The 53,418-nt window shown below is 44.1% G+C and overlaps 1 protein-coding gene across 2 annotated transcripts; it reads right to left on the bottom strand.

Moving 5' to 3' along the window:
• Positions 1–15,490: 15,490 nt before the first annotated feature.
• On the bottom strand, positions 15,491–30,682 carry LOC143769722 (glutathione S-transferase omega-1-like). Of its 2 annotated transcripts, XM_077258529.1 has the most exons (7): positions 30,590–30,682; positions 30,443–30,502; positions 27,943–28,051; positions 27,174–27,396; positions 26,238–26,339; positions 25,190–25,293; positions 15,491–17,407 (listed from the first exon to the last, which is right to left on the bottom strand). In XM_077258529.1, exons 2-7 carry the CDS (start codon positions 30,471–30,473, stop codon positions 17,257–17,259), a joined length of 720 nt encoding a protein of 239 aa, XP_077114644.1. In that variant the 5' UTR covers positions 30,474–30,502; positions 30,590–30,682; the 3' UTR covers positions 15,491–17,256. The 2 variants fall into 2 exon arrangements, with proteins under 2 accessions (XP_077114644.1, XP_077114643.1); XM_077258528.1 differs by having other exon boundaries at positions 30,443–30,606.
• Between the last annotated feature and the right edge of the window lie 22,736 nt (positions 30,683–53,418).

Raw genomic sequence — 53,418 nt, 5'->3', positions numbered from 1 at the left:
TTTTCAGGGATCTGTAGCCTTGTATTGGCCCTTGTATCCGTGCTGCCAAAAAAAACCGGACTGTTTTGCACAGACACCTGATCCATGAAAAACATGGACACGTGAAAGGCACCATAAATTATAATGGATACGTGTTTATCTGTAAAAAAGAGATGGAAACAACATGTACGATCAACACGTACATGTAAATAAGGCCTAAGTGTGCAGTTAGGCCGTGGGAAGCCGGCTGTCAATCAGCATGACGTCGGCGGTCACGCTCCGTCAACAGAGCAGAAGGGAAGACGCTGCTCTGTCGACGTGACGTCAGCGGAAGCCACTGAATTGCCGACAGGAGCTGTAAATAAAAAAATATAGTCCTGGATAACCCCTTTAAGTTTTGCACACAGCCTCCAATATTCACCATCAGTCTTTTCCTATTAATTAGGAACTACAGTGTTCCAGATAAACAGGACCTCATATATAAAAACTGTCTCTACTGCCCCTAGCAACCAATCACAGTGCAGCTTTCATTTTACTACAACAGTTTAAGAAATAACAGCCCTGTTGTGATTGGTTGCTAGGGGCAACTTAGACAGTTTTGGTAAATGAGGCCTACTGTTTCACGTGACTGTATGTTATCCTTATAGAGTGGAAGCTTACAAGCAGGACCCTCACTCCTCTGTACATGCCCCCCTCAATTGTAAAGTGCTGCAGAATATGTTGGCGCTATATAAATAAAATTATTATCATTACCTAGTTATTTTATTTAGATAGTTATTATTTTCTATCCATTAATCTTTACATGTTGTCAGTTCCAGATGAAATCAACATTGTAAAGTGAAATATATGTTGTTTTGCACTTGATGAACTTGCTGGAGCCATATGTCAGTTTATGCCTACTGTACAGTGACTCAGCACATTCACTGTACATACATAATACACAATGGTTTCCTGTCTCCACCTGCACACACAGAGCAGGCAGTCACCGTGACTGATGACAGGAGCAGATTTCAGAAACATCACACGCTGTGGATAAAATATAGTTAAGGCCTCTTTCACATGTCATGTCTCCACTACGTGTGGTGACAGTTTTTACACATACTGCAGACACTGACACACATAGACCCATTCAAATGAATGGGTCTGTGCACATATCTGTGTTTTTTCCCTGACCGTGTGTCCGACTGACCCACACGTAGATGTGGCGCCCCAGGGTCCTGGTCGTTGCAGTAGTGTCACTTTCCTCCCAGGGAGAGTGATGCTACATTTGGAGGCAAGGAAGGATAACTGCATCCAGGTATCACAAACATGCAACACATTTCATACTCCAGGCCGCCAGGGGGAGCTTTTGATCCTATTTACTAGGTGACTCCCCATATATATATAACTGGTAGTTTGTGGGGAAAGTTAGTTAGTTCCAGACATCAGTCTGAGGAGGACAGAGGGTCCACGGAGCTGTGCATGCCCTCAGAGCTGCAGCTCCCAGAAAGAGACGTTTTGAAAGCAGAATTGTATTGCAGCGAGCATAAAGGAAGGCAAAGCCAAGGAGAGGATACCAGAAGGAGACCAGCCCCGAACAGGCTGCCTCCTGAGGCGCAGAACACCGGTAGCCGGAACACCGACGTAGTAAGGACCTCTACGCCTTACTTCAGAGACCGGCAGGACAGCTAATTGCATGTTACCTGTCCGCACCTACACCCAGGAGGCACGGTGACACCCCACAGATCCGGGTTATCTAAGAGACCCTATAAACAGGCTCAAGTCACCAGTCATATGGGTTTTGTCCTATCCTATACGGGGGACAGAGAGAGAGACACTACATCTGTGAGGACCTTATTTGAAGCTTATGCAGTAAGGGACTACACCACTACAGTGCAAGGGAAGGCTATTGATTTCCACCTGGACAAAGGGGACTCTGGACTTGCCTCTGAACTGGCCGGACTCTACCTGCCCTGTGATCTGGTGCCCTGGACTGTGGCTGCTGAAACCAACAGTAAACAAGGTAAAGAGACTGCAATCTTGTGTCCTCGTTCTTCACTGCACCTCTCACCTTTCTACCATCTACACACTGGGAAGCCCTGGGGACATACTTCACCTGTGAGAAGGTATACCATCTAGCTGCCATAACATCACCCCAGCGGACCCCTTAAAGCAGCATCGGGCACCCTGACCGAATACCACAGGTGGCGTCACGAACATAAACTTTATCCCTTTAAAGACCTTTCCCTTTTATACGGACGTCCCAGGGCCACGGACCGGGTCAGTCACCATGACATCCAGTAACCCCTTGCCCTGACAGGGTGCTCCATAGACATGTCCGTTTTTGTGCATCTGAATGGATCACACATACCTATTCAAGTCAATGGCTCCATGTAAACACGTACTGCACATGGATGCCGTCCATGTGATGTATCAGTATCACATGGACGGCCGCTGGGGAAGAAGCTCTACAGTACGCGCTATTCCCTGGTGGCTGGTGCTGAAGCCGGCTCTCATCATTCTCCCCTGCTCTGCTGGTGATCAGCGCAAGCAGAGGAGAATGATGAGAGTTATCTTAAAGTCGAAACGGTAGTGGCTTTTGGGACTCTTACACCCATCATCCAACACCTGATGCCGCTAATAAGTGACAATAGGAGCAGATGATCGGGGTATTCCACAGCCGCCGCCTGCGATCTAACTAAATAAATGAATGAAAAACCCGACGTGGGTTCCCCCTATTTTCTTGAACCAACCAGACAAAACTCACAGCTGGGGGCTGCAATCGTCAGCTGTCAGCTTCTGAAAGGTAGGTTATCAAGAATAGAGGTGTCCCCATGCTGTTTTTAAATTATTTAAATAAATAATTTAAAAAAACAGCGTGGGGTCCCCCCATTTTTGACAACCAGCCTCGCTAAAGCTCACAGCTGGTAAGGGGCCATTGATATAGCCCCCCAGCCTAAAAACAGCAGCCCGCAGCTGCCCAGAAAAGGCACATCAATTAGATCTGGCTCTTCCCACTTACCATGTAGCAGTGGCAAGTGAGGTTCATATTTGTGGGGTTGATGTCACCTCTGTAATGTCAGGTGAAATCAAGCCCACAGCTTAGTAATGGAGAGGTGTCTATAACTATATGTTAAATAAAGACACGGCCAGAATAAAATCCTTTATTTGAAAAAATTACACAGACTCTTTTAATATTCTAAATTAAACCATACTTACTGTAGCACCTAATTCCCAGACGCCCTTGATCTCCTGTAATAAAAGTAAAATAATAAACCAACACTATACCATACCTGTCCGTCATTGTGTCCCACGCTGTAATCCATGTCTGGAGGCTAGTTTTCAACCTGGACGGTGCCAAGTTGCGACAGTCCCGGCTGAAAACCACTGGTGAATGAGCTACTGAGAGCGCAGCATCATTCACCAGTGGTGACATTGTGACACCCTTGCTAGAGTGGCATTGCTTTCCTCACGGGGAGAGTGATGTCACGCTTGGAAGCGATGAAAGATCTCTTTTATCAGGTAATCACAAACATGCAACATGTTCATACTCCAGGCCAGAAGGGGGAGCTCTGATCCAGCTTTTGGGTGGCTCTGCTATATATATTCTGGCTGGAGGGAAAGCAGTCAGTCAGTGAGTGCCAGACAGCAGACTGGAGCAGTCTGAGGCAGAGAGGAAAGTGAGGGGCCGTGCAGCCACGAGGGTGCTGCAGCTCCTGGAAAGAGAGAGAAATGAAAGCAGAACAGATTGTAGATAGCGTGAAGGGGAAGTGAAGCACAGGAGAGTGAAGAGCTGGGGATTAGCTGCGACTGAGCTACCTCCTTACTGAGCACAGATACCGATAGCCGGAAGATGGGGTTGTGAAGTACTCTACGTCTCACAGCAAAAACCGGCGGACAGCTGGATTGCAAGTCACCTGTCCACCATTGAAACCTGAGGACACAGAAGCACATAGAACCCGGGTCGTGATAGAGATCCTGTAAAAAGGCTCGAGCTACCTGTCGTACGGGTAGTGTCCTACCAACAAGGGGGACAGAGAAACGTGAGGACCTTGTGTGAGCCCTAAGGCAGCAAGGTACTACACCACAGTGCTAGAGGGAAGGCTTCCAACTCCACCTGGTAAGGGGGGATATCAGACTCGCTTCCAAGCTGGCCAAACCATCGACACCTGTGATCCGGTACCCTGGACTGTGGCTGCCTGAATTCATCAGTAAACCAGGTAAAGAGACTGCAAACCTGTGTCCTCCGTTTCTTTTTACACCGCCTTCCATCTGTCCCTACTACACTGGTAACCCTCGGGACCCAGCTTCACCTGTGGGAAGTTATACCATCTTAGCTGCCATAACATCACCAAAGCGGACCCCTTTAAGCAGTGTCGGTCACCTCTGACCGAATACCACAGGTGGCGTCACGTACACAAATTTTATTTCACAAACCCCTTTAAGACCATCCCTTTTACTTGGGCGCACAGGGCCATGGACCGGGTCGCCGCCGTGACACATCCCTTTAAGTACGGGACTCGGGACCGAGTACCCCAAGGCCCTGGCAGGCGTTCCAACATCATCACCGGCATTTTCCCACGGTCCTGAGGTCATCGCAGTTCAGCCCGGCCTCGATGATGTCATAGACTTGAATGGGTGAGTGGCATTCTATTTCAATGTGTCAGTGGTAAAAAATCAAGCATCAGCATTTCCTCATTGAATAACATTGGTCTGGGTGCCATCCGATAAAACATCGGATTACATTTGTCCGATGTTTGCGCTCGGGTGAGCGGGGCCTGTGAAGAACACGTTGTGACACTGTGATCACTTGCATAAGTATGGTTATGAGTTTGGTAGTAACTGTGCATCCTTTAAATTCATGACAAGGCAGCAGAATACGTTTCCTACAAACCTGAGGAAAGTACAATGTATTTATATGACACTAGAAAGCAAAAGCAAACCTGTCGCTGCTGGTGCTGCTTTGATGTCATCTCGTATTACCATACTCGCGCTGCTTACACTACAGACCGGTTTGACGTCCTCAGCTCTGTGCAACCTAATGAAGCTGAGCGCTATTCGAGAGGAATTTGTGGGCAGCCATTCAAGCACATTTCATTACTTACCGTTTTATGGTGCTGGGTAAACGAAAAAAAAAATGTAAACCATGTAATTGCAGGTAAAATAAAGGTCTATGGGTCCAATAATAAATACAATACAGAGCCTCTCCCAACCATTATATGCTATAGTCTTAGGCTATGTTCACACGTGACTAAGCATTTCATTGCGAAACGCGCGTCGGGTGTGGTGGACTCCTGGACTCTCTCCATTATTTTTGGTAAATGTATGGTTTTTTTATGTACTGTATTAGACATGTGTTTAAGATGGTTGTACGTGGACATTGTGTATGCCGATATATATGGCACATCTAGCCTTATTTACTAATACCCGGCATATGCTTGTTTTTTCTGTATGTATCTATTTATATATTTATGCATTTATTGGTATAGAGGTTATAGCACTGGCAGTGGCTAGGAATAAATAAATAAGTGCCATCTTTTGTCTTTCTTCCCAAATTCTGCCACCCTTTGCCTAAATGAGAGAATATATCCATACACTGGTATTTATATTATTAGCTTCCAGGTCCGTCCATCTTTTTCCTGTGTTTGTTGTCTCTCACCTTTGCCTGTTATGGATTTTTGTGACCATGCTTGGTCTGGTTTTATCTTTTGTCATTAATAAACATTATTCTTATATTATCTGCGTGTGGTGCCTCTCTTTGTAGGTGTATTTATGTTCACACGTGGTTTTCTTTTTTTCTGCAGCAAAACCTGCTCTCTTGGCAGTAAAGAAGTTGCAGAAGAAAAGCAGGTTTGTTTGTTTGTTTGTTTTTATATTATTGTTTCAGTTTTTTTACTGTGTTTTTGTGCATTTTTTGCTGCGTTTTTGACGTACTACATATGTCTCTCGTGCATCCTGATAAAATTTAGTGGCCATAAAATATCCTAGAATGTTAGAGTTGAAAGGGACCTCCAGGGTCATCGTGTCCATACCCCTGCTGACATATGAGTGCAGTCCGATATTCTACTTCATAAGGTTTTGGCACAAGAAATGCAGCAAATCCCGATACCTGCATTTTTTCAGCGTTTTTCACCACCAATTACGAAGAAAAAACGCTGACAAAAGTAACATGCTGTATTCAGCAAAAAAACAAGCAAAACACAAAATACTGAGGACAAAAACAAAGCTGTGTATATGACATTTCTGAAATCTCATAGACTTTGCTGGTACTGTAAAACGAAGGTGAAAATTTGCATAAAAAGCAGCAAGAAAGCTACATGTGAATATAGCCTAACACTGTATTGATCTCAGGCCTTTGAGCTCAATCGAATACCATGGCTCAAGGTAAACTGCGACTTTTACACCCATATAGCGACACCACTGTTGGTCTCAAAGAATGATCTCTAATCAAGATTATCAATAAGGATTCCTAATTAACATTGCCCAAGATTTTCTTTGTGATTTACTTATCCTTCAGATAGGGAAGGATCAGACCTCAGTGGCTGCAGTTGAATTCAGAGCTTCCAGGACAAGAATTGTTAAATCTTTGAAATTCAGCCATTTTTTTTTTTTATAGAAACAGCAATAAATCAAATCAGTAAAAAAATGTTTTCGTGGTTTCAACTTTTTTTTTATATTAGTCTCCCTAGGTGACTTGATTGCAAGTACAATAAACAGCAATGTCCTTAGAGGGATTGTCCAGAAAAAACTAAACTTTGCCCAGGGATCTTGATATGTAAAAAACAATGAACTTACCGTAGTTATCCACACCTACTGGCACAGAACTGGCTCCAGGCTAGGCCGCTCCATATAATTCGCACAGACAGGAAGAACTATCTGTCATACTGCTGCAGACTGTGATTAGCTGCAGCGGTCAGGTGACTTTGAGCAGCGTGTTATCACAAGACATCTTATGAGGCACCACTAAAGTCACCTGACCGCTGCACCCAGTCATATTTTTGAATACTTACAACAGGACAAGTTGGCATATGAGATGCTTACCAAAAATCTGGTCTGCGACCAAGTTGGGGAGTATGAAGAAAAACAAAGCAGCAGATTTCTAGAAAAGGGGTCTCCAGGTAGCACAGGCTCCTCTTTCGCTGGCTAAACAATTTTTTACTTTTATCTTTTCACTTTTTTTTATATGGTCATATTACTGTTCTCAGGAGCCGTATATATAAATGGCTCCATAATGGCCATTTTCTTGAGACCACCATTTCTCTGGAAGACCACTTTCCTAAAAGATGACCAAAGCAATATAATTGTAGAGGAGCAAGAGAAGGCATAAATATTAAAAAACGGACTTTACATCGAAGCTCATCAAGCTCTGTAATTTATAGACCGTTATATCTCATCTTAGACTTTATTGTAACAGGGTCAGTGCTACCGGAATAGAGGAGGAATGAGGTGGTACCGATATTCAAGAAGGGTACGAAGGTGGAACTACCATCCATTAAGTTTACCATTAGTCGAACATGTAAGGTGCACAGGTTGTTAGTCATGGGGGAGGGGTTGCTGTGTTCCCACACTCTGGCACTCTACAGTGTCCCGATTATCCTGTGCTATGCGTGCGTTGTGTAACACTCATGTTTTGGTCACAGGCCTCTGCAGTCTCTGGTTCCGCAACTTCAGGAACTGCTGAACACACTTTAGGGGACATTAAATTTGTTTTATAATAAAGAAGTTTACTTAACTGTCTATTTTTATAATATTGAAACATGTATTGGGCACAAACTTTTCCATTTCCAAAGTCCATAACACAGCAAGTTCTGATGTCCGAGCTATCCCTTTCCTCACTGGCATCTTAAGCCCCTGGGATACTCCGTCCGGCTCTGCAGCTTCCTTGCGTCCCATTCCGGCTCCCTTATGCGAATCCCCAGCTGACTTTCTCTCCTAGGAAGTTGATGAGGCACGCTTCTCAGTGCCTCAGTTGGACCATAGGTTCGGACGTTCCAGGAATGTCCACTCCGAGTTTATGGCTGACTTTCTCTTGTTGCTGAACAGCCCATGCTTCCTGTGCCTTCAGACCTCCAACTACTGTTCTCTCTCCATCTAATCTTTTACTCTCACTGCACTTATCAGGAAGTGTTCCTCCTGTTCACTGGCCCTGCCCCTCCAACAGGAAGCTGTTACAGAACACATTAACTGTTTCTATCTTAAACCTGTCTACTTTGTGAACTTATTGTGCCCACCACAGCACTTTACCCAATCCTATCTTATAGCCAAATCTTAACCTATGTCCTATGTACTAATCTTATCCGTCCCCTATTAGTGATGAGCGAGAGTACTCGTTGCTCGGGTATTCCCGAGCATGCTCGGGTGACCTCCAAGTATTTATGACTGCTCGGAGATTTAGTTTTCATCGCAGCAGCTGAATAATTTACAGCTACTAGCCTGCTTGATTACATGTGGGGATTCCCTAGCAACCAGGCAACCCCTACATGTTCTCAGCCTGGCTAGTAGCTGTAAATCATTCAGCTGCCGCGATGAACACTAAATCTCCAAGCAGTTACAAATACTCGGAGACCACCCGAGCGTGCTCAGGAAAACCCGAGCAACGAGTATACTGGCTCATCACTATTCCCTATCTATAATACATTTATCAGAACAGAGTCATTCACATATTATAGCAATACATTAACCATGCACCTTGGTGCCTATAAGGTTCTATGCAATATAAAACACTTTTTCGTATGCAAAGGTTATAACCATTTTTCTAGTCAAGTGAGAAGTACATTACCGTCCCGGTCACCCTTTTGCAAACATAAGAAAGGCAACACCACACCTGTAATGGGTTCACCCAGGATGCTCAGCAGTTTGAGAGCTTGTCAATATAATCTAGTAAGAGAAATGCCAGTGTAGCGCCCCCACCCTGCCGCAGGGCCGAGGGGTACCCGGTACCGGGCCTCTAGAGTCTCTGCTCTGGGGTTGTCACGGTGGCTAGGCCCGGTCCGTGACCCTGCTGGTGGGGAGGCGACGTACAGTAGATGATAGAATAGTGAATGGTAGATGATGTAGATGGTTGTGGTGGTGAGGCTGTAGTGGTGCGGTGCAGTAAATAACGAGGACACCAGGTTGCAGTCTCTTTACCTCTTTACTGAAGATCTCTGGGTCCTCAGTCCGGAGTCCGGATAACCAGGCTGCGCAAGTCCGGCCGGTCCAATGGCACCTTCGGAGTTCTCTTAACAGGTGGAAATCTGTGCCTTCCTTCTAGCGCTATGTGTTGCGGTCCTTCCCTGCTGTGCTTACGGAAAGTCCCCACAACTGTTGTGTCTGTTTCTTAAGTTCCCTCACAACTCGATTAGATGATGTTCTGCTAATCCTCCGTCCCTCCCTGATGTTGCGGTTAGGACGGCACCCGTTTGACAGGTAGGCTCGGAGCTCTTCCGGGACCCTAGAGTCGCCCCTCTCCACAAGTTGCCCCCCAAGACTGCATAGGTGATTTAGGTGAGACAGCCCGCCTGAGACTGACTGTCCTGCCGTAGGTTCGAAGTATTGCCTGAAGCTGTATGTAGTAATACTTCCTTCGGCGTTCCGGCCACCGGTTGTTTGCGCCTCAGTAGGATGTTGCCTCGGTCTTACAGCACGACCCCTACTGGTATTCTCCTTCTTGCTTTGATCTCGTTTCTCACTCAGCACAATCTATCTCGCTTCCAGTCCCTTCTTGGGCACCGCCGCTATACTGTACAGGCACGATCCCGTTACGTTCGCTCAAGTTGCCAAGCCCCTGTCAGGATCCCACCCCTGACAGGGACCCTACTGAATCTTCTCCCGCAACACCCTCTGCCACAAGGTGTTGCCTGGTTCCCATCCAGTCAGCTTTCTCTCTCACTTCCTGCCTGACCCCCAGTTTTACCAGTGTGTGGAGAGTGGCCTAGTAAATAGAACCCTTAGCTCCCCCTGGAGGCCCGGCGGTGAAATGTATTGGTGTCTGTGATACCTGATCAGATGAACTCCTTCAGTGCCATCAGACGTACCATAGCTCCCCTTAGTGGCGGAGCCACAGTACTGCAACGACCAGGACTCTGGGGCGCTGCACTCCCCCCCCCGGTTAAATCCAGTACTCCGGGACTGGGAAGAAAACAACAATACAGGTTAGCAAAAAGACATACAATATTTGTGAGTGCAATAACAATAAGTATACTTGAACAGAGCTTCCCTTTATGGGAGGTGAGGACACTTGAACGTTACAAAACATGGTTAAATAACATAGCAACATGCTATAAATAACTTTTCTTACCCAACCGGGTATTCTACTTAATACAAATTCCTGAACAATAATTTAACTCTGCCTTTAAGGATGCACACTCTAAATCCACTAAAGACCTTCTTATACACATTATAAGGCTTAAGCAACTGTGCTACATTCTCCTTCTTTAAATCTGCAGGACCGCCTGTCCTAACGGCGCCAGACCTACTGCCTCTCCTTTCTTACAGGACCGCTCCTTTCAGCCCAAGCCTTCTGTCTTTTCAACTACTATACATAGTATAGAACATAACATACTTTCAGTTTAGGAACACTGAGCCATCTTAATATGGCTCCTAGGAGGACTCAGGGTTCACCTTCTATCCTCATTTTCTATCAACATTATCAAACATTTTCTTAAAGCATTAACTTCCATCATTACTTTCTTACTAGCAATCATGCAGGACACTATGTCTACCCCTACGGGCCTACTGCACCTTTCTTCTAGCTTTCACACTTTCTTCCAATGAACATTATCAGCATTTCTTCACAATTAACCAGTTTGGTACATATAACTTTTACATGTAAACGTTAGCATCTCTTTCTTCATCAAGACATTACTGTTATCTGTCAGTCTTAGAGCACACGGTTCATCAGCGTAATACGTGAACATCCCCTTTAAGAGGGGACCAAGTCTTTATGAGGTAGCATATCTTCTCAGGCTACCAGTCCGTACTCAACAAAGGCTCCGGTGCGGTATCTTCGCAAAGAGTCTCTCTTTAAGTAAAACCAGTAGGGAGCGCCTTTAAGAAGGTGCAACTATTTACAATAAGTTTGTATCATGCACTGTTCATGATTGCGGCAGTTCTGAAAACTTGTGTAAACTTGGAAAAACAAACAAAAACAATAGGGATCCCGGGTCAACAAAGGGATCCCTTTAAGAGTTAACCCTAAATGGGTTCAGCAGCAAATCAGGAAACGAACAGTTAACTATTTACAATAATGCAGTATTCTTTCTTACTCTTGTGGTGCAGAAGGTGGTTTCCTCCCGGGCCTCACCAGACCAACGGGTCGCGCTGCCGATCCAAGGAGCGGGTCCTGCCCCAGCAGCGACAGGATCCCTCGCCGTGATGTCCTTCTCACTGATGGACCAGCACGCCCCCAAGGTGCATGGTGGGTCCGGGTTCCCCGCTGCTCCGCAGGGACAGGTTCTCCTGCCTTTTCAGCAGGAGGTTCATCCTCTGATGTTCCGGCAGCGGCTTGGAGCGCGACGCACCGCTGGACGCCCCGAGCTATCCAGCCAGCCTCACCGGTTTCTCTCCTCCACCTGGTGTAGGTCACGGCGTCACCTGGCTCCAGGTCGCGGGCGAACCTTCCTCCGCAGGGCTCCACTTCCTCCCGGTCCACACGGACTTGCAATGGCTCCCCGATCTCCTGTATAACTCCCCTTCCACGTCGGGAGTTGAAGGAGACCACTACACCCCAGTGGGACGATGGGACCTCTGCGACGCTGGTCAGATCAACCTGGGTTGCTGGTTGCGGTCGGTCTCGCCATGCAGCCATCAAGCACCGCAGGTGTTCGGCCTCTGGCATGATCTTCAGGCCCTGCATCCGCAGCGCAGCTTCAGCCGCGGCCGGGTTGGGAGGAGCGGGGGACACTGCAGACAGGTGGACCTCCGTGGGTTGGCCCAGCCGCGCAAGCACACGGGCATCCACCTCCAGGCGGCGCGCTATCTGCCGGGCTTCGGCTGCGGCCACACACTCCTCGGACGGCGGCCAGTTGGGTCGACCCATCAGTGGTTCCGTGAGGGTCAGGCCCCACAACGATGGCGTCTCCGAGGCTGTGTCCGGTGATGCGGCTCCAAACTGAGGCAGGTCATCCCCACGCGGTGCTCCTGGCGTCGCCATCTTTTTCTCTTCTCCCGCGTCTTCTTCCCGCGGTCTCTTTCGTGGGCGGCCCCGTCTCCATGGTCTCCACCCTCCAAACAGGATCAGGAGGCGGACCTCGGCTGTTGACGGACACGTCCTCAGGACACAGAAATATTTAGACTGGGCGGCCATTGTCCTTCGCGCTCTCCAGCTTGTCTACGCCCACTCCACGCCCCTCTTCTTCTCCTGCGCTTCTCCTCAGCGCTGCAATGGCGGCGGTTTTGGCGGTAAATGGCACAGCACAGTTTTTGCAATAAAGTACAGTCCAAGCACAACAAATCACAGTTCCAAGGCACACATGACCCGATTCCTCAGGCCCAAGTAGATCCTGTTCGTGACGCCAAGTTGTAGCGCCCCCACCCTGCCGCAGGGCCGAGGGGTACCCGGTACCGGGCCTCTAGAGTCTCTGCTCTGGGGTTGTCACGGTGGCTAGGCCCGGTCCGTGACCCTGCTGGTGGGGAGGCGACGTACAGTAGATGATAGAATAGTGAATGGTAGATGATGTAGATGGTGGTGGTGGTGAGGCTGTAGTGGTGCGGTGCAGTAAATAACGAGGACACCAGGTTGCAGTCTCTTTACCTCTTTACTGAAGATCTCTGGGTCCTCAGTCCGGAGTCCGGATAACCAGGCTGCGCAAGTCCGGCCGGTCCAATGGCACCTTCGGAGTTCTCTTAACAGGTGGAAATCTGTGCCTTCCTTCTAGCGCTATGTGTTGCGGTCCTTCCCTGCTGTGCTTACGGAAAGTCCCCACAACTGTTGTGTCTGTTTCTTAAGTTCCCTCACAACTCGATTAGATGATGTTCTGCTAATCCTCCGTCCCTCCCTGATGTTGCGGTTAGGACGGCACCCGTTTGACAGGTAGGCTCGGAGCTCTTCCGGGACCCTAGAGTCGCCCCTCTCCACAAGTTGCCCCCCAAGACTGCATAGGTGATTTAGGTGAGACAGCCCGCCTGAGACTGACTGTCCTGCCGTAGGTTCGAAGTATTGCCTGAAGCTGTATGTAGTAATACTTCCTTCGGCGTTCCGGCCACCGGTTGTTTGCGCCTCAGTAGGATGTTGCCTCGGTCTTACAGCACGACCGCTACTGGTATTCTCCTTCTTGCTTTGATCTCGTTTCTCACTCAGCACAATCTATCTCGCTTCCAGTCCCTTCTTGGGCACCGCCGCTATACTGTGCAGGCACGGTCCCCTTACGTTCGCTCAAGTTGCCAAGCCCCTGTCAGGATCCCACCCCTGACAGGGACCCTACTGAATCTTCTCCCGCAACACCCTCTGCCACAAGGTGTTGCCTGGTTCCCATCCAGTCAGCTTTCTCTCTCACTTCCTGCCTGACCCCCAGTTTTACCAGTGTGTGGAGAGTTGCCTAGTAAATAGAACCCTTAGCTCCCCCTGGAGGCCCGGCGGTGAAATGTATTGGTGTCTGTGATACCTGATCAGATGAACTCCTTCAGTGCCATCAGACGTACCATAGCTCCCCTTAGTGGCGGAGCCACAGTACTGCAACGACCAGGACTCTGGGGCGCTGCACCAGCACTTCATCCTTCGTAAGAAAACTCGTTGTTTATTGTAACTTTATTCCATACGTGCTAAGAACACTGAACACAGCTCATCTGATTTACCATTTGTATACAACATTTTTGATGACCTTCAAATGTAAATAGTGGAGAACAATCTAATAAACGAATAACTAGCATGGATTGATGAAAAACAAGTTGTGGCTAAGCAGCATGCTGGATTTCTATTGGGAGATAAATAAATGTGGTTGTTGGTCATGTGGCTGATGTAATATACTGTATCTTGAATTTACAAAGGTATTTAATACAGTAGAAATCAACAGCCTTGTACTGAGGCTTCAGAAGCAGGGACTAGGGGACTCTATATGCATGAGTAAAAAGCTGGTTAAGGATAGATTATGGGACAAAATATATGAGTATGGACCTTTTTTGGTTCTTGAACTGGTGTGGAACTGTACTGTCCGTGGTAGTGGAACCACTGTGTCGTGGACCAAGGAGAACCTCAAGGGGGGAAACTAGGTGAACACCTGACTCTTCGCTAGAGCCCCTCATGGTGGGGTTAAACTTGGCTCTCGATGGATGCCAGGTGCAACTCCAGGACTCGGACTTGGACACATGGCAGCTGATCTCCAATGGGGCGGATAGCTGGAACGGCCAGGAATAAGTGGAATTTGACAAGTACAAGCAGGCATGGCAGGAATACTGGAAAACAAGGCAGATGTAGACGGGTACGGCTGGTAAACTGACAGGCACGGCAGATACAGGCAGGTATGGCTGGTATACAGACTGGCATGGCAGATGCAGGCAGATACAGCTGGTATACAGACTTTCACGGCAGGTGCTGGCAGGTAGAGCTGGTATACAGACTGAAACGGCACATGCAGGGAGTCATGCCTGATATACAGGCAGGCAGATGCTGAAATGCACAAGCAAGGACAGGCAGGAAAAAGCAAGAACAAGCGGGTACTGTAGGTATAGGCAGATACTAACAGACTGGGGACCTGAGAACTAGCAAACATGCAGACTAATTGACTAAGTACATTACTCAGACACCTCCCAACATGTGGAGGTGCCTTAAATAGTGTCTCCCAGCCATTGGCTGGGGACACTTTATGACGGTGCATGTTGTCTCTTTAAGAACCCTGGAGCATGCATGCTCCCTAAGCACAGTGCCTGGGAAACTGCGAGCCATGTGCAGACCCCGGGCAGCAGCAGGAGCAGAAGGAAGTGTGAAATGGGGGCTGCAGTGGTGAGAGAGTCGGCATACTTGCTGGGCGTGGAGAGGATGGGAAATGTGCAGTACCCCTGCTTTTATGCCCCTTCTTCTTCAAGCCCACAAGAAATCTCTCCAGGAGGAGAGAGGCATGGATGTTCTCCTTGGGCTCCCACGACCACTCCTCAGGACTGACCCCTCCAATCCACAAGAAAAAAAGGTTTTCCTTTTATCCTTTTTGTGGCCAGAAAATTAAGAGGCAGGGAGTTTGAGCAATTTGAGAACATCAAACAGACCGATGAGGCAAGGACCCAAGTTCCAGCAGACAGTTATAGTTATCCATAGAACTTTATAAGCACCAACTGAAGACAGAATTTATCAATGTAGTTTGAGAATGAAAGATCAATCCAGAAGGACAAAGAAGCAGATTTCCCTGATAAGATATATTATAAAGTTTCTTATTTTCCTGTCTACTATTAATTGGTGAAATAGAAATTAACAGATTAAAATATAAAGGTGGGCGCAAAAAGTGGCTATTAACAGGGGAGAAATGCAGCTGCAAACAGGACAAAAACCACAAATTTGTCAAAAACTAAACACATAAAATACTATGTCGTTTGAGCTAACAACACCCTCTCCACTGCATAGAAACAAAGGTAAATATATTTAATAAAAATACCACATAACAATAAAACAAAAAATCCACCCTAGTATAGCTGAATCAACAAACTGCATATGACAGCATATATATAATGTCCCCCAGGTTCTGGGTATATGATCCGAATAGTCCAAATGCCGCAAAGTTATTAAGAGTCCGATTAGATAAAGTGCATAGTGCTAGCGATTACCTTCTCATAGGCGATGTCGTCAGTCACAATTCAGAAATTGCGGTTCCAATCCACGTCCGGGTGTATTGTTTGCACAGTACAAACAAAAAAAGAGTTATCTTCAGGAGTGTAGTCCCTGCCGGTGACATACACCCCCCCCCCCCCAGGCTTCCTTACCAATGGTGACGAGCAGGATCAGCACCTGTAATGCAGCAGACGCCAAACAGGACCTTGCGCGACGTAGGTTGTCACGTGACCAGCTAGAGTAAGGAGCGCTGTAAGGACCAATTCCTACGCGTTTCAAAGATCATGGTCTTCTTCGTCAGGGTTGGTCCATTACAGGTCAGGGCTTTCTTATATACAGTCAATTCATGTGTTACAGTTAAACAGCGGTAAGTGGAGGTCAATTAGGTAAACGCAAAAAGCTCAACTTCACTATTTAAACCTATTGGCTTCACTGTGTCCTGGTTGAAGATTTACTTTCAGCTCTGGATATTTTCTTAATATAATCACCCTTTCGCCAGTCTTGTCTTATTATTTCCAAGCCAGTAACTATTGTTCCTTTAGCTCGCCCATCATGATGATCTAGATAATGTTTAGATAATGGATGTCCGCAAAACTTCTTTTTTATATTTCTAAGGTGTTCGCTCAATCTCACATTTAGTGGGCACTTGGTACGTAACACATATATTTTACCACAAGGGCATTTCAGAGAATAGATCACCCCCGTAGTGGTACAGGTGATAAAATCCCGGATTTTAAACTCATTCGTCCCATTTGAAATGACACATTGCTTAGTTAACTTTAGTGATTTACACATTCCGCAATTGTGACATGGGAAAAAAACAGATCTCTTGCCCCCAGTGAAAGAGGCGGATCCTACTTTTTGGTTATAAATAGGCATTGAAGGGGCTATTGCATTTCCCAGATTATGACTTTTTCTGAAAATAAATCTGGGATTGGATGGTATCAGATCCCCAATTACCGTATGTTATCCCCCTTCAATAAATCCCAATGTTTCCCAACGATTTTTTTCAAGATATACACATTGGCATTATACTGGGTAATGATGGAAATATCGTTTATAGTGTCATTATTTTCTTTACTCCTTTTGTTGCCTTTGTAGCAAGTCCGTTGGTGGTTTGCTTAATACCATCTGTCTCGTATTTGAAAGGAGGGACTTTTCATAACCCTTCTTTAAGAATTTTGAGGTTAATACATCCGCTTCCAAATCAAAATCCTGAGGACGTGAGCAATTTCTGTAAACACGTGTATACTGGCTTTTCTTGTTTGGACTGCGCAAACAATACACCCGGAGGTGGATTGGAACCGCAATTTCTGAATTGTGACTGACGATATCGCCTATGAGAAGGTAATCGCTAGCGCTATGCACTTTATCTAATCGGACACTGAAATAGAAATTAAACCTACAGTTACTCTTCAAGGATATTTTTGAGACCAAAAAAAGTAGGAACACACCTTATTTATTTTTTCGAGAAATGTAATACTAATGGATGGATGTTAAAATCATATAAAATGGCAAACACAGAATATGGGTATGAAACTGAGATGACACAGCTACTGATGACTTTAATCAAGGCCATAATCAGCCGCATCTAAACTGTCATATATTTGGAGAAAGCCATTGAACACTTCTGGTTCAGTAAAGGTCTTTTTAACAGCTGGGTCCTTCAGCATGCGCTTGTACCAGGCATTGATATGTGGCATCTTCTCCAAAACTCTAGAGAAACAGAAAATAATGGGAATATATTCAAGCACTGAAAACATGAAATCCAAAATCAATTATTTCAAATTTTCATTTCTACTCAACTTTTTTTTCTAGTTATTGGTAAAATTGTAAATCAACTAAAATGGCTGCAGTTCCATCTTCCAAGTTAATAAATCAACCAGGATCAAGAGGACCGGTCAGAATTCTTGACATATCAGACACTCTGAAACATCCGTTTTTCTATTGATTTCATTTCCAAATTTCCCAATTTGAAGCAACTTCTTCAGTTATCTCTGGCAGTCCTACAGAGAATGAAGGGGTACAAGCAGTGGTATAATGGTCACAGTCACAGGGACTGTGACCATGTCTGGGCCTATGGAGGAAAGGTGCCCCCTGGTTAGAGCGCTATTGTCAGCTGGATGTGAATCCTTAGACCTTCACAAGATACCAGATTATCGAAGACCAGAAGCTGACATAGACGTCTAGTCCAGTTGGGGGACATTAATACTGTATGGGGCAAAGTTGAGGACATTGTTACTATATGGGTCAATTGGGGGACACTATCACTGTATAGGGTCACTTAGGGGGCACTATTACTCCGCTATCAGAGGCATTATTAATATTCCCCATTATTAATTTATAGTGTCACAATTTGGTACATTCCAGTTGTATCGATGTTGTGACAGAGTCACTGGTAAAATACTGGAGGGGAGATGTGTGTCACTGCACCTAATGGCGTCAGTGATGTGAAACCAGAGTATCTTCCTCCAGCACTACGAGCTGTGAGGGTTAAGTTAAAGTATATACATGGGCTGATTTTTTAGTGGACATCTATAGAGTGGGTGGGAAGATGTCCACCTTATCGCCACCTGCACCGCCATGTACTGAGAGGACTGTGTGATGTCACAATCATGTGGTCAGTCACATGATGGATAGGAGTCACATGGTCTAGGGTTTAAGTAGCGGGCTTTCCAAGACAGCAGTGTGCAGTGTGCCTGGAGAGGAAACACTCCAGGAAAATGTTTATTCCCATGTAGCATGCTAAGGACCTGTAACCTGGACATTGTACCCATGAGCGGGCTGAACCCCGCTAGGAGAAGGACTGTTTTGTTTTTGCTGTTTTGCCCAGAGGGCCGTGTTCTATTTTTTTCCCTGCTTGGTTTATGCTGCCTCAATAAACCAAGCACATTCTTAGAGAGACAGTATTCCGTTTATACCTCTGTGTCCAGCAAAGTGAGACGCTCTACCACAAAGTATAAAAGGTGATTGCTATAACTGTAGTGGTGATGAGCAATAGATGTCTATGTTTACTTTTTGCAGAAATTCGTTGTGGATAGAAAAAGTCATAGAGGTCTGCACTAAATGAATAAGAAATTGAATAACTTTAACAATTGGAGAGGTCACTGGTGAGTCACTGGAGTTACATGCACTGTATACACTACATGCTATAAAAAGAGCTCCTGTATATTGTGACTGGTGATCACTGTATTAAATACACGTACACTTACTCTATACATTACATACTATCTACATAGCTCCTGCATATAATGTCCTGATAATCACTATTACCTGAGCATTTATATTATATAATATATAAAAAGCTCTTGTGTGTTGCTTGTACACTTACATTATAAACTCCATACCATCTGAAGAGCTCCTATGTATAATGTTACCATTGAGCACTGTATTACCTGTACACTTACACTGTATACTATCTACAGAGCTACTGTGTATAATGTCACCAGTGATCGCTGTATTACCTGTACACTGATACTGTACACTGTATACTATGCACAGAGCTCCTGTGTATAATGTGACTGGTGATCACAGTATTGCCTGTACACTTACATTATAAACTCTATATTACCTGCAGAGCTCCTATGTATAATGTTTCCAGTGATAACTGTATTAGGCTAGGTTCACATTGCGTTATTGGGTGATCGCTAACGGACAGCGTTGCACGGCGAAAATGTCACAATTAACGCCGTGCAAGGGGTCCGTTAGCGCACCCATTGACAGCAATGTTGTTTCTGCCTGAAGCGCATCGCTAGCGCGTGCCTTTTTCGGCTCGCGCTAGCGCTGTGCCGTTCTTTTGTGGCGCGCCTCGGACGCTGCTTGCAGCATCCGCGGCGCGCCCGAGGTCCGTTCCCCGCTCTCGCAGACGTTAACGCGACCCCTAAACGCGACCCCTACAAATACATTGTGTTAGCGCAATCCGCTAGCGCTAAACGGATTGCCTTAACGCAATGTGAACCTAGCCTTACCTGTACACTTACACTGTATACTGTTGTGAATTTACTTTTTGGCTCCCTCTAGTGGCTACTAGTGATTTGACTCTGGGTTTGTCAGTCATTCCTTTTATGCTCACCTGGGTCGTTAGGTCAGGGGTGTTGCTATATAAGCTCCCTGGACCTTCAGTTCAATGCCTGGCAACGTTGATATCAGAGCCAATCTGTAGTGCTCTTGTCTACTGATCCTGGTTCCTGCTTAATTAAGCTAAGTCTGCTTTTTTGCTTTTTGCAATTCATTATTGTTTGTATTTTTTGTCCAGCTTGTATATTATCTGTATCCTGACCTTGCTGGAAGCTCTAGGGCGGCTGGTGTTCTCCCCCCGGGCCGTTAGACGGTTCAGGGGTTCTTGAATCTCCAGCGTGGATATTTGATCGTGCAATAGATTTGATTCCAGGCAGTAAGTTTCCTAAGGGAAGACTGTTTAATCTGTCGGTACCTGAACATACCGCGATGCGTTCATATATCAAGGAGTCTCTGGAGAAGGGGCATATCCGTCCTTCTTCTTCCCCTCTTGGTGCGGGATTCTTTTTTGTGGCTAAAAAGGATGGATCTTTGAGGCCTTGTATTGACTATCGGCTTTTGAATAAGATCACTGTCAAATTTCAGTATCCTTTGCCGTTGTTGTCAGACTTGTTTGCCCGGATTAAAGGTGCCAAGTGGTTCACAAAGATAGACCTTCGTGGTGCGTACAACCTTGTGCGCATTAAGCAAGGAGATGAATGGAAAACCGCATTCAATACGCCCGAAGGTCATTTTGAGTACTTGGTGATGCCATTTGGGCTCTCTAATGCACCTTCAGTTTTTCAGTCCTTTATGCATGACATTTTCCGGAAGTATCTGGATAAATTTTTGATCGTTTATCTGGATGATATTCTGGTTTTTTCTGATGATTGGGACTCGCATGTGGAACAGGTCAGGATGGTTTTCAAGATTTTGCGTGAAAATTCTTTGTTTGTTAAAGGCTCAAAGTGTCTCTTTGGTGTACAGAAGGTTCCCTTTTTAGGGTTCATTTTTTCCCCTTCTGCTGTGGAGATGGACCCAGTCAAGGTTCGAGCTATTCATGATTGGACTCAACCCTCGTCAGTTAAGAGTCTTCAGAAGTTCTTGGGTTTTGCTAACTTCTACCGTCGTTTTATCGCTAATTTTTCTAGCGTTGTTAAACCGTTGACGGATATGACCAAGAAAGGCTCTGATGTGGCTAACTGGGCTCCTGCTGCCGTGGAGGCTTTCCAGGAGTTGAAGCGCCGGTTTACTTCAGCGCCTGTTTTGTGCCAGCCTGATGTCTCACTTCCCTTTCAGGTTGAAGTGGATGCTTCGGAGATTGGGGCAGGGGCCGTTTTGTCGCAGAGAGGCCCTGGTTGCTCTACTATGAGACCTTGTGCCTTTTTCTCTAGGAAGTTTTCGCCGGCAGAGCGAAATTATGATGTGGGCAATCGGGAGTTGTTGGCCATGAAGTGGGCATTTGAGGAGTGGCGTCATTGGCTCGAGGGTGCTAAGCATCGTGTGGTGGTCTTGACTGATCACAAAAATCTGATGTACCTCGAGTCTGCTAAACGCCTGAATCCTAGACAGGCCCGCTGGTCATTGTTTTTCTCCCGTTTTGACTTTGTGGTTTCGTATTTACCAGGTTCTAAGAATGTGAAGGCCGATGCTCTGTCTAGGAGCTTTGTGCCTGATGCTCCTGGAGTCGCTGAACCTGTGGGTATTCTTAAGGAAGGAGTTATCCTGTCAGCTATTTCTCCAGATCTGCGACGTGTGTTGCAGAGATTTCAGGCTGGTAGGCCTGACTCTTGTCCACCTGACAGATTGTTTGTGCCTGCTAAATGGACCAGCAGAGTCATTTCCGAGGTTCATTCCTCAGTGTTGGCAGGGCACCCGGGAATTTTTGGCACCAGAGATCTGGTGGCCAGGTCCTTTTGGTGGCCTTCCTTGTCAAGAGATGTGCGGTCATTTGTGCAGTCCTGTGGTACTTGTGCTCGAGCTAAGCCTTGCTGTTCTCGTGCCAGCGGGTTGCTCTTGCCCTTGCCTGTCCCGAAGAGACCTTGGACACACATCTCTATGGATTTCATTTCGGATCTTCCGGTGTCTCAGGGCATGTCTGTCATCTGGGTGATATGTGATCGTTTCTCCAAGATGGTCCATCTGGTTCCTTTGCCCAAACTGCCTTCCTCTTCTGATCTGGTTCCTGTGTTCTTCCAGAACGTGGTTCGTTTGCACGGCATTCCTGAGAATATTGTGTCGGACAGAGGATCCCAGTTTGTTTCCAGGTTCTGGCGATCCTTTTGTGGTAGGATGGGCATAGATTTGTCGTTTTCGTCCGCTTTTCATCCACAGACTAACGGACAAACGGAACGAACTAATCAGACTCTGGAGGCGTATTTGAGGTGTTTTGTCTCTTCTGATCAGGATGATTGGGTGACCTTCTTGCCGTTGGCTGAATTTGCCCTTAATAATCGGGCTAGTTCTGCCACCTTGGTTTCGCCATTTTTCTGCAACTCTGGTTTCCACCCTCGTTTTTCCTCGGGACATGTGGAGCCTTCTGACTGTCCTGGGGTGGATTCTGTGGTGGATAGGTTGCAGCGGATCTGGAGTCATGTGGTGGACAACTTGAAGTTGTCACAGGAGAAGGCTCAGCGTTTTGCCAACCGCCGCCGCGGTGTGGGTCCCCGACTTTGTGTTGGGGATTTGGTATGGCTGTCTTCTCGATTTGTTCCTATGAAGGTCTCCTCTCCCAAATTTAAGCCTCGATTCATTGGTCCTTACAAGATATTGGAGATCCTTAATCCTGTATCCTTTCGCCTGGATCTTCCGGTGTCGTTTGCCATTCACAACGTATTTCATAGGTCCTTGTTGCGGCGGTACGTTGTGCCTGTGGTTCCTTCTGCTGAGCCTCCTGCTCCGGTGTTGGTTGAGGGCGAGTTGGAGTACGTGGTGGAGAAGATCTTAGATTCTCGTCTCTCCAGGCGGAGGCTTCAGTACCTGGTCAAGTGGAAGGGCTATTGTCAGGAGGATAATTCCTGGGTGGTCGCCTCTGATGTGCATGCGGCCGATTTAGTTCGTGCCTTTCACGCCGCTCATCCTGATCGCCCTGGTGGTCTTGGTGAGGGTTCGGTGACCCCTCACTAAGGGGGGGGTACTGTTGTGAATTTACTTTTTGGCTCCCTCTAGTGGCTACTAGTGATTTGACTCTGGGTTTGTCAGTCATTCCTTTTATGCTCACCTGGGTCGTTAGGTCAGGGGTGTTGCTATATAAGCTCCCTGGACCTTCAGTTCAATGCCTGGCAACGTTGATATCAGAGCTAATCTGTAGTGCTCTTGTCTACTGATCCTGGTTCCTGCTTGATTAAGCTAAGTCTGCTTTTTTGCTTTTTGCAATTCGTTATTGTTTGCATTTTTTGTCCAGCTTGTATATTATCTGTATCCTGACCTTGCTGGAAGCTCTAGGGCGGCTGGTGTTCTCCCCCCGGGCCGTTAGACGGTTCGGGGGTTCTTGAATCTCCAGCGTGGATTTTTGATAGGGTTTTTGTTGACCATATAAGTTATCTTACTATATTCTGCTATTAGTAAGTGGGCCTCTCTGTGCTAAACCTAGTTCATCTCTGTGTTTGTCATTTCCTCTTACCTCACCGTTATTATTTGTGGGGGGCTTGTATCCTACTTTTGGGGTCCTTTCTCTGGAGGCAAGAGAGGTCTTTGTTTTCCTCTTCTAGGGGTAGTTAGCTCTCCGGCTGGCGCGAGACATCTAGCGACCAACGTAGGCATGTTCCCCGGCTACTTCTAGGGTTGGCGTTAGGAGTAGATATATGGTCAACCCAGTTACCACTGCCCTATGAGCTGGATTTTTGTACTTTGCAGACTTGCTGATATCTCTGAGACCCTCGCCATTGGGGTCATAACAGTATACTATCTACAGAGCTCCTATGTATTATGTCACCGGTGGTCACTGTATTACCTGTACACAGACACTATACACAGCGCTCCTATGCATAATGTCACTGATGATCACTATATTACCTGTACACTGTATACTATATGCAGAGCTCCTGTGTATAATGTCACTGGTGAACACTGTATTACCTGTACTTTGTATACTATACACAGAACTCCTGTGTATAATGTCACTGGTCATCACTGTATTATCTGTACACTGACACTATATACAGAGCTTCTATTTATAATGTCACTGGTGATCACTGCATTACCTGTACACTATACACCATATACAGAGCTCCGGTGTATAATGTCACTGGTGATCCATGTATTACCTGTACACTATACACTATACTATATACAGAGCTCCTGTGTATAATGTCACTGGTGATCTCTGTATTATCTGTACACTGACACTATATACAGAGCTCCTGTGTATAATGTCACTGGTGATCACTGTATTACCTGTACACTATACACTATATACAGAGCTCCTGTGTATAATGTCACTGGTGATCACTGTATTACCTGTACACTGACACTATATACAGAGCTCCTGTGTATAATGTCACTGGTGATCACTGTATTACCTGTACATTTACACAATAAACTCTTTATTAACCGTAAAGCTCCTATGTATAATGTTACCAGGGAACACTGTACTACCTGTACACTTACACTGTATATTATTTACAGAGCTCCTGTGTCTGGTGTAACTGGTGATCACTGTATTACCTGTACATTGACACTATATACAGAGCTCTTGTGTATAATGTCACTGGTGATCACCATATTACTTGTATACTATATACAGAGCTCATGTGTATAATGTCACTGCTGATAACTGTATTACCTGTATACTGACACTATATACAGAGCTCCTGTGTATGATGTCACTGTATTACCTGTACACATACAATATGTACTATCTACAGAGCTCCTGTGTATGATGTCACTAGTTATCACTGTATTATCTGTACACTGACATTATAATCTCTATTATCTGTAGAGCTATGTATAATTTCACCGATGACCACTGTACTACCTGTACACTTACACTATACAGTAAACTATCTACGGAGCTCCTTTGTATAATTTCACCTGTTTTCAGTATTATTGTTTCACTGTATTACCTGTAGACTTACAGAATGATTTATTGGGATCTGATCGATAGGATCCCTGTGACCCTGAAAATGAAGAGGGTCACAGCGATGCATCATTGTTGCGCCCCGTTCACAGTTTTTTCTGCACATTGGCATTTCTCACCAACTGACTATGCAGGGAACTTTAGCTAATTAAATTCACTGAATAAAACTGGCCTTCAGCATGTAGCCTGAGAACGCCTCTGTGCAGAAGATACAAAGAAGTGAAGCAGTGTTGTGGCCCCTTCCTTTTCATTATCTAAGAGGTCCCATAGGTTGAATCCCGACCGACAATTAAGTGATAGTATATTCTAGCGATATTCCATTGAATCTATTCTTTCCAGATACATTTCTCTAACTCTCTAAATTTTGTTAACTGCCCAGTAGCAGAAGTTCACTTTATACAAAAAGAAGATATCTTCTCTCTTACTCTGTAACGTCCATTTGGAACCGTTCAAACCAGGGCCAGATCATGTAATCAATCATAGTCAAAGATCCTCCACCAATGTAAGGGCTGTTCCTCTTGACAAGTGTCTGTGAATAAAATTTAAGAGGTGAAATGAAAACTGTATACTGCGTATGTGACAAAATGGTCAATAATTTTGTAATATATGGTAATAATTTTAGAAAATCTGTAAATTAAGGCTTTGTCCACATATGTTCAGAATCAAAGCAACAATGCTGTGCCGGATCTGTTGCACTGCGGATCCCATGATTCTCAGAGGATCGTGCTCACTAACAATAAAGCCCATTGTGATTCCATTATTTTTTTGTCGAAAATAGTAACACTAGATTTTGCTCTCTTCTTGCTGTCAAACGTGATGCAATTACAGGCGCAGAGCTGCCGACACTGGACGTTACTATGAGTTATCTTTTACCCTGTTCCACTGGAGGTCCCAGTTGATTATCTAAGTTGTGTTATTACTTTGCAATGTCATATTGATGACTGATATGCCTTAGATATGAGTGATGATGTCATAGCTTGTTGATAATATGGGAGGAAAATTGTGGGTCAAAAATATCTTATGCAAAGCATCATTGGGAATGGCAGATTGTTTGTACCACCAGTATGGTTAAGGGTTTTTGGATTGTCCTTAATAAGTTAGAATGCAATGGAGTAGCAGGAGAGATGACTTGGGCATGGGTCAGTGCAGCAAGTGTCCTCAGCATTCCTGATGGCATAAGGAAGTGTTCCGTTCCTGTGAATGTCAGGCTGCTTGACAAGCACTTGAGGAGGAGTAGCATCTGCACCATCACTAGCAAGTAGGGGTGAGTAAGAACTCGCAATTCTGAAAATGTATTCTTTGCTCAATAGTTATACCTGGGATCTGCATTTATCTGAAGAACATACAGTATATTTCCATTTGCTAGGAGTTCTCAACAAGCTTCTGGGACCCACATATACCAGACTTTTCCTGTGGATATATCATAATTGCCCAAGATGGAAGTACCCCTTTAATAATGAGAAAATGATTTACCTCTTCAAATATTTTTAGTTTTTCAAGAAACTTTGCCTTTAACTCGGTTGTGTCTTCATTTTTCTTCTTGGTCATGATAACATTGAACAATATAGATGGGACCTGAAGTAGAACATACACAGATATAATACAATTACAGCCCATATGGAAAGTCCGGTTGTATCAGTATAGTTAATCGAGCATCATGTTTTTCAGCCTCATCAATTGCATTATATAGGCTACACCATTAGGCTGCTTTTATACACCCATCTTCCACGGTCCGAATATAGGCTGCAATGTCTGGACAAGCAGCAGGTGTCTGGACCTAAACGCAACGGAGGGTGTTAAATTAATGTAAGGAAAACTACGGCTGATCCAGACATTTTGGTCTGCACTTGGACCATAAAAGCCCTATTCATGGAAGTGGTCTAAAAGGCTTGGAGTAATGAAAAGCAAAAATAAATTTTTTGTTTTATGTTTGTAGAGTTAGGACAACATAATCTACCAAAGAAGGATGTTAGGCTATGATCTCACAAAGTTATTTGTTGTAGTCACTTATATAGTGCCATTTGTTCCACAGCGCTTTAGACATTATTGTCCCCATTGGGGCTCACAATCTGGATTCCCTATCAGTATGTCTTTGGAGTGTGGGAGGAAACTGGAGAACCAGTAAGAAACTCCGTACAGATGTTGTCCTTGGAGGGATTTGAACCCAAGACCCTAGTACTGCAAAGCTGCAGTGCTGACCACTGAGCCACAAAGGTACCATCAATAGCTGTACCTACTATAAACTCCTAGCACTAACCTAGATGAAACAAAGGTGCTACAAGATATACGATAGATGACCTGGTAGCCTGTGGCCATATTGTACATCTTCTAATTAAATCTTACTTGCAGTTTGATTGGTAAGAACCTCTCATGTATTTCATACCCTCTCAAAATCTGCAAAGTTCCTACCTCAGAGAAATGTTCCAGGAGAATCTTCTGTTGGGCTTTTTCGTAGGGATCGGCTGGGGTCAGTTTTTTTCCAGGAAAGGCGTCATCCAGGTAATCGCAAACAATTAAAGATTCGTAGATTATTTTGCCATCAGAGGTTTCAATAGTTGGTACCAGTCCCTTAGGATTTTTCTCAAAAAACCAATCCGGCTTGCTCCTCAGGTTAATGTTGACAATTTCATGTCTGAACAGAGAAAAGGAGAATGTTAGTAAGGGAAAATCATGTTTCAAAAATACAAGAAATGGTCACATTAAAATCACGACAGAAGAATAAGCTGTAAATATGAGACCAGGGTAAGGCAGTGGTGTGTAAGCTTCCTTAAAAGAAATGTTGAAGATTTTGATAAAAAAACAAAATACTACAAAAAATATACTAGAGCGGCAATGTGTGAACCTACCCTAAAATGGTTGTTTCATGCATATAAATTATCCACTAATGACAGGATACGCAATTGTGATTACTTGGGATATGATCGATAAGGCTCAAAGCGATCTCGAGAGTGGGGTTCAGCAAAGGCCCATTGAGTGGTATGCTGGTTGAGAAGCATCTATTCATTCTCTATGGGTTGAGTATAGCGATCTGACCCCCAGAAATCAAAAAGTTATCTCCTATTCATAGGTGATCAATTGCATACTTGGTACAACTACTTTAAGGTTTCAATTAATTTAGAATAAGAGGAATGCTAACAAAGACATGCAGTTAAGAAACTTTACAAAATCCGTTGCCTACTTGATTCCTTTAGCAACCATGACAAGCGATGCTCTTTGGACATACGGGCAGAATCTCATACCGTAGAGTCGAACTACTCCCTCTGGCACCGGTCCTGGGGGAGCGCGGCCTGAAATGAACTATATCCATTCAGTATCCAGATAGCAAACACACATTATCAATGCCAGAACAGAGTCTTTTATGAAGATTTTTTCTGGGGCAGTATTTTTAAGGGTATTATGGGAAGTTTCAAGTGGAGCATTTCATTCCCATTCAATCCAGCAAAGGATTAATCGATTTTTAGGTTGTAATCTTAAAAGGGTTCTTCCTAATTTGGCAAGTTGTGACCTATCTGTAGGATAGGCAATAACTTGCTGAAAACTGGAAGCCTAACCACTAGAACCCCAACAATCCAAAAAATGGGGCACTGAAATGTATGGTAAGAATGGCGTTGAGGCCACACATGCCACAAGTAAGAAATAAGGTTCAAAACACGTTGGTGTTTTTGGTTTCTTTTTGCACATGTGTATGGTACGTGTATATAATAAGGTTGAGAGTGGTAGGATCAGATGGTCCATCTGCTAGACTGTTTACTACAAGTGATTGGGAATTGTCATAAAGTTTTTCATCAGTATTCTTCTTGTATGAATACAAGGCTATAGGAAGTATAGAACTCATCGAAGAAGGTTGAGGAATAAAGAATCCAGTAAAGCTTGCAATCAGTATCCAAGTAAAGTTTCCTAAGGACTTTGGTAACTTAATTTTCAGGGATTGATTATTATGGAATGAGAAGCACATTGGGGTTTCAGGTCTGTCATTCCTTCTGGATCTGTTCTTTTTTTGTAGTCTTCAGTCAGTCATGATGTTTGGCTGCTTCATTACTTGGTTTAGAAAGGTGTGCAGAGTGTGGGCACATTAGGCTATGTTCAGATGGCTGTATTTCACAGTCCATATGCAGACCACAATGTGGGCATTGACTGATCGGTGGTCTGCTGAAATGAACTTACACCCTCATTTATGCTTACAGGGCTATACATTAGGATTAAGAGACCTGCAGTCATAGTAACATAGTTAGTAAGGCCGAAAAAAGACATTTGTCCATCCAGTTCAGCCTATATTCCATCATAATAAATCCCCAGATCTACGTCCTTCTACAGAACCTAATAATTGTATGATACAATATTGTTCTGCTCCAGGAAGACATCCAGGCCTCTCTTGAACCCCTCGACTGAGTTCGCCATCACCACCTCCTCAGGCAAGCAATTCCAGATTCTCACTGCCCTAACAGTAAAGAATCCTCTTCTATGTTGGTGGAAAAACCTTCTCTCCTCCAGACGCAAAGAATGCCCCCTTGTGCCCGTCACCTTCCTTGGTATAAACAGATCCTCATCGAGATATTTGTATTGTCCCCTTATATACTTATACATGGTTATTAGATCGCCCCTCAGTCGTCTTTTTTCTAGACTAAATAATCCTAATTTCGCTAATCTATCTGGGTATTGTAGTTCTCCCATCCCCTTTATTAATTTTGTTGCCCTCCTTTGTACTCTCTCTAGTTCCATTATATCCTTCCTGAGCACCGGTGCCCAAAACTGGACACAGTACTCCATGTGCGGTCTAACTAGGGATTTGTACAGAGGCAGTATAATGCTCTCATCATGTGTATCCAGACCTCTTTTAATGCACCCCATGATCCTGTTTGCCTTGGCAGCTGCGGCCTGGCACTGGCTGCGCCAGGTAAGTTTATCATTAACTAGGATCCCCAAGTCCTTCTCCATGTGAGATTTACCCAGTGGTTTCCCAGTCATTCCGGGCATCGACAAACATGAATGGATCATGAAACACAGCCGTCTGAACCTGGCCTTAGTTGAAGATGCAGGAGGTGTCTGACCAAGAGACTCCATTACTGAGGACTGTACAACTGCATTTAGTGGTACTGGTGTGGGGTAACAGAAGACCATTTCATTTCTTACCTGGTGGTTGGTATCAGCCGCCCGTATAGTCAGGGAAGCTGAGCCGAGCAGGGGCTACTTTGTGTTTTGTGCCCAGATAATTTAATTTATACATTGACAATAAAGAACAGGAGAAGCCATGTATGGTCAGAACTTCTGTGTCACTGTTACTGTATTTGATCTTATTTTGCCTACCATCTTACACAGTATATTGTGGTAGATATGTTTGGCAACCAAGTGTGACAGCCACATTGGCAAATACAAGATCGACTATCCATCCAGCCCTGTTGATATTGCAATGATGCAATGTTTTGATATCCTCAGTATTAGACCTGTGAGTTGTGCAATGTCAGCAAATATGAAATAACCTTGAAACTAACTATTTACTGTGACCATTAAAGTGTCCTTTCATACAGCCGAATCTACTAAGAGGGAGCGGAATCACAGCAAACATACACATCGGAAAGCGATATAAGCAATAACGGTCAATCAAATCCAGCAACATTATGAAGTTCCTCTTAAAGTGAAAACTCAGATTACTAACATTTCCTTTACAGTCTCACACTTACCCTTGGCAAAACTCCTCTGTGATCCGGCCATGACTGCGGACTGTCTGTTACTGGAGAGGCCTGTGTGAGAAGCAGAGAGCACACACACGTATGTATGTCAGTCTATGGGGCACAGCTGTGATATGCTGCGTATGAGGCCTGACCTACCAGAAGGAAGCCTGTGTACGAGAGCCACGTTCTCCACTGTCTATATCTGGGTCTATGCCAGTCCCCTCCTCTCCCAGCTAATGATCAGCCAAAAAGCAGCTCCTCTGCGTGGAGATCTGCTCCCTCTGTACAGTGATTGTTACATAATGTGCTGAAATTCACAACAACATCATAAAGTTCCAAAATATTTCATAGGAGTTTCACAGTTTCAAGGTCAAGTTGAAGGCAATAAGCGCAGTAGGGTCTTATCCGAGAAGAAACAGGAAGCTAAAACCCAGTTATGCTCACCAGGTGAGGTTGTGAAGTCACAACTAGAGATGGGCGAACCCAAACAGTAAAGTTCGGTGTCCGTTCAGAACACCTACTGTTCGGGCATGGACTTCACCAGGGAGCCCGTGTTACAGTTTTGTTCAGCCCCCTGAACACCGGGTGCATGACGGTGCGGCAAACTGCCTCTGATCAGCGGTAAGATCATTACCGCTGGTCAGAGTGTCGCGGATCCCATGCTGTCAAATGACAGGGTAAGCCCACAGCTTTGACCGGAGGTAAAAAGCTTTCAAGTGAATGGGGTCCGGTTACTGTTCTGGTACCCGAACCCTAAGTTTTTTTTAACTATTCGGCCGAACCCACCATACCCGAACATCCTGGGGTCCGCCCATCTCTATTCACAAACCCTGTACATCCATCAAAAAAGGTTCCTGGAGATCCACGATGCTTAGAACGTGTGACGCTTGAGTGGGTTAAAATCAGCTCTTTATTGAAAAATTAAATATTACAGGTTATGGGTATTAGATTCTGTGATGGGCGCTGATCCGGGGAACTAGTCTGATTGCCGTATGTGGAGTCGAGAAATAATTTTTCCCCTAATATGGGGCAATTCGTTTCTGCCTTCTGGAGTTTTTGCCTTCCACTGGATCAAGATGTTAAGGTATAGGTCGGACTCGATGAACTTGCGTCTCTTCTTTCAAACTTGAAACTATGTGAAGATGGAGACAAGTGGGATAAACTCTGCGCTGCCAGTAATCCAGTAATGAGCAGGAGACAGGAATTAAAGAGTTGCAGGTTTATTTGTCAACGCGTTTCGAAGTGACTTGTTTCTTCATCAGGACAAACCACAATGATGAGTATGCAGCGCCCCAGAGTCCTGGCCGTTGCAGTAATGTCGCTCTGCCACTAAGGGGAGTGATGTTACGTCTGATTGCACTAAAGGAGTTTCTCTGACCAGGTAACACTCACACTACACTTACATAGTTACATAGTTATTAAGGTTGAAGGAAGACTGTAAGTCCATCTAGTTCAACCCATAGCCTAACCTAACATGCCCTAACATGTTGATCCGGCCACCAGGGGGGGTGGTTCTATCTAGTAGGCCACTCCTCACACTCTGGTAAAACTGGGGGTTGGACAGGAAGACAGAGAGAGAAGTAACTGGGAAGAGCTAGTGAGAGGACCTGTCAGGGATGGGATCCTGGCAGACTCCTAAGAGCAGAACTTACCAGTGAACAACGGGAATACAGTAAAGAGGAATTAGGACCAGAAGGAGTCATGGTGTTAGACCGAGGCAACATCCTTCTGAGGCGCAAACAGTCGGTGGCCGGAACGCCGAGCAAGTAAGAGACTCTAAGTACTACTGCAAACCACGGCCGGACAGCCAATTATAGGTTGGCTGTCTCACACAAATCACCTAAGCAGACAACGGAGGCAGCTGTGGGAGAGGGGCGACTCTAGGGTCCCGGAAGAACTTCAGGCCTACCCCGTCATACAGGTGCGTCCTACCATATCACCTGGGGGACGGAGAGAACGAACATGAGAGACAGACAGAATCAGTTGTGAGGACTATCCCGGGAGCTCAGCAGGGAAGAACTACAACACCCAGCGCTAGAAGGTAGACACTGATTCCCACCTGTAAAGGGAACTCCTGATGTGCCTTTGGACCGGCCGGTCTCTGACAGCCCTGTTGACAGCGCTCTGGACTGAGGACTCTAAAACCTTCAGTAAAGAGGTAAAGAGACTGCAACCTGGTGTCCTCGTTATTTACTACGACCTACACTGCACCGCAACATCACCACCATTTACCACCACTTTTCATTGGACGCCCCTCAGCAGGGTCACGGACCGGGTCTAGCCACCGTGACAACCCCAGAGCAGAGACTCAGAGGCCCGGTACCGGGTACCCTTCGGCCCTGCGGCAGTGGGGGCGCTCCAAGTACAGCCAGGACGTGTGGGTATAAGTAGTCACATCGTTCAAATAAGCGGACCTCTGATATCATATGACTGGAACACATCATTGTGAAGGAAAAAGCATGTATAGAAATTGGCATTGCAAGTAGAGTTGGTGTAAATCAATTTGTACGAGCCGGCCCATCATGCCTGACAGTAATCTCTAGTAATCTCTAGTTATTCTGATTGCGGTGGTCTCCAATATATATTATCTCTTTATTGCAGGAGCCCAGCTGGCTTTGTATCTCAGTCTCATTCTGACCCCGATCCTGTTGGTTACTTTGGGCAGTGCCCATAACATGACAATGAAGCCTTATTGACTTATGAAGGATATAGCCATCACAAAGTGGTACCTAGTTTTTGCCTGTGATGCATATACAGTATATATATATATATGTATATATACTCCATTATATATATAATTTTTTTGTTACTTGAGATGTTTTCTATATGCAACATTAGAGGATGTCACCATCATCGAAGGAAGTTCTCCATTCAGAACTTCACAAATCTGTTGGTTCCTGTCCATGCATATATCATAGTCTTCATTCACTCCTGAGGCTGTGCTAATCTACACTCACTGGCCACTTTATTAGGTACACCTGTCCAACTTCTTGTTAACACTTAATTTCTAATCAGCCAATCACATGGCGGCAACTCAGTGCATTTAGGCATGTAGACATGGTCAAGACAATCTCCTGCAGTTCAAACCGAGCATCAGTATGGGGAAGAAAGGTGATTTGAGTGCCTTTGAACGTGGCATGGTTGTTGGTGCCAGAAGGGCTGGTCTGAGTATTTCAGAAACTGCTGATCTACTGGGATTTTCACGCACAACCATCTCTAGGGTTTACAGAGAATGGTCCGAAAAAGAAAAAAAATCCAGTGAGCGGCAGTTCTGTGGGCGGAAATGCCTTGTTGATGCCAGAGGTCAGAGGAGAATGGGCAGACTGGTTCGAGCTGATAGAAAGGCAACAGTGACTCAAATCGCCACCCGTTACAACCAAGGTAGGCCTAAGAGCATCTCTGAACGCACAGTGCGTCGAACTTTGAGGCAGATGGGCTACAGCAGCAGAAGACCACACCGGGTACCACTCCTTTCAGCTAAGAACAGGAAACTGAGGCTACAATTTGTACAAGCTCATCGAAATTGGACAGTAGAAGATTGGAAAAACGTTGCTTGGTCTGATGAGTCTCGATTTCTGCTGCGACATTCGGATGGTAGGGTCAGAATTTGGCGTAAACAACATGAAAGCATGGATCCATCCTGCCTTGTATGGAGCATCTTTGGGATGTGCAGCCGACAAATCTGCGGCAACTGTGTGATGCCATCATGTCAATATGGACCAAAATCTCTGAGGAATGCTTCCAGCACCTTGTTGAATCTATGCCACGAAGAATTGAGGCAGTTCTGAAGGCAAAAGGGGGTCCAACCCGTTACTAGCATGGTGTACCTAATAAAGTGGCCGGTGAGTGTATGTGGAGAGTAACTGCTATAGCGTCTTGCAGGCACTTGGTGGCAGCACAGCTATGTATTATTATATGGGGATATTTATTGAAACGCCATAAAATAAAGTTCAAAGTATTAAATCAGATAATATTTAGAATCTTTTATTGACTGGACTTTTATGATGTTGACTAATCAGTCCATAAAATTATTTTCCAGTTTTATGCAACCAAATCCTATCCACTGTATAAAATTAACATTTTAGAATAAACTGTTTAAGAGAGTAGTCTGAGTGTCATCCGTTTTTCCCGTATGTGGAGAAATAAATGTTAAAAAAGTTTCTCCACCGCAGTCCGTGAAAATCAGACTGCACTTGGAAGTCATCCAAGTACGGTCTGATTTTTTTACAAACTCATAACCTTGCATTGAAGGTTTAGATCCAACCCTCAGATTAAAATCGGACATGTCTCTGCGAATTTCTGCGGATGTCGAAAAATCAGGGACATGTGAATGGCAACATAGACAGGTACGAGTGCGATCCGTAAAAAAACAAAAATCGGCCTTGTGAATGATTATGCAAAATTTGCCAAAAGAAAACATGACAACCAGGTGTGAATTAGCCTTAGCCCCTGATTCATCAAAGCTGGTGTTTGGCACTCTGGTCTTTACTAACGGTGAGCTGAAATAAGATGCACTGAAAATCTATTAATTGAAAAACTATTTGAAAAACGCCTGATTGGGGAAAAAAAAGTGCATGGCACTTCTCTGAAGTGGCTCCTGAAGGAAACTTCTCTAAACTAACCACTGCCAAACCTAAGTCTATGTGCACAGTCACTCAGTATTTCTAGGAACGTTTTAGAGCAGAAACTGGGAGGAAACTCTCCAAATCCTCTTCAAAATATTAAAACGCACCTGAAAAACTTTTGAGTTTCCATTCAATTTCTTCTATAACTCAGCAAAAATACTCTGGGTGCACATATCCTAGGAGGGCAAAGAACACTTTAGGAATAAAAAATAGGAATAAAAAATCTTACAAAAACTCTTCATATCCTCTTTAAAACTGCATCAGGATGCGAAAAATGTCCCCAAAAAGGGAGCAACCCTTAAATCGGTAAAAACTTGACAAACTAGTAGCTTTGAACTAAAAAAAACAGTTTTTTAAGATCTATGATCTGTTCACAAAAGTTTTTATTTTACAAGGATTTTGTAACAGACTCGGCTCCCAAATTTACATAAAAACTACATCAAGTAATCTTTGAATAAGCTTCTTATTGATTTTAGCAGAAAACACACACCTATGGTGCACATAGTACTGTTTTTTGCACTTATTTTTTTAAAGGAAGGAAAAAAAAAAGAAACATAAATCTGCATTAATAATGAAGCCTTTGGCCTGAAAATTGCAATGGAAATTAAAATCTCAATGGTGACAAACTGCAGTAAAATTGCTGTTTATATTTGACATGCTGCATTTTCAAGAAATGCGCTAAGGGTAAAAAAAAAATCATAAAAACACGTACCATAGGAATAAAATTTAAAAAATCATTAATTTTGCTTCTTACCGTAAAATGATGTGTTTTTCCACGACATGCCTTAATTATTGAGATGTTTGTGCTTGAGAAATAACTCCACATTTGACTAGTAGGTCAATAGAATCAGAAAAAATTGCCCACACACCAAAACAGCATAAAAAGCGCAACAAAATTCCTATAAAGCAAAACTCCTGATGAAGATAGGCGAAACGTGCACAGGATATTCAGGCTACTTGCGTAGTGAGTTACTAAGATCCACTTTTTGCTAATTGTTTATTAATCAGATTATTAAGATTTACCGTACATAATAAACTAGAGTTTAGTAGACGCCGATATTTTTTTTAAAGTGTTTGTCACAATATCTGCAGTATCCTGGTCCCACATATCATTATTTCCCTGATATGTAGTATTGATCTCAGTTTTCTTCACATGTTTCATTAATTATTAATACAGTTTTTTATCATTAGTACTGAGCGTTCTTCTCAATGTTTTCTTTTTGGATGTATTTAGTTTTTTGGAGTGGTCTTATGTGAATGGTAATAAAGATATAAAAGGATGTTTTGTTGGTAAAATTGACATCACACATACGGTAATATATCTGCAAGTTAGATTCATAGCAATGTTACAAACTTAATGGAAGTTAAACCAGGTGAAGAATATTTAGAAAATAATTGAAAAAATAAATGTTTTCATTCTTAATGAGATTCGATGGGAGTAAAAAAAAATAACTAAAGGAAATATCAGTATAAATAAATTTCTACAGAAATTAAAATGGCCACTGCCTGCTTACAATGACAAAAAAATTCCTAGATATAGGAAGATTGGCGTGCACTCGGTCAAGATTGGAGGTGCTGGAGGAACGGAGTGTCTAATCCCAAGACCAAGGCAAGAGAAATTCACCGCACACTTTTATTTCAGGTGATGCAAAGCACTTTATTTTTAGTAAAGGCAGAAGCGCAAAATAACAAAAGGTGCTGGGAGATAACCAACAGGGGTAAATAGGACATTCGGACCCTTCCACAGGCTTTTTCACAATGTCACTGGAAGGGAGAGAAGACAAGACATACGTTCCATAAATGTTGGACAGAATGTAAAAATCCATGGGCTAGATGAGCTTAAAGGTAGAGAAGCAACCATAAATTGTTCAAGATGTATGGGTGAATGCATATATGCCAATGGATAACATCTAGAGGGAAGGAGGCACATTTTGAGAAAAACCATGGATGATAGAAAATAAGGGAGGTGTGGGGTGTCCTGGCTAGGGAACCAAGGGGAGTAGATAGAAAGATGTTCAGGTAGGTATTGGATGAGTAGGTCATCTATAGGAATGAACAAAAACCTTGTAGAAGTAGGTAGGTTGTGTACAGCAGGTAGGTATCTTACATTAAGGTAGGTTATAGACAGGGAGAATGCTGAACTTGTGTACGCAGGCAGGTAGGTTGCACACAAGAGGTAAGTTGTACAGACTACACATAGGAGGTATGTGGTTCTCGTTTGGATAGCTGGGACCTGTGTAGGTAAGTGGGAAAAAGGCAGGTTGCACACAGGAGGTACGTAACATACAATTAGGTAGGTCACATATATGAAGAATGTGAGTCCTGAGTAAGTAGGTATACTGTGGTTGTGGGGTATCAGAAAGACAAAGTGATGCCAAGGTCCAGAGAGTGTACATACCTACGATTTAAATGTCCACGAGGTGTTACCGCGTCTAATTCTATGTCTGAGTGGTGTATGCTAGACTGTTAGGACGCATATATATGAGAATGTGCAGAAGAAAGCTTGAATATTGTCCTGTAATGCTGGAGATACCAGGAGTGTTGAGGTAAGAAGAGGCTGCTCACACTGCTGTCCACCCTGTCAATCTAATTTAATACTACAGATACCAGGAGTGATGAGGTAAGAAGAGGCTGCTCACACTGCCGTTTACTCTATCTGATCTAATACTATAGATACCAGGGTAGCTGAGGTAAGAAGACGCTGCTCACTGCTGTCCACCCTGTCTATCTGCTCTAATAATGGTGAAACCAGGGGTGTCTTGCTAAGGTCGGGTTGCTCACACTGCTGCCCACCCTGTCTTTCCGATCAAATACTGGAGAGCCAGGTAGTGTTGACGTAAGAATAGGTTGCTTACACTGCTGTCCCCCTTGTATACATTATCTAGTCTAATACTGGAGATACCAGGGGAGCTGAGGAAAGAAGAGGCTGCTCACACTGTTGCCCCCCCTTCTATCTGATATAACACTTGAGATATCAAGGGTGCTGAGGTAAGAAGAGGCTGCTCACCCTGCTGTCTGACCTGTCTATGTGATCGAATACTGAAAATACAAAGGGAGGTGAGGTAAGAAAAGGCTAGAGGCCGCTCACACTGCTGACATCTTTGTCAATTTGATCTAATACTCGATATATCAGGAGTGCTGAGGTGAGAAGAGGCTGCTCACTCTGCTGTTTACTCTATCTGATGTAATACCATATATACCGGGGAAGCCGAGGTAACAAAACGCTGCTCACACTGCTGTCCACCCTGTCTACCTAATCTAATACTGGTGAAACTAGGGGTGTCATGGTAAAATTGGGTTGCACACATTGCTGTCCACCCTGTTGTGATCCGGTGACTTTGGAGCCGCATGAACTTTCTCTGGAGTAGGTGGAAACTGTACTCACCGCAAAACCTGAACTAACACCGCAACTAGAAGTAGCCGTGGGGTGTGCCTAACAAACCCTAGACACCTCGACACAGCCGGAGGACTAAATACCCCTATAGATGGAAATAGGAATACTACCTTGCCTCAGAGCAGAACCCCAAAGGATAGGCAGCCCCCCACGAATATTGACTGTGAGTAGGAGAGGAAAGACACACGCAGGCAGAAAACAGGATTCAGCAAAAGAGGCCACTCTAGCTAAATAGGGAAAGATAGGACAGAATACTAAGCGGTCAGTATTAAAACCCTTCCAAAAATATCCACAGCAGATAATACAAAAAGTTCCACAATCTAACTAAAGACATGGAATGTATATCTGCCACTCCAGAGAATCCAACAAGACTGAGAAAATACTGACACAATCTAAGCTGGACAAAAAAACAATGAATAGCACAGAAGTATTAAGCACACAGCATGTGTGCCACAGAAACAAAACCAGACACTTATCTTTGCTGATTTGGCAGTAAGGCAGAAGGAACCAAACAAGGACCAAAACCTCCCAACAACCATGGACAACTGGCAAGGACTAATGAATCCTGCACGCCTAAATACCCCAGTCAGAACTGCAATCAGCAGATACACCTGACCAGGACTGCAACCCAGGGACAACTGCATTACCACCTACAACCACTGGAGGGAGCCCAAAAGCAGAATTCACAACAGTACCCCCCCTTGAGGAGGGGTCACCGAACCCTCACCAGAGCCCCCAGGCCAATCAGGACGAGCTAGATGAAAAGCATGAACCAAATCAGCAGCATGGACATCAGAGGCAAAAACCCAAGAATTATCCTCCTGGCCATAACCCTTCCATTTCACAAGATACTGAAGCCTCCGCCTCGAAAAACGAGAATCCAAAATCTTCTCAACCACATACTCCAACTCCCCATCAACCAACACAGGGGCCGGAGGATCAACAGAGGGAACAACGGGTACCACATATTTCCGCAATAAAGATCTATGGAAGACATTATGGATAGCAAAAGAGGCCGGAAGCGCCAATCGAAAAGACACCGGATTAATAATCCCAGAAATCCTATAAGGACCAATAAACCGAGGCTTAAACTTAGGAGAAGAAACCTTCATAGGAACATGACGGGAAGACAACCAGACCAGATCCCCAACCTGAAGCCGGGAACCAACACACCGACGACGGTTAGCAAAACGTTGAGCCTCCTCCTGAGACAACACCAAATTGTCCACCACATGAGCCCAAATCTGCTGCAACCTGTCCACCACAGAATCCACACCAGCAGGACAGTCAGAAGGCTCAACCTGCCCAGAAGAAAAACGAGGATGAAAACCAAAATTACAAAAAAAAGGCGAAACCAAAGTAGCCAAACTAGCCCGATTATTAAGGGCAAACTCGGCCAATGGCAAAAAGGCCACCCAATCATCCTGATCAGCAGACACAAAGCATCTCAAATAAGTCTCCAAGGTCTGATTAGTTCGCTCGGTTTGGCCATTTGTCTGAGGATGAAACGCAGAGGAAAAAGATAAATCAATGCCCAGCCTAGCACAAAAGGCCCGCCAAAACCTAGAAACAAACTGGGAACCTCTGTCAGACAAATATTCTCCGGAATACCATGCAAACGAACCACATGCTGAAAAAACAATGGAACCAAATCTGAAGAGGAAGGCAGTTTAGGCAAAGGCACCAAATGAACCGTCTTAGAGAACAGGTCACAAACAACCCAGATAACCGACATCCTCTGGGAAACTGGAAGATCAGAAATAAAATCCATAGAAATATGCGTCCAGGGCCTCTCAGGGACCGGCAATGGCAAAAGCAACCCACTAGCACGGGAACAACAAGGCTTGGCCCGTGCACAAGTCCCACAGGACTGCACAAAAGAACGCACATCACGTGATAAAGAAGGCCACCAAAAGGACCTACCAACCAAGTCTCTGGTACCAAAAATACCAGGATGACCAGCCAACACAGAACAGTGAACCTCAGAAATCACTCTACTAGTCCATCTGTCAGGAACAGTTTCCCCACTGGACAGCGATCAGGTCTGTCAGCCCGAAATTCCTGAAGAACCCGTTGTAAATCAGGGGAAATGGCAGAAAGAACCACCCCTTCTTTCAGAATGCTGACCGGTTCAAAGACCTCAGGAGAATCAGGCAAAAAAACTCCTAGAAAGGGCATCAGCCTTAATATTCTTAGAACCCGGAAGATACGAGACCACAAAATCAAAACGGGAAAAAAAGACAAGGACCATCGAGCCTGTCTAGGATTCAACCGTTTGGCAGACTCGAGGTAAATCAAATTCTTATGATCGGTCAAGACCACAATACGGTGCTTAGCTCCCTCAAGCCAATGTTGCCACTCTTCAAACGCCCACTTCATAGCCAACAACTCCCGATTGCCGACATCATAATTGCGTTCAGCAGGCAAAAATTTACGGGAAAAGAATGCAAACGGTTTCATCAAGGAACCAACGGGATCCCTCTGGGACAAAACGGCCCCTGCCCCAATCTCAGAAGCGTCAATCTCAACCTGAAATGGAAGAGAAACATCCGGTTGGCGCAACACCGGAGCAGAAGTAAATCGACGTTTAAGCTCTTGAAAGGCAGAAACAGCCACAGAGGACCAATTCGCCACATCAGCGCCTTTCTTCGTCAAATCGGTCAAGGGTTTAACCATGCTGGAAAAGTTAGCAATGAAACGGCAATAAAAATTTGCAAAACCCCAAAATTTCTGAAGGCTCTTTACGGACGTGGGTTGAATCCAATCATGAATGGCCTGAACCTTAACCGGATCCATCTCAATAGATGAAGGAGAAAAAATAAAACCCCAAAAAGAAACCTTCTGCACCCCAAAGAGACACTTAGACCCCTTCACCAACAAAGCATTGTCACAAAGGATCTGAAATACCATCCTGACCTGTTCCACATGAGACTCCCAATCATCAGAAAAAATCAAAATATCGTCCAAATATACAATCAAGAATTTAGCAATATAAGTCCGGAAGATATCATGCATGAAAGATTGAAAAACAGATGGAGCATTAGTGAGCCCGAACGGCATCACAAGGTATTCAAAATGGCCTTCGGGCGTATTGAACGCTGTTTTCCATTCATCACCCTGCTTAATACGAACAAGATTATACGCCCCCCGAAGGTCAATCTTCGTAAACCAACTAGCCCCTTTAATCCTAGCAAACAAATCGGAAAGCAAAGGTAAAGGGTATTGAAACTTGACCGTGATCTTATTCAAGAGGCGATAATCAATACAGGGTCTCAAGGAGCCATCCTTCTTAGCAACAAAAAAAAATCCCGCTCCCATCGGTGAAGAAGATGGCCGAATATGCCCTTTCTCCAAAGACTCCTTAACATAACTCCGCATAGTGGTATGTTCAGGCACAGACAGGTTGAAGAGTCGGCCCTTAGGAAACTTACAGCCTGGAATCAAATCAATCGCACAATCACAGTCCCTGTGCAGTGGAAGAGAACTGGACTTGGGCTCATCAAATACATCCTGAAAATCAGACAAAAACTCTGGAATTTCGGAAGAAGAGGAGATGAACATTAAAGGGACATCATTATGAACCCCCTGACAACCCCAACTAGTCACAGACATAGACTTCCAATCCAACACAGGATTATGTACCTGCAACCACGGAAAACCCAGCACGAAAGCATCATGTAAATTATGCAACACCAGAAATCGACAATCTTCCTGATGGGCTGGCGCCATGCGCATGGTCACCTGTGTCCAAAACTGGGGCTTATTTTTAGCCAAAGGTGTAGCATCAATGCCCCTTAAAGGAATAAGGTTCTGCAAAGGCTGCAAGGGAAAATCACAACGTCTGGCAAACTCAAGGTCCATTTAGTTCAAAGCGGCGCCTGAATCCACAAATGCCAAGACAGAAAATGATGACAATGAGCAGATCAAGGACACCGATAACAGAAATTTAGGTTGTACAGTACTGATGGTAAATGAACTAGCGATCCTCTTTGTCCGCTTAGGGCAGACTGAAATGACATGAGAAGCGTCGCCACAATAATAACACAACCTATTCTGACGTCTGAGTCCTTGTCGTTCTGTTCTAGACAGAATCCTATCACACTGCATTGGCTCAGGACTCTGCTCTGAGGACAACACCACAGCACGCACAGTTCTGCGCTCCCGCAAGCGCCGATCAATCTGAATGGCCAAAGACATAGAATCACTCAGACCGACAGGCGTGGGAAACCCCACCATAACATCTTTAATGGATTCAGAAAGACCCTTTCTGAAAATTGCTGCCAAAGCATCATCATTCCATTTAGTCAACACAGACCATTTTCTAAATTTCTGACAATACAATTCTGCCGCCTCTTGACCCTGAGATAGGGCCAACAAGGTCTTCTCCGCTTGATCCACAGAATTAGGTTCATCATATAATAGTCCTAAAGCCTGAAAAAAGGAATCTACATTAAGCAAAGCTGGATTCCCAGATTCCAGGGAAAATGCCCAATCCTGTGGATCACCACGCAGCAGGGAAATGACGATTTTAACCTGCTGAATGGAATCACCAGAGGATCGAGGTCTCAAAGTGAAAAACAGTTTACAGTTGTTTTTAAAACTCAAAAATTTGGACCTGTCACCAAAAAACAAATCAGGTGTAGGAATCTTCGGCTCTAAAACAGGAGTCTGAACAATATAATCAGAAATTCCCTGTACCCTAGCAGCAAGCTGGTCTACACGAGAAGCTAATTCCTGAACATCCATGCTAACACAAAACTCCTCAGCCACCCAGAAAAAAAGAGGGAAGAAAAGGCAAAGCAAACTGCAGAAAAAAAAATGACTCAACACCTTTCTTCCCTTCTCCTCAGATGCATTTAACTCATAGTTGGCCAGTTGTACTGTTATGATCCGGTGACTTTGGAGCCGCATGAACTTTCTCTGGAGTAGGTGGAAACTGTACTGACCGCAAAACCTGAACTAACACCGCAACTAGAAGTAGCCGTGGGGTGTGCCTAACAAACCCTAGACACCTCGACACAGCCGGAGGACTAAATACCCCCATAGATGGAAATAGGAATACTACCTTGCCTCAGAGCAGAACCCCAAAGAATAGGCAGCCCCCCACGAATATTGACTGTGAGTAGGAGAGGAAAGACACACGCAGGCAGAAAACAGGATTCAGCAAAAGAGGCCACTCTAGCTAAATAGGGAAAGATAGGACAGAATACTAAGCGGTCAGTATTAAAACCCTTCCAAAAATATCCACAGCAGATAATACAAAAAGTTCCACAATCTAACTAAAGACATGGAATGTATATCTGCCACTCCAGAGAATCCGACAAGACTGAGAAAATACTGACACAATCTAAGCTGGACAAAAAAACAATGAATAGCACAGAATTATTAAGCACACATGTGTGCCACAGAAACAAAACCAGACACTTATCTTTGCTGATTTGGCAGTAAGGCAGAAGGAACCAAACAAGGACTAATGAATCCTGCACACCTAAATACCCCAGTCAGAACTGCAATCAGCAGATACACCTGACCAGGACTGCAACCCAGGGACAACTGCATTACCACCTACAACCACCGGAGGGAGCCCAAAAGCAGAATTCACAACACCACCCCATCTATCTGATCTAATACCAGGAGCGTTTATGTAAGAAGACTGTACTCACACTGCTGTCCACCTTGTCTATCTGATCTAATACAGAAGACACCAGGAGTGGTGGGGTAAGAAGAGGCTGCTCACACTGCTGTCCACACTGTCAATCTAATTTAATACTACAGATACCAGGAGTGATGAGGTAAGGAGAGGCTGCTCACACAGCTGTCCAGCATTTCTTCCTGAATGATGGGCAATTATTATGACATAGACATAGCTTTACAGTACAAGGTATAGGTTATCTCCTGGACAAAGCAGGGTAGTTCCTCCTGTACACACTCACATGGACCTGTCCTACTAATATTCTAAGATAGGTTTCTGTCAGTGTAATTAGGTGGTTGCCATTTTTATTCTTTTGTGATTATTTCCCTACACAAAATAATTATGTTTTGCTAGTTAAAGGTATTTAATATTTTATTGCTGTGACATTTCCTTTACTTATTTTTTATCTATTCTGGGAGAACTCCTGTAATGAAAAGAAGTGTAAAAAGTAAGGTATATGCCCTCTGGTGGTCGCCAAAAGCTTTGCATTAATATTAGAATAAAATTGAGCATCTTTCAAAGTTTGTGCATACGGGTAAGAGAATTTGCTTTGTGTCCACATCGAATAGCAGTGTGCAACAATGTAGTCCAGCCATTGTGACTGCAGCCATGTGAAGAGGGCGCCTTAAAATGAGCCCATTATGTTGAAAATGGTATGTGATCTACATGCAGGATGTTAAAGAGCAACTATATAACATTTTGCTCAGATTCTTTTTTTTTTTTTTTTTTACCATGCAGCTCCACTGATCAGACTGTGCATGTACAAAATGACAGGTGTCCTTTAAGTAAGTCTTGCAATAAAATGAATGTCCTCCCTTTAAATTTATCTTATCATGCCATTATGGTTATATTTACACGGGATGGATATGCTGCAGATTTTCCGTGCAGATTCATACATGAAAATTTCAGAATGTTGCAACATTTTTTCTGCATTGAAATTAACCTGTGGCGTGATTTTTATAAATCCGCAACTTGTTAATTTCTTTTACTAAAGATTTAGAAGTGTTAGATCCTAAGTTACTTTTGCAGTAAAATCCATGTTACCCATGCAAAACAGTGGCATAACTTAAAGATTGTCGACCCCCAAAAACACCTCCAAAAGAGCAGCCAACTATTATAGGTCACTAATCTCACTGGTCATCTCATTTGGGCTACAGGGATCCTTTGGTTCTTCCCTAGGCTCCAGAGCTGATGTAAAAACGACAAAAGTCGCAAAAGTTTATACAACTTCAAGTTGCTCAAAAATATTATGACGTTTCAAACAGATGAATGTCGGAATTCAGATGTTAAGTGTTTGATGAACTGGTCCCTCAAAGTAAAATATGCAAATTATCTCTTCAGAGAGGTGGAGGACTGGAACTCGAGCGCCAACTATTGGAAGCAGTGATCCTAAAAGTCAATATCGACTCTTTTAACGACTTAGGATAAAAGTGAAACCAGAATCTCAATTTGCAGAGACGGTGTTTTGGGATGTTGCCCCCTCATCAGTGCAAAGTATGAGATCTGATTTGGCTAAGAGGCTCTGGACTGGGGGTCTAAGAAGTAACGTTTCTCTTTGTGGAGAGTGACAAGCCAAGCCTGGCATGCCAGAGTGAGGAGACTTTATATGCCCTGTGTTATTTAAATGCACTTTTACTTTTTTACTTATTTAGTTACAGCAGTGTTTTTGCTCATTTAGTTTCTTGTAGGTTTTGTATGCTTATTCTTTGTACAATCTAAACTACCCCTCTCGTTTTACTAATACACGAGCTGATCTTTTAAATTGGCATAGCCTCTCATGATGTTACCTAGGTAGATGTCTTATAATCAACCTGTTCAGTGGTTCACATCTGTTATATTCCTTTCCAGACTATTCCTTCACTCCTGAGGCACGTAGATGTTAATAGTCTGAATTCTAACTTCACAAAATATGTTTGGGCTGGAAAAAAAATCTCGGGGCTGAGTCATCAAAGCCTTTACACCAGAAAAGTGGTGTAAAAGCATTGAGAAGTCCTAAAAATTGTTTATCAAAACTTTACCAACTGAAGCTTTTAACGCCAGTATGAATCAGCTCCACCAAAATGGGCAAAGCTGTGGAGAAACCAGGGTGGCATGGGACGTGGCCACATCAGACTGTGAAATTCAGCAATTTCTAATGCAGAAATACTACTCCAGTCCCTGACTAGCAGGGTGGATAAAAATCAATGTTTAAAAAAAAAAAATAAATCGGATTTTTTTTATTTAAATCGGATTTTTTTTTATTTAAATCGGATTTTTTTCAATAAACTGCTTTTTGAGGAAAATATTTTACCATCCAAAGGTTCTTCCATCATGAGATAAAGCTGAGTTGTTTAACTCAGTAGAATAAAGGCTGTATATGTGTAACATTCACAATGCCATGCTCTTCCAGAGGTTTCTGTAGGATTAGTGGACAGTTTCTCTCCTATATTATCACAGACGCTCGCTTTACTTACGCAGTTCTCAAAACTGAATTTGACTCTGCAGAGGTCCCAGCCTCTTCTTCACGGCAAAAATGTTACAACATGAACAGAGTTGAGAAAAAGACCTTAATCCTATTGTTCTACAAACCTATGAATACAGAATCAACCCCTTCAGTGCCAAGTCCAAGAAGTTAGACAATATGTTTCTGATTGTTTGGAGTGGAATAGATCTGCACAACACAAGAAGAATGTGAATCTAAGTGTGAGGAGGAGGAAGGGCAAGCAGACAAGAAAATGAAAGTGAAACTTTGAGCACAATACTGCAGCATAGCCACAGACAGACAAGTCTGGATCTGTTTGTGTGTACGATCTGAGGTTTATTACATTCTTTCCTTATAATGGCAGCAGGCCGTAAAAGAGACCCAGTTTGGGAATATTTTAATGAAGCTCCTTCGCCTATCGGTAAGGCAGGCATGCGTGCAAAATGCAAACGATGCAACAAAGAGATGCAAGGCCTGGTGGCACGAATGAGGCAACATCATGAGAAGTGCGGTGATGAAGATGACCAAAGAAACACTTCTGAACAGGCAGGATCTTCAGGTTGGTAAACATTTTTATTGAATCCTATTTCTAAAGACTGAACTGTCATGTGTGAGAAAAATTATATTTCTTATTATTACTGCATGTTACTGTCATTTGGTACAGTTATGAAGAAAAACAAATATTCCTTTTGGGGCAGAGGCAGTGATGTGTTGTGTACAATAAGCAGAAATTGTATAAACAATAAAATAACAGCATTGACTTTTTTTGTTTAGGGGAATTCATGGATTCTGGAAACTATCCACCTCCAAGATCACCATCATCCTGTTCTACAGTTTCAGAGTTATCCATCCAGGATAGTGCTTCATTAGCAGCAGCATCATCATCAGACACCGACAGCCACATATCACCATCACCCAAAAGGAAGAAAAAACCTTTACCTCCTGGAACCACCATAGATAGGTTTGTGATAAGAACTAGCAGATTAGAAAAAGAGTTGATTGATGAAAAAATTGCCCAGTTTATTTATGCAACGAACTCTTCTTTCCGTCTGACTGAGAACCCACATTTCATTAATATGGTTCAGTCACTGAGACCAGGATATAGTCCACCCAGCAGAGCTGATGTTGCAGGGAAACTGCTGGATCAAGTGTATGACAGAGAAATGGAGCAATGTGCAACAGCTCTGGAGGGTAAAATTGTTAACCTAAGTATTGATGGGTGGAGTAATGTCCACAATGATCCTATTGTATGTGCTTGTATAACAACAGAAGAAGGTAAAGTCTTCCTTGCACAAACAACTGATATGTCAGGAAATGCACACACAGCAGAATACTTACAAGAAGTGGCAGTAAAAGCTATAACGACATGTGAACAAAAATTCAAATGTCTAGTACGCAGTTTGGTCACTGACAATGCTGCAAACGTATCCAAGATGAGAAGAGATTTAGAAGAGCAGGGAGGGAATACAAAGCTGCTAATAACATATGGTTGCAGTGCTCATTTGCTGCACCTCTTAGCCAAATTATCAGCAAGGAAGGACTGTAGTTAAATAATATAATAAAATAAAATATAACTTTTAATAAATATTGCTAAAAAGAGTCGCTCGGACTCATAAAAAACATGAATCACAACATTCTAATCAATGCTGGCAATTAACACTAATGAGCCCAACGTAATGCTCCAAAAAACCAGCACGGTGGAAATACCCCACCACCTTATTATACAAACAGACACTGTATAAGAGGCAACATCTGTCATAGAGCCCCTAACAAGTGTACATCATAGAGATACAAGAACAGGGATATTATGATTGCTGTATACGTTTCAGAACAATCTCACCCAGAATGTAAATCGCTTCATAAAGACGCAGTGGTCCAAGAAATCCATATACATGAGGTGGCTCCTTAGGTGCCCTTTCCAAACCTCACTCGCATGAATTCAGCCACTTGCTACTTCTGTCCCTCATTCATATTTTCTCCCAACGCGTTTCCTTGTGGCAATGTCATCAGGGGAGAAGCCACTTTACAGAAAAATCATTAAGGTGTGTGTCGTCCACCCGACACAACACAGAGGGTCGGCCTGCCCGTGTGCAGCTCATACCTTTATGCCCAGCGCTATCATCGCTGCATGTGTGACGCATCAGGCGCTACATCCGGGTTCCGGTTTGTATGCAATCACATGATCCTGAATGAAAGGACCATGTACGCATGAAGCGCATAGTGACACGCAAGGGTCACTTCCGGTCACAGCTGTGGGGTGGAAACTCCACCCACCGGAGAAATGCTTAGTGTTGTGCACATGTACGGACTCACGCTGTGTCCAAAAATAGGTTGAAGAAAGATTTAACCCCTAAGGTACCCGTATCACAGGGATTATAAACCTTATCCTAACGGGGAAGAAAATACTCTTATCTAGCAGATATCGCAAGATATACAAATGTCCTACAACCTCCAAATCCCGGAAGGAGAACAAATGGGGCATTGGCAGTTCACAAAACTAGAAGGGGAAACAAATACTGACTGTTACCTAGAGGCATGTGCAAAAAGCAGAGACCACAATAGCCGATATACCTATATAATAGGGAGACAAATAATGTCCTTATTTGGAATAAATCACTATTCTTGGCAGGTTATCAAAAAGAAAGATTAATTACCATTCAGAATAAGCTGTTTTTATCGGAACATCGGTAAAAACCATAAATACGATAAATAAAATAAAATAAAATAAATAAAGACCTATGGTGACCTGGTGGGGAAAGGGCCGCCTATTTACCCTAAAGAGGTCCTACAAAAATTCCTGCCTGACCTGTGGAGGTTGGCACCCTAGATACGAGAGACGGCGCCCCCACTCCGCGGCGGCTGTCCCTCAAAAAACCCTAGATGTCCCTAGATTCAATAATAAACTAATTAAGTGCCCGAATAAGGAACTACATGAAAAAGACAGAAAAGGCGAGAAAAGAATAGAGGGGTTATTGGTAAGGATTACAGGAGGATAACTGTCAATGTTCATAAACCATGTACAATTATAAAAAACAGGCAAATGTTAGAATCTCATTTAGGCCCAGTGGTTGTTGTGTTTTGAGTCGAAAAATCCACCTTGTCTCACATTGCAGTATCCTCCTGTCCCAGTCACCCCCCCTTATTGGTGCCACTACTTTATCAATCCCCATAAACTTCAGGCCCGATGCATCCCCGTTGTGGGCAATGGTAATATGCCTGGCCAGTGGTGTATCTCTTTTTAAGGCAATGTCCCTCAAATGTTCACCCACTCTTCTCCTAAATTCTCGAATGGTCTTTCCGACATATTCCATGCCACATATACAAGTTGCCTTGTACACTACCCCCTTAGACCGGCAGTTGATGAAATGACGGATCTTGAATTCTCGTTCGGTGACATTGCTTATAAAGCTCGAACCTGTCTCCATCACCGGACAGCCCACACATCCACTACAACGGTAGCAACCTTTAGACCTATTGGTCAACCATGTTTCAGTTTTCGGAGGGGAGAAGTGGCTGTGTACAATTCTGTCTCCTATCGATCTACCCTTCTGGAAGGTGATCAGGGGATGTGGCCCCACCAGGTCACCAATGTCATCGTCCATCCTCAATATCGACCAATGTCTATTCAGGATAGATCTGACTTGATCTGCTCCTGAATTAAAAGTAGTAATAAACCGACTGATGGCCGATTCCCCTTCCCGTGGGGGTGGATTTAACAGGGCAGTTCTACTCAAATGCCTCGTTTCTCTATAGGCTTTTCGAAGGACCCCATCAGGGTAACCCCTATCTTGAAAACGCTGACGAAGGTCAGTTATCTGTTCTTGATAGTCCGACTCCGAAGAGCAATTACGTCGAATCCTCATGTACTGCCCTTTAGGAATGCCCTTTTTCAGCGGGTGAGGGTGTTGACTATCCCACCTCAAAAGAGCATTCGTAGAGGTGGGTTTACGATAAGTTTTGGTATTGACATGACCGTTAGGGGTCTTTTGAATCAAAATGTCCAAAAAAGAAAGTTTTTCTCTATGAAATTCAAAAGTGAATTTCAAGCCCAAGGGGTTAACATTCAATTTGGTTACAAAACTCTCCAGCTCCAAGACTTCCCCATTCCAAACCAGCAGGACATCATCTATATAACGTGCCCAAAACATAATTTTAGAGCACTCCACGTCATATAGATCCCCAAAAACATTAGTTTCCTCCCACCAGCCCAGGAGCAGATTTGCGTACGATGGCGCACATGAATTGCCCATCGCAGTGCCCCTGAGCTGGTGGAAGATCTTGCAAGGGATTCTACAGATCTTCTACGCAAATTGGAGGACTTGACCCTTGACCCCCAATCCATACTATGTAGTATTGATGTGGAGGCTTTATATTCTTCCATAAATCATGTGGATGGAATTGAAGCAGTAAAATACTACTTGAAGGGCAGGAGTCAGCAATGTACGGGCCATAATCTCTTTGTTTTAGAACTACTGGAGTTTTGCCTTACCAAAAATATCTTTACTTTCAATGGCAAGATCTTCCACCAGCTCAGGGGCACTGCGATGGGCAATTCATGTGCGCCATCGTACGCAAATCTGCTCCTGGGCTGGTGGGAGGAAACTAATGTTTTTGGGGATCTATATGACGTGGAGTGCTCTAAAATTATGTTTTGGGCACGTTATATAGATGATGTCCTGCTGGTTTGGAATGGGGAAGTCTCGGAGCTGGAGAGTTTTGTAACCAAATTGAATGTTAACCCCTTGGGCTTGAAATTCACTTTTGAATTTCATAGAGAAAAACTTTCTTTTTTGGACATTTTGATTCAAAAGACCCCTAACGGTCATGTCAATACCAAAACTTATCGTAAACCCACCTCTACGAATGCTCTTTTGAGGTGGGATAGTCAACACCCTCACCCGCTGAAAAAGGGCATTCCTAAAGGGCAGTACATGAGGATTCGACGTAATTGCTCTTCGGAGTCGGACTATCAAGAACAGATAACTGACCTTCGTCAGCGTTTTCAAGATAGGGGTTACCCTGATGGGGTCCTTCGAAAAGCCTATAGAGAAACGAGGCATTTGAGTAGAACTGCCCTGTTAAATCCACCCCCACGGGAAGGGGAATCGGCCATCAGTCGGTTTATTACTACTTTTAATTCAGGAGCAGATCAAGTCAGATCTATCCTGAATAGACATTGGTCGATATTGAGGATGGACGATGACATTGGTGACCTGGTGGGGCCACATCCCCTGATCACCTTCCAGAAGGGTAGATCGATAGGAGACAGAATTGTACACAGCCACTTCTCCCCTCCGAAAACTGAAACATGGTTGACCAATAGGTCTAAAGGTTGCTACCGTTGTAGTGGATGTGTGGGCTGTCCGGTGATGGAGACAGGTTCGAGCTTTATAAGCAATGTCACCGAACGAGAATTCAAGATCCGTCATTTCATCAACTGCCGGTCTAAGGGGGTAGTGTACAAGGCAACTTGTATATGTGGCATGGAATATGTCGGAAAGACCATTCGAGAATTTAGGAGAAGAGTGGGTGAACATTTGAGGGACATTGCCTTAAAAAGAGATACACCACTGGCCAGGCATATTACCATTGCCCACAACGGGGATGCATCGGGCCTGAAGTTTATGGGGATTGATAAAGTAGTGGCACCAATAAGGGGGGGTGACTGGGACAGGAGGATACTGCAATGTGAGACAAGGTGGATTTTTCGACTCAAAACACAACAACCACTGGGCCTAAATGAGATTCTAACATTTGCCTGTTTTTTATAATTGTACATGGTTTATGAACATTGACAGTTATCCTCCTGTAATCCTTACCAATAACCCCTCTATTCTTTTCTCGCCTTTTCTGTCTTTTTCATGTAGTTCCTTATTCGGGCACTTAATTAGTTTATTATTGAATCTAGGGACATCTAGGGTTTTTTGAGGGACAGCCGCCGCGGAGTGGGGGCGCCGTCTCTCGTATCTAGGGTGCCAACCTCCACAGGTCAGGCAGGAATTTTTGTAGGACCTCTTTAGGGTAAATAGGCGGCCCTTTCCCCACCAGGTCACCATAGGTCTTTATTTATTTTATTTATCGTATTTATGGTTTTTACCGATGTTCCGATAAAAACAGCTTATTCTGAATGGTAATTAATCTTTCTTTTTGATAACCTGCCAAGAATAGTGATTTATTCCAAATAAGGACATTATTTGTCTCCCTATTATATAGGTATATCGGCTATTGTGGTCTCTGCTTTTTGCACATGCCTCTAGGTAACAGTCAGTATTTGTTTCCCCTTCTAGTTTTGTGAACTGCCAATGCCCCATTTGTTCTCCTTCCGGGATTTGGAGGTTGTAGGACATTTGTATATCTTGCGATATCTGCTAGATAAGAGTATTTTCTTCCCCGTTAGGATAAGGTTTATAATCCCTGTGATACGGGTACCTTAGGGGTTAAATCTTTCTTCAACCTATTTTTGGACACAGCGTGAGTCCGTACATGTGCACAACACTAAGCATTTCTCCGGTGGGTGGAGTTTCCACCCCACAGCTGTGACCGGAAGTGACCCTTGCGTGTCACTATGCGCTTCATGCGTACATGGTCCTTTCATTCAGGATCATGTGATTGCATACAAACCGGAACCCGGATGTAGCGCCTGATGCGTCACACATGCAGCGATGATAGCGCTGGGCATAAAGGTATGAGCTGCACACGGGCAGGCCGACCCTCTGTGTTGTGTCGGGTGGACGACACACACCTTAATGATTTTTCTGTAAAGTGGCTTCTCCCCTGATGACATTGCCACAAGGAAACGCGTTGGGAGAAAAT

The sequence above is a fragment of the Ranitomeya variabilis genome, chromosome 4, assembly GCF_051348905.1.
Source record: "Ranitomeya variabilis isolate aRanVar5 chromosome 4, aRanVar5.hap1, whole genome shotgun sequence".
NCBI lineage: Eukaryota > Metazoa > Chordata > Amphibia > Anura > Dendrobatidae > Ranitomeya > Ranitomeya variabilis.
Note: the sequence above shows the minus strand (reverse complement) of the source record. Positions and strands in the feature narration are given on the sequence as shown.

Bases quoted from the DNA above. Each gene is read 5' to 3' on its own strand.
- LOC143769722 (XM_077258529.1), bottom strand. From the start codon at position 30,473: ATGGCCGGATCACAGAGGAGTTTTGCCAAGG. The intron at 27,397-27,942 runs GTAGGCAACGGA...TTCTCTGTTCAG, and splicing joins ATGGTTGCTAAAGGAATCAA to ACATGAAATTGTCAACATTA. The intron at 17,408-25,189 runs GTAAGAGAGAAG...CTGTTTCTCTAG, and splicing joins TTCCAAATGGACGTTACAGA to AGTTTTGGAGAAGATGCCAC.